This window comes from Schistocerca gregaria, chromosome 7, assembly GCF_023897955.1.
Source record: "Schistocerca gregaria isolate iqSchGreg1 chromosome 7, iqSchGreg1.2, whole genome shotgun sequence".
Lineage (NCBI taxonomy): Eukaryota > Metazoa > Arthropoda > Insecta > Orthoptera > Acrididae > Schistocerca > Schistocerca gregaria.
In genome coordinates, this window is record NC_064926.1 from 201,808,558 (window position 1) to 201,880,646 (window position 72,089).

Below are 72,089 nucleotides of genomic sequence, written 5' to 3' on the forward strand. Positions count from 1 at the left end.
CGAATTAAGTCGGGTGATGCTGAGGGAATTACGTTAGGAAATGAGACACTTAAAGTAGTAAGGATGTTTTGCTATTTGGGGAGGAAAATAACTGATGATGGTCGAAGTAGAGAGGATATAAAATGTAGACTGGCAATGGCAAGGAAAGCGTTTCTGAAGAAGAGAAATTTGTTAACATCGAGTATAGATTTAAATGTCAGGAAGTCGTTTCTGAAAGTATTCGTATTGAGTGTAACCATGTATGAAAGTGAAGCATGGACGATAAATAGTTTAGACAAAAAGAGAATAGAAGCTTTCGAAATGTGGTGCTACAGAAGAATGCTGAAGATTAGATGGGTAGATCACATAACTAATGAGGAGGTATTGAATAGAATTGGGGACAATAGAAGCTTGTGGCACAACTTGACTAGAAGAAGGGATCGGTTGGTAGGACATGTTCTGAGACATCGAGGGATCACCAATTTAGTATTGGAGAGCAGCGTGGAGGGTAAAAATCGTAGAGGGAGACCAAGAGATGAATACACTAAGCAGATTCAGAAGGATGTAGGCTGCAGTAGGTAGTGGGAGATGAAGAAGCTTGCACAGGATAGAGGAGCATGGAGAGCTGCATCAAACCAGTCTCAGGACTGAAGACCACAACAACAACAACGTAAGTACAAATGATAGCTCCGCCAATGGTCTGCCATTTTGTACGCTATACGACCGCCATCTTTATACGTGCGTATCACTACCCCATCACTTTTGTCACTCCAGTGTAGTTTGTGAATTATTTATAAGTCATGTTTCATGATGATTTAAACGTAAAACAAATAAAGGTTGATGTGTCATGTTACGTCTTACCTTCACGTAACAGCAGTGGAACGGAAAACGGTGCTTCATTCAGGATCTCTTTCTTCAATACGTCGATGCTGAGCTCCAAGTCGCCGAGGAGAGCCACAAACTGCCAGAGCCACACTACTGTGGATAAAGCATTGAACCATCCCAAAACGATTCCCGTTGCACAGAAAGACAGGCCCAACTGCCGAGATGTTTCAATCAATGCAGTAAAATTACAAAAGACCAAAGCGCCGAGCACCACACATACGAGCTCGTACTTAGTGCACCCGATTCCGAACTTGGCCCTCGGTTGTTTTCGAGTACACTTCAAAATGGAGCAGGCATCGACCAGTTTCACGTAACCTGTGAAGACTATTTTCCACAGTAGTACTATGGAAGTTAATTCGACTGCGTACATACATATGTAGAAGATAAACTTGGTATGCAGGGGAACTTCTCCGACACAGGACATATACAGAGGAGATAACAGACCCCAGCAAGTTATAAGTACCACCCAGATAAAAGCTAACAAACGATTGGTAATCGTCTGGGGGTGACGTCCTTTATACAAAGGCAGGAAACCAAAAGCCCGCGACACCCACAGTCTGGAGGGATGGTACCAGTGAACCATCCTTCGTACGTTCCCACTACCCCATGCATGCATGCCTTCCGCTAGTCGGCACGTTACCGCCTGTGTGTTGGAAAGACGCGGTACCTGCCACCAAATAATAGTGTCATCGACCTGAAAGGTTTGTCCTCATCTGTTTACTTTTTTTCACTTACGTGAATTGAGCCAATTTCAAGAAACGCTGACTCAATAAAAACACATTTTATAATAATTACATTACGCGAGTGACTCACTCTGAAGGATAGCAGCTATCATTTGTACTTGTCACTGGTGTTCTCTTATAGACATAATTCAGAGTCACTTCCGTGGATTGCAGTGAAAATGTACACCGAATGTGTAAGTACCACAACCGTTTCATGAGGAGACTCTGTATTCGATATATTGGTAATCAATTAAAAATTACATGAAGGCATTCAGGAACTAGGCAGGTAACAGATTATGAAGAGATGATAAAAACCATTAGGCTGTGGTCTGGGCTGGAGTATAAGTTCATAGCGTTTTTCCCCTAAGTAGTAGTAGTAGTAGTAGTAGTAGTAGTAGTTGTTGTTGTGGTGGTCTTCAGTCCTGGGACTGGTTTGATGCAGCTCTCCATGCTACTCTATCCTGTGCAAGCTTCTTCATCTCCCAGTACCTGCTGCAACCTACATCCTTCTGAATCTGCTTAGTGTATTCATCTCTTGGTCTCCCTCTACGATTTTTACCCTCCACGCTGCCCTCCAATGCTAAATTGGTGATCCCTTGATGCTTCAGAACATGTCCTACCAATCGATCCCTTCTTCTAGTCAAGTTGTGCCACAAACTTCTCCTCTCCCCAATCCTATTCAATACCTCCTCATTAGTTACGTGATCTACCCATCTAATCTTCAGTACTCTTCCACATTTCGAAAGCTTCTATTCTCTTCCTTTCCAAACACACAGTCATCACGAGGCAGAGAATATCCCTGACCCCGCCGGGAATCGAACCCGGGAACTCGGGCGCGGGAAGCGAGAGGCTGTCTATTTATCGTCCATGTTTCACTTCCATACATGGCTACACTCCATACTAATACTTCCAGAAATGACATGCTGACACTTAAATCTATACTCGATGTTAACTAATTTCTCTTCTTCAGAAACGCTTTCCTTGCCATTGGCTGTCTACATTTTCTATCCTCTGTACTTCGACCATCATCAGTTATTTTGCTCCCCAAATAGCAAAACTCCTTTACTACTTTAAGCGTCTCATTTCCTAATCTAATTCCCTCAGCATCACCCGACTTAATTCGACTACATTCCATTATCCTCGTTTTGCTTTTGTTGATGCTCATCTTATGTCCTCCTTTCAACACACTGTCCATTCCGTTCAACTGCTCTTCCAAGTCCTTTGTTGTCTCTGACAGAATTACAATGTCATCAGTGAACCTTAAAGTTTTTATTTCTTCTCCATGGATTTTAATACCTCCTCCGAATTTTTCTTTATTTTCCTTTACTGCTTGCTCAGTATACAGATTGAATAACATCGGGGAGAGGCTACAACCCTGTCTCACTCCCTTCCCAACCACTGCTTCCCTTTCATGTCTCTCGACTATTATAACTGCCATTTGGTTTCTGAACAAATTGTAAATGGCCTTTCGTTCCCTGTAGTAGTAGTAGTAATACTGGGAGTGTAGTAATCACTTAGTTTTGAGGCGAAGAACCCGTCGAGCCAAATCCGGAGCGCATTTTCATCAGGAAAGGAAGTCCCTTGAAGTTTGTTCGATATGGAGTGGAAAAAGTGAAAATCTGAGGGCTCCAGATCAGACGAATAAGAAGGCTGCAGGATGACTTCCGAACCGAATTCCTGTATAGTGTTTTTTGTCAGTCTAGCAGAAAGCGGGCGAGCATTACCGTAGAGTAGCATCACTTCACGCAGTCTTCCCGGTCGCTGTTGTTGGATTGAGTCTGCAAGATATCTTGTTGATAAAAAAATGTCATCGGTGATGCTTACTCCTCAGGAAAGGAATTCGAAGTATACCACACCGGCGCTGTTCCATCATATGCATAATATTAGCTTGTGTGGATGCGGGCAGGTTGCTGCTTTGTTTGGGCTCAAACATTCCTTTCTTTGCCTTGTGTTAGCATGAATACACAAATTCACATCAGCAGAAACGATAAAGGATAGGAATAGTCGATGTTGTTCACGAGCCAATTGATGATGAGCAAGCAGAGATGCCGAATGGCCAACTACTGATTGTTGCGAATTTAGTTTAGAGGATGTGATACACATAGACCCGATTTTTGAACCTTCCCCATTGCATGAAAATTTCGTGCAATGTTGGAGTAATCATACTTCATCATAAATGCCAGTTTTCATGTACAATGACGAGGAACATTGTGGATTAACGCGTTTAAATTATCTTCATCAAACCCCGGAGGTCTTCCTGAACGTGGAAAGTCACTAATGTCAAAATGATACTCCTTGAAACGAGAATACCATTTTCTTGCGGTGCTCTGCACAATCACCCTACACAAGGCGCAATTATTTCTGGCTGCCTCCGCTGTTGTCACCCTCTATTGAGCTCAAACAGAATAGGTCCGAAATGTTCCGATGTCTCCACGTGCCACTGCATTTTTTAGCTTCCACAGGTCCACTCACTATCTCCAAATGACAAAATGGTGATATGTAAACTCAGACAGCAACAGTGAATTAGAGGCCGGCCGAAGTGACCGTGCGGTTCTAGGCGCTGCAGACTGGAACCGCGAGACCGCTACGGTCGCAGGTTCGAATCATGCCTGGGGCATGGATGTGTGTGATGTCCTTAGGTTAGTTAGGTTTAACTAGTTCTAAGTTCTAGGAGGCTAACGACCTCAGAAGTTGAGTCCCATAGTGCTCATAGCCATTTGAACCAGTGAATTAGAAAAACAAAATTACAGTCGATAAATAAACTCATAGCAACACATATAACAACATGTGAAACAAAAACGCTACGAACTTACACACCAACCTACACTACAGGCCATTGAAATTGCTACACCACGAAGATGACGTGCTACAAACGCGAAATTTAAACGACAGGAAGAAGATTCTGTGATACGCAAATGATTAGCTTTTCAGAGCATTCACACAAGGTTGCCGCCGGTGGCGAACCTTCAACGTGCTGACACGAGGAAAGTTTCCAACCTATTTCTCATACACAAACAGCGGTTGAATGGCGTTGCCTGGTAAAACGTTGTTGTGATGCGTAGTGTAAGGAGGAGAAATGCGTACCATCACGTTTCCGATTTTGATAAAGATCGGATTGTAGCCTATCGCGTTTGCTGTTTATTGTATCGCGACATTGCTGCTGGCGTTGGTAGAGATCCAATGACTGTTAGCAGAATATGGAATCGGTGGGTTCAGGAGGGTAATACGGAACGCCGACCTGGATCCCATCGGCCTCGTATCACTAGCAGTCGAGATGACAGGCATCTTATCCGCTTGGCTGTAACGGATCGTGCAGCCACGTCTCGATCCCTGAGTCAACAGATGGGGACGTTTGCAAGGCAACATCTGTACGAACAGTTCGACGATGTTTGCAGCAGCATGGACTATCAGCTCGGAGACCATGGTTGCGCTTACACCTGACGCTGCATCACATAGAGGAGCGTCTGCGATGGTGTGCTCAACGACGAACCTGGGTGCACGAATGGCAAAACGTCATTTTTTCGAATGAATCCAGGTTCTGTTTACAGCATCATGATGGTCGCATCCGTGTTTGGTGACATCGCGGTGAACGCACATTGGAAGCGTGTATTCGTCATCGCCATACTGGCGTATCACCTGGCGTGTTGGTATGGGTTGCCATTGGTTACACGTCTCGATCACCTCTTGTTCGCATTGACGGCACTTTGAATAGCGGACGTTACATTTCACTGTGTTACGACACGTGGTTCTACCCTTCATTCGATCCCTGCGAAAACCTAAATTTCAGCTGGATAATACACGAACGCATGTTACAGGTCCTGTACGGGCCTTTCTGGATACAGAAAATGTTCGACTGCTGTCCTGGCCAGGACATTCTCCAGATCTCTCACCAATTGAAAACATCTGGTCAGTGGTGGCCGAGCAACTGGCTCGTCACAATACGCCAGTCACTTCTCTTGATGAACTGTGTTATTGTGTTGAAGCTGCATGGGCAGCTGTACCTGTACACGCTATTCAAGCTCCGTTCGGCTCAATGCCCATGCGTATCAAGGCCGTTATTACGGCCAGAAGTGGTTGTTTTGGGTACTGATTTCTCAGGATCTATGCACCCAAATTGCGTGAAAATGTAACCACATATCAATTGTAGTATAATATATTTGTCCAACGAATACCCGTTTATCATCTGCATTTCTTCTTAATGTAGCAATTTTAATGGCCAGTAGTGTAGTATTTTCGATACCTTCTCCATCTACATCCATACTCCGCAAGCCACATGATGGTGTGTGTCCTTCCAAATGTTGTTCTTGTTATGCTGAGACCTAAGGCTGGTTTCATGCAGCTCTTCGCTCTAGTATGTCCTGTGCAAATATCTTTGTGACTGCACAACTGTGCAGTCTACATTCATTTGAGCATGTTCACTGTAGGCAAGCTTTGGTCCCCCTCCACAAATTTACCTCCTGGCTCCTCTGCTGTTACCCAAAATTCATGCCCTACTCTCTGCTAACAAATTGGATATTTTTGCTGCCTCAGGATGTGTCCATTTCTTAGTCAAATTCCACCATAAATTTCTCTTCTCGTACTTTGTATTCTATTTGTATGTACCTCGACCGCGGTCACTTATTTTACTGCTCAATTACCAAAACTCGTCTCCCACCTTCACTTTTTCGTCTCCACATCGAATTCCTTCAGCATCGCCTAACGTAATTCGACAGCATTTCATTACCTTTGCTTTACTAATGTTGATGTTTAAATGATAACCTCTTTCCGTGCAGCAAGGTACATGGGGTATTTAAAAGCATAAACAGTATTGAAAGTAAAATGATACCTTGATATACCTTCTAAAACATTCGGCTTGTTTAACGACACGTTACTCCATGTCCGTTTCTTCACAAGATCCAGGAAATATTAGAGAACCGAGCTGATACAACACAATGTACTACTCATTAAAATTATTCAAAGCAGAATCGAAGAAGTGCAATAGCTTTCCGACAGCATCTTGAATACTGGGTGAGTCAGCTATCGCTGTCGTTTTATGCAACCCACAACGTTATCTTTGGCTGTCATAACCCATGTGTGGGATTTTTCGTATTCTCTCGCTCGCTGCATACAAACTATTAGTCCTACAGGCATAAATGAGCCAGACTTTTATTGTAGGAATTTAAGTGTAGTTAATTTTATACTGGAATATATTTTAGAGTTTAGTCTATAAAAACATACAGAAGTGAACTTCCAATGCACACCCCACACTCTTAGATTACCAGTCAGGATCTTTAGTATGTTCTTCGCGATAGTCCCTTCTACTACTGTACAAATATTTCCGTCTACACGAACCATTCCCTGTATTCGACGTTTTTGCTCTCTATTCATTGGGATATTACGCCACCAGCATAGTCGGATACTTCGTTTAAGTTATTTATTTCAACGCTCCTGTGATGGTAAAGAACGAAAAATACATTTTCCAACTTTACGTTAAAACTAATTACGTTGACAATTCAACAAAGACTTTACTCTTTCAAGATCAATACCTCCGCAGTCAGAAGTCCTGACGAATACAACGATGTAAATATTTACTTTTTGCTGTTAAAATTTTAAAAAATTGCTAAGTAAAATTTACACAAACATTTTATAATTTCTAAGTGCTCGATTAAGCAGATGGCGTAATAAGGCCGGGCAAAGAACACTAAAAAGGGTCGAATGTGGGAAATAATTTCTGCAGTCGCGAATATTTGTTCATTGGTAGGAGGGAGCGCAACGCAGAATAAAATAGAAATCCTGACCGGTGTGGGCCGAGTGTGAGAGTTTAAATGGTTCAAATGGCTCTGAGCCCTATGTGACTTAACATCTGAGGTCATCAGTCCCGTAGAACTTAGAACGACTTAGACCTAACTAACCTAAGGACATCACACATATCCACGCCCGAAGCAGGATTCGAACCTGCGACCGTAGTGGTCGCGCAGTTTCAGACTGAAGTGCCTAGAGACGCTCGTCCACATCGGACGGCAGTGTGAGGTGCGTGGGGTGCGTTTGAAGCTCACTTTTGTAAGTTTTTCTAGAATGATTCGGAAACTACCGCTCTACGAAAATATATTCCTGTAAAAAATTTAACTGTATCAAGTGTCCTACAAAAAAGGTCCCGTTCATTTTTACACATTGGACTATTCGTTTGCACTTAGCGAGCAAGGGAATACGAAAATTTTGTGCGTTGTTTGTGAATAACAGCAGTAACATTGCAGGTTGCATTAAACGACAGTGGCAGGGGCAGCCCAATCGCGTTGTATGTTTAACAGCATACAATAAGTGTACAATCACGTTGCGTAGTATAAGAGAGAACAGTGGTGTGCCTAAAATCAATATTGGGAATGACACTGTTATAAAAAAAGAGGAAAAATTCTTTTTTTTTAGAAACGAAGATTATGAAGGATATATGAAGTAATGGTGATATCTGAATCCGATCGATGCAGGCAGATAATTCTATCTCCAAAGATACAGCCCTACTTGTGTCATACTGTAGAATGAAACTGAAGATAAAGTGATGGTCGTGTATATCTGTTGTATGAAAATCAAAAGCGGACCATAGTAAATGTGGAGAAGAAAAAACTAAAACATTTTAAACGTAGTGCTAGCCAATGACTTTGGTATAAAATATTGTGCTACTGGGTGTAAATTTATTTGAAACGCATATTTGTCGATCAAATCCCATTATAATTGATCTCAAATTTAACCCGTGGAATAGTGTGAGGTAGCATTTGAACTGTTTATCGTTCCTGTAAGATGCTGAATATACGACCCCCAATGGCCTACAGAGTTGAGAAGATACTCATAAAATCATGCAAATTTAAGAGAAACGATGTCGCTCGGTGGATAACGTCTTATTAAGAGAAGGTTACTGGTAGCTGGCAAAGTTAAGCATGGAAGTATGGGTACTACATCTCACATGGACATATTAATAAAGGGAACCACCAAACTAAGAAAGGCAGTAAATTGTCACTATAACAACCCGTTTTATTCCCAAAAGGAATCAAATACATGATTTACCCACAGAATAAAAAATGTGAGTATTTAATGAGTGGAAAAGGGACTGAAAATACGAACTATAGCCTCGGTACAAGTGGATGTATACATAAAAGCACAACACGGAACTATGTAGCGGATACGGCCAGTAATGTTAAGTTCAGTGATTTAAATAAAGGTCCCGGAAAAGTAAGAACGAACACCAATACGCTCGCCTAAGCACATGATGGGTGCTAGTAGGTGTCTGAGAAAATTAAATCTGCAAAATGAAAGCCTGACGCGAATTATATGGCTTTGGAGTCGTGTCGTCTTGGTGGCTGCGATAGCGATGCATGCTTACGACTCTTAAGCTGTGCAACGGTAGAAGATGGCTGCAGTAGCGGCTAAAAATTCTAAGATCAGCCTGCTCTGAGCTGGGGACGTCTCTCTCTGCAAATATCTTCTGCGGCTGCCTAAGGGTCCGAAGAGCTATGTCGACGCCATCCTAAGGCAGTGTTTTCCTCGAATCTCCCTGAAGCAAGTGTGTGTTCGCACTTTACTCCATGAAACTTAGCTGGTTCTGCCAGCGTCAGAATCTCGCGAGCCAGTTGCAGCAGACCTCGAGAGTTGCGACCAATGATACTTTTACAAACAAGTTTAACTATTTCCTATTCCAGTAGATTTTTTAAAGATTAACCAGTAAGATGTGGCGCAGGGAAGAAGGCAGAAGACCTCTTTCACTACATGACAGAGCATAATTCATGCCCAACAGAAAGCTCTGCATCTACGCACATACAGGAAATTGCTCCTTCTCCAGAAATAGCTACTATTAGCCAACCAAATAACCACTTACTAGCATATCAGCAAAGATTGCAGCAGGTTACGCCAGGGTTTAACGGTTGCTCCCATGCTACGAAGGGTTGTGTTTTCATCTGGCGTTCATATTTCAATTTTAACTAAAAAGGATTCCATGGTTTCTTGCCAAGAGTCACTAAAATACTTGACTTAAGACACAAGTATGTGCAATATTAACATAATTTTTGTTGTCACGGAGTGCTTCACTTGTTATATTTGGATGATTCGAGAACGATTCTCATTCCCGAAACCTGTCAACAATTAAATAATAAGTGTTTAATTTCGCAACTTTTGTCTCTTTTCTACATCAAAATGATTCATGAAAAAAATTGTGCTTTTAAGGTACTATTTCTTCTGTAACTAGAAGTATGTAACTCTCATCTACATCTATGCTCCGAAAGCCACCTTGCGGTGTGTGGCGGAGGGCACGTTGTGCACCTCTGCCAGTCAGTCCTCCCCCCAAAATCCCCTTTTCCTGTTCCAGTCGCGGAAGAGTCGCAGGCAGAACGACTGCCGGTAAACTTCCGTGTAGGCTCGTATCTTCATAATAATATCTTCTCGTGAGATACAGGCAGAAATCACACCCTCATGTAGAATGCCTCTCTTGCAGAGTATCACAGTGGAGGTGGTTGATCATCTCCACGATCCTTTTTATTTACGAAATGAATAATGAAGTACCCTGCCCTTATTTGGATCTTATCTGTTTGGATCCTGTCTGGCACGCAACCGATACTGCCGAGCAATATTCAAGTATTAATAGAAAGTGTTTTTAAGCTACTTGTACTTCCTATGGTGTTATAATACACTCCTGGAAATTGAAATAAGAACACCGTGAATTTATTGTCCCAGGAAGGGGAAACTTTATTGACACATTCCTGGGGTCAGATACATCACATGATCACACTGACAGAACCACAGGCACATAGACACAGGCAACAGAGCATGCACAATGTCGGCACTAGTACAGTGTATATCCACCTTTCGCAGCAATGCAGGCTGCTATTCTCCCATGGCGACGATCATAGAGATGCTGGATGTAGTCCTGTGGAACGGCTTGCCATGCAATTTCCACCTGGCGCCTCAGTTGGACCAGCGTTCGTGCTGGACATGCAGACCGCGTAAGACGACGCTTCATCCAGTCCCAAACTTGCTCAATGGGGGACACATCCGGAGATCTTGCTGGCCAGGGTAGTTGACTTACACCTTCTAGAGCACGTTGGGTGGCACGGGATACATGCGGACGTGCATTGTCCTGTTGGAACAGCAAGTTCCCTTGCCGGTCTAGGAATGGTAGAACGATGGGTTCGATGACGGTTTGGATGTGCCGTGCACTATTCAGTGTCCCCTCGACGATCACCAGAGATGTACGGCCAGTGTAGGAGATCACTCCCCACACCATGATGCCGGGCGTTGGCCCTGTGTGCCTCGGTCGTATGCAGTCCTGATTGTGGCGCTCACCTGCACGGCGCCAAACACGCATACGACCATCATTGGCACCAAGGCAGAAGCGACTCTCATCGCTGAAGACGACACGTCTCCATTCGTCCCTCCATTCACGCCTGTCGCGACACCACTGGTGGCGGGCTGCACGATGTTGGGGCGTGAGCGGAAGACGGCCTAACGGTGTGCGGGACCGTAGCCCAGCTTCATGGAGACGGTTGAGAATGGTCCTCGCTGATACCCCAGGAGCAACAGCGTCCCTAATTTGCTGGGAAGTGGCGGTGCGGTCCCCTACGGCACTGCGTAGGATCCTACGGTCTTGGCGTGCATCCGTGCGTCGCTGCGGTCCGGTCCCAGGTCGACGGGCACGTGCACCTTCCGCCGACCACTGGCGACAACATCGATGTACTGTGGAGACCTCACGCCCCACGTGTTGAGCAATTCGGCGGTACGTCCACCCGATCTCCCGCATGCCCACTATACGCCCTCGCTCAAAGTCGTCAACTGCACATACGGTTCACGTCCACGCTGTCGCGGCATGCTACCAGTGTTAAAGACTGCGATGGAGCTCCGTATGCCACGGCAAACTGGCTGACACTGACGGCGGCGGTGCACAAATGCTGCGCAGCTAGCGCCATTCGACGGCCAACACCGCGGTTCCTGGTGTGTCCGCTGTGCCGTGTGTGTGATCATTGCTTGTACAGCCCTCTCGCAGTGTCCGGAGCAAGTATGGTGGGTCTGACACACCGGTGTTAATGTGTTCTTTTTTCCATTTCCAGGAGTGTAGATTAATGCGGGTTTGTCAGCATTAAAGAGTGTTGCTTGAGTGAGCCGCGTATCGACTCGTACTACACCTTGTATTTAGATTGCATAAAATGGACAAATTGTTATTCCTCTGACATGTTTGTTTGATATGTTGTCTGTCATTAAGTGGCTGCTTGGTTGTCTTTTCCCTCTGCTATCGATATTTGCGTTTGCTTCCGGGAAACTGCTACGGAGGAAGTGAGTTCTTGCACCGGTTGTAACTGTGTGGTGGCGCGGAAGTAGGAACGTGCGCTCAGAGAGAGTCTGGTGGACACGAGAGGGCAGTGTGGCTCGCCAGCGCGGTACAGGCGTGGTCGGCTGTACCGAGTCGCCACGTGATGTATGTCGGTTGTGTGTAACGAGCGGGTCGAGTTGACGGAAAAGCTCCCCGCGGGATGGTTGTATACAGAATCGCCCACGAGTAGTTGCTGTTCATTTCACCTTGGCGGGACGTTAAGAAGCTTCTTTAAGTCCTCTGTTCGAACACTGGAGTTTAAAAAGGAGACACCTAACATGAAGGAGCGGTCACTACCCGTCAACGTTGCAGAGAAGACGTGAACTCCAGTGACAGAGCGTGTTGTCGCGTGACCGTGGCGTGTTGGGTACACTGGCGACGCGTGCGCGGTCGGATGTGTGGATCCTTGCCATCAGAGGTCATGTACTGCCTGTTCGAGCATAATTGCAAGTTGGTCGAAGGCTTAATCATTAAGTAATAATTTTGCGTAACCAGTGTCTCTTCTGCGTTGTGGCCTCTGGCGGTCGGGTTTCCTGTCACCGGCACCGGTGTAATTGAAGACAGTGATCTTTCCTCTACCTCTCGTTACTGCCCAATGGGAGGTCTAGTTTTGGCAGTTAAATTGCTTCGCTATTCTGTCGTGCGTTATGAGTAAATTCATGCTTCTTGTTGGTTGATCATGTGGTCGCTCATTCAGGACGGTGTGGTGTAATGTTCCCTTCCACGAGGTTAGCTCTAATTCTGTCAGCAAGTTAAGCCATCTTATTACAAGTTTTTCCTGGCTAAAAGTCGGTGTAATGACCAGCCTGAGAGTGGCAATTGTGTTTACGGGCGTATTTAAATTGGTCAGTATTCTGCCTAGCCTGAGCATCCCTGAGTGGGTGATTTGTGGCCGCCTTACACGGGTCCGCCATATCTGTTATGTTATAATGATATTCCAGTACACTTTTGTTTAAAAATTCCATTCCTTTATTGCCATTAATCGTGTATTTGCTGAGATCGTGTGTTTGCTGAGACCTTTGATTTTTTAAATGGCGGTGTTGGTAGCTTAACTACCTCACCGCACTTTATTAACGAAGTTCTGTATTTACTTTAGTAGCCTGTTTGCTAATGATCTTTAAAATTTTTAAACTGTTGTATTGCTACAAATGACTTGATTGGCGTTAGCGGTGTGTTTTGAAAGGCTGTTATTGCCATACTGCTAGCTTCTGTGTGTGTTTTTTAAAGAAATTTTTAAACTGTTGCATTGCTATAAATTACTTGATTGCCGTTAGCGGCGTGTTTTGAAAGGTTGTGTATTCTACATCTACATCTACATCCATACTCCGCAAGCCACCTGACGGTGTGTGGCGGAGGGCACCCTGAGTACCTCTATCGGTTCTCCCTTCTATTCCAGTCTCGTATTGTACGTGGAAAGAAGGATTGTCGGTATGCTTCTGTGTGGGCTCTAATCTCTCTGATTAGTACTGTCACTTCTATTTCTTTTTAAAGAAATTTTTTGAAAATTGTATTGCTATACATTACTTGATTGCCGTTAGCGGCGTGTTTAAAAGGTAGTTTACTGCCGTACTACTAGTTTCTGTAAGATATGAATAAAACTTTGTGTCTGAAAATCTCAACTCGGCAGTAAACCTCTGAACATTCATGGTGGTGTCTGTTTGTTCTATATCGTGTCTCCCTACCACTTTCGCGCAACGACGCTCTGAGCGTGTTTTTTAGGGAACTAGTTTGAACCTGGGACCTGTTGCTGGTAAGGAGACGCCAGACCACACATGACATGTAGAATTCAGAAGAGTTCAGTGAGACTAGCGATGATATAACCAAATACTTAATTATTTCAGCGTCAGCTCCACTGCACTCCCTGTAAAAGAATCTTAATACTAACTAAATATAGTGGAAAGGGTTCAAGGATTTCTTATTTTTAGTTAGCTGGTAAAATAACGTCGAAAAAGCAGTTAAGTTTACCATTGGAAATTTTATTCTACTCACAAAACATCATTTATAAATTGCACTTTTGATAAAAGGAAATGTTTTAATACAGGATGGTAAAAACCAACTGCGTTCAACAAAAATGTGAACGAATATTCCCTGAATGGGTTTCCAAGTTCTACAATCGATCGAAGGATGACCTATGCCATATCACATCTATAATCTAGTTTTAATTTAAGTTTCAGAAAAGAGAAAACTATCAAAATGGTCTACAGTGACCCTCAATTATCTTTAATAACTTATCTAACTTGTCGTAAATTACATTGTCTGATGTGGCTTCTCAATAACTATATAAAAGAAAAATCATCGCGTTTCAGATCTGTTCTTCAAGTGTCAAATGTGAACACCATGAGTTTTAATTAACGATCGACATTAGTATTACGCAAAAAAGGGGTGTAACAGATGAGTCTTCTGCAGTTCTGAGTGAAGCCTTATGCGCTCAAAAATGCGGCATCGCGTGCGTTCATTACCTTGTCGGTGTTTAGGCAGCATCAGGGCGACAGCGGCCGGCGCACCAGCCATCCAGCTCGCCGTCTCGGAACTAACTCTAATAACTTCTCGTTTCTACAATTTACCGAAGTTAGTTTAAAAAAACTATCTGACTATGATTTCATTTGACCAGTCAGGGTCTCAATGTTAACCTTATGCTCCACCTACAAAAATTCTGTCTATCCAATGAAAAACGTTATACTTTTCGTGGTGGGGCAATGTTTTTTTAAAGTTTGCAACGTAACAGAGACGCTAAAAAGTATCACGTTAAAACCTGCAGCTAGTGTGGTCCTTTTAGCGTTATCGTAAGATCTATACTGTTTTTCTAGAGGGCTCTATTTTTTAACAGGGGTTGGGGGGTAGTCCTTGACGTACCTGAGACACGAAAAAGTCTCACGCTAAAACTTGCGGGTGGTAGTGGCCCTTTTTCTGTTATCGTAAGATCTATACTGTTTTTCTGTAGGGCTCTAGCTTTTAACATGGGCTGGGGGGGGGGGGGGGTGGTGGTCCTTGACGTACCTGAGACGCGAAAATGTGCGGGCTGTGTGGCCCTACTGGTTAGCTGGCGCCGTAGGTGTCCAGACCTTCCCTTATCGTAGGGCCTACTAGCTTAACACTGTTCTGCTCTCGGCTTCTGTCCTCGTTTCTCCCCTCGGAACTGCATCTGCCTCACAGTGGGAAGGTACGACATGCATTTAGGCATTCTTGTGTTAGACTGTGGTATTCCATTTGCTCACTCGTTACTCGTATTACTTTGGTTAATTTAATGTCACGATTTATTCGGAGCTATGTGACATACTACTGGATTTGCTTATCATGTCAGGGTTTTCATGGAAGGTGTTGGATTTGCCTGACTCCTTACAAACCACTAGAAATTTGGCCCCGTTTCCCACCTTGCGGTGTGGCTTGTAGTAACCGCAACCACTATGTGTGTCATTGAGTCTTTAGATAAGCCACCAAACCTATTTTCAACTAAGATCGAAAGATGTACATCACCGTATGTTCTCATCACTTGTCGCAGTATGAGGGAGCAATGGGCAGGTTTAGACGCGTACTGTCTTTAACAGGCAACGCGACACAGTGAAGTGTGAGTCCCGACACAGGAGCGCATGTCTTGTGAGCAGGTGGTGTGTGGAACTGTCTGAAGACGACATATCAATCTCTGCTATATACTGGGGGCGTGAAATGAGCTGGCTGTCATAAGGTAGGCTGAAAGGGCACTGCGAGTGGTTATCCTCGGGCGAAGCCGTTACTGGCTGGCACGTGCTTGCGAGTGCTGCTATTGCCGAAACTCGAGATATCGAAAATTACACCGCCTGGAAGGAAGGGGAGGAGGATATGAAATGGACCTTCACGGATTGAGAGGCTATGTGATGCTATTTCAGTGATTATGATGTGGAATCAGATTTACAAGGAACTTGGCAGAATGAGTCCACGTATCAGTATGACGTTGCACCGTCTCTGGTATGGATGCACCCACTGATTCAGTTGGGAAGGGCGCCATTATTTGGTAACCGTGGTAGCGTTACGGAGACGTTTAGCAAACTCAACTGGCAGACTCTGCAAGAGAGGCGCTCTACATCGGGGTGTAGCTTGCTCGCCAGGTTTCGAGAGGGTGCGTTTCTGGATGAGGTATCGAATATATTGCTTCCTCCTACTTATACCTTCCGAGGAGATCACGAATGTCAAATTAGAGAGATCGAGCTTTCAGAACAGTCGTTCTTCCCGCGAACCATACGCGACTGGAAAAGAAAAGGGAGCTAATGACAGTGGCACTTAAAGTGCCCTCCGCCACACACCATTGGGTGGCTTGCGGAGTATAAATGTAGAATGAAGATGACACTGTTGTATCCTCTCCTGTGGCAAGCTGCCCCACAATCTTTGTGACCGGTCCTTAACATCTTGAATACTGTCGATGAGTCGGAGTTCATGTTTGAGACGGTTTCTACATATATTCTATCGTGGGAGATCGTGGTACTTTTCTGACCATCGTGTGATGGTATAAGCCGTGAATAGCATTACGGGGTGTCTAGTGCCGTCAGCAAACTGTATAGGACTGGGTGGAATCTAGTGGATCGAGATTTGCTTTGCATTACTGTAGCGCAACTGTTCCCAACATTATATTTTCACCTCCATGTCCTTTCGCAAAACGGTACATTCAACACACTGCATATAACAAGCACAACACCTGCAGGGGTTACTGAAACGCGATGGTAGCCACCAGATGCAACCACGGAATAAAAAAATAAATAAAAAAAAAGAAAACTTAGCTTCCGCACCTTGCTCGTAATCCAAACAAGAATTACGAACAAGGTGCGGAAATTATGTTTTTCTGTGTATAAAAGTAGCTGCAAGCTGTCCAACGAACCCACTCCTACAGGTGCAGATGGCATTATGTATGCCGAAGAAAAACGGCAACAAAAAACACTGAAAATGTGCCGGAAACAGCGTCAATAATCGTGAAATCAAACTGACGTATAGTAAATAAAAATCAAAGAACCCACTAATGATGGCGATATTTGTCGCTGAAACTAGTTTTGGGCTAAATAAATTAATAACAAAAGTGTTTTGCATCGAGGTGGACGCACAATTCCATATTGTTGTTTTTGTTTGTAAACACAAGCTAATGGAAGGGTTTCAAGATAAAATTAGTGGTTACCACTTCGTTCCCTGCGGTCACCGCTGCCATGACTCAAGAAACATTGGATAGACTATAGTTCATCATATCAACATACTGTAGTGTTGAATTACGTGCAAATTTTCGATTGACAACTAGACGGTGATTCATATATCTATGGTGCAGAGTGCGGGGGTGGATTCCACTTCCCAGTTTCTGTTGGCACTTTCCGGCAGTTGTCGAAGTCATTTCATTGCTGCGGTAACAACCGATGTACATGCTGTTTTTTACGTACTGTTGCAACTACCTCCGACGATGCTAAATGAATAGTAGTGACCTCTTCCGAGGAGTAGAGGAGTTATGCGCAGAAATACAGCACCGTCTTGTAGTTAGCGGGAATATGTGCGATCTGGAAAGCAAAGTATAACGGGACCAGTGTGATTTCTGTGTGAATATGTGTGGATTCCTAGGGACCAAACTGCTGAGGTAATCGGTCCCTAGACTTACAGACTACTTAGACTAACTTAAACGAACTTATGCTAAGAACAACTCGCGCACCCATGCCCGAGGGAGGACTCAAACCTCCGGCGGGAGGGGCCGCGCAATCCGTGACAGAGCGCCTCAAACCGCGAGCCACTGCCGCGCGGCAGTGTGTTTTCTGACTACAATTTCTTAGTGGTGATAGAGTGTTCAACAGTGAATAATTAATTAAATTAAAATTGCCTTAAAGATAAATCCAGTACAATTCCTTACTCACAACCCTTGCTCTTAATACCATTACTTGGTATCTTTTGATTTCCAGTTACATCCCTTTTGTAACAATTAGCGTAAATATGCAAAGGAAACGGAAGATACAGTGCAGAAATTTTAAAGAGGAATTAGAACATCAGTATTTCTTGACTGAGTCAAGTTACAATTCAATGTGTATATTTTGCAGTGAAATATCATTTCTCAAAATATACAACCTAAAATGTTATGAGAATAAATATTCTCAAAGCTATTCTGTATTTACCGGAAGCAAACGGTTAGTATCATAGACGTCTTTGAAATGTCAGCAAATGTTGTTTAGGAAAGTAGATGCTGAAAAAGAAACAGCAACTCGTGCTAGTTTCCGCGTGGCTCACTCAACAGCAAACCTTCGAAAACAATATACTGGCGGGTAATAAAGGATTGCATGATTGTAGCAGTTGAAGAAATGTGGTCAGAAAAAGCTAACTTATTTAAAGACATCAGTTTGTCAATAAACACTGTTGCTCAAAGAGTAAATGATACTGCCGAGAAACTCCACTGAGAAAACTGCACACTTAGACTGATTCTTTTTGGCTCTGTGTAAATCAACAGATGCTTCAAACACAGCAGAGGTGTTACTTTTTATTCTAGGGATAAACAAAAATGATGAAGTGTTGGCTTTCACAATAAGCACGAAACAGTCACTGGAGAAGAAATTTTTGAAGGAATAGAAAATGCTGTTGAGGAAAACAATCTTCAGTGAAAAACACGAAGAATCTTCAATGGAAAAACTTTCGGTGTATCACAACTGAAGTTGGCAAAAATATGTCTGAAGAAACTAAAGGTTTCGTTGCTTTCGTATCAAAGACAGTAGAAAACAACAGTGAATCAAAACCATTCATCGTACAGCCTCAAATGAACAAAAAATATTTCACGCATTTTAATATATGCTAAATATTCAGCCAGCACTCAGAGATACCATTTGCTGTAGGTTTCGCAACTGAAACATCAATTGCTTTAAAAACAAATTTTGAGAAAAAAACGTTTAATAGCCAAGACTGCATAAATTAGTCTTTATTTTTGACAACCATTTTCGTCAGTTGTAACGGTCATTTTTTGATCTGAAATTTTTTTGTCAAGAATTGTGTTCCATTGTTAGTCAGTACCTGATGCCATGTTGCCATTATGGTGGATAAAATACAGCACATTATCCACTGATTTGTTGACAGTAAAACCATTTATAACGTATTTGCACCGTATACTTCGACTGAGGTGGTCCACGATGTATGTAACGTGTCACGCGAACATAAATATATGTACAAATATGTATTCTGCTGTCTATTGTGCATTTGAAGGATTATGATGCCCTTGTGAGTGCTATGTACAGGAACTTCTGCACAAGGTGTTTAACTGAAGGTTGTTTTATTTAGTAACAAACCTATTTAAAATATACTTTCTTTTACCGACCATAATGACAACATGTCATGAGACACTAACGCACAATGGACACGATAAAAATGTTTTTGAAGATCAGAAGAACAGTTACAAATCTATTACAATTTAACCTATTTCATAAGAAAGTTGTCTGAAGATGTTTGTTTATGCCTGTTGTAATGCACTTCTTTCTCCGGGGGAGAAATATTAATTATTATGAGTAGTAGTACATTAAGCTATAAATTATCATTTTAAACCTGTGTGGTCTCCCTGGTGTGCCTAAGCGACCACAAGTCCCCGTAACGCTGTTCACTCTAACAGCAGAGTACATACAGGGTTGAAGACATGGAGAAAGAAAGGTATCATCACAGTTTGAATTTACAGTAATACAAGTTTCTCACCTTTATTGGTTGTTGTTGCGCGCTCGTGGTCCAGTGATGAATCTCGCCATCCGCTGCTTGTTAAATCAATTTGAGGTCCATGGTGTGTATTCTGCTGCGTAAGAACTGACACATATCTAAACTTCCAACTTTTATTTTATAAATGCTGAGCGTGACGATATTCAATAATTTTCAATGTAACAGCTTTTCCAATACATCACTTCTTTCCCTCTATACTTGACCCACTCAAAGCAAGCGTATTACAAGACGTCTCAAAACCAACTGCCCATTGTCTCTACACCCGCTAACCACCGGCTCCTGTTCACAGAGCTTAAAAACTGTGCAGTACTGCCAACCTTGGTTGTATATCGATATTTTACACATATGCATACATATGTGTATACATATATGAAAAACATAGTATGAAAAATGGAAAGTGTTTATAATACAGTTCGTGAAAATATACCTCATGATTGTCCTCATATTAACAGTTTTAGTCAAAATAATAATATTTTACTTTATGTTTACTTAGTTAAAGTGCACTTGCTCCTTCAACTTGATTGACGGCACCGCACACCTCGTCAGCCGATGGTATCGGAAGTTTCAATAGTCCGTTACATTACACTGTGCTTCAAAATTTGTCGAAGAAGAGATTGTCTTTAACTTAATTCATAGCGTGCATGGGCATCTATGATGAATTCGTGTTAGTTAACGACGACAAATCAGAAGCGGAAATCATAAACAGATACTGCGAGGAAAAATATTACCATGTTTCGGATCTTGAAACATTAGATTTCACCTGTAATGACCATAGAGACCGACCCAGGCCAGTAGGTGGTTTTTGGAATGGTAATTAGAGACTGAAAAAAAGTTACACCAAACGGACTCCTTATGCGAAACACCGTTCGTGAAGCGGGTCAGTTTCTTACATTTCCTTCTACTACTCTACTTTTTAAGACCATAAGTTGACAGTTACAATTGTCGAAACTGGTTGTTAAAAATAAAGACTAATTTATGCAACACGGGCTACTGAAAGCTTTTTCTTAAATTTTATTTTTAAAGCAATCTAAGTTTCTGTTGCGAGGTTTACCGGAAATGGTGTCTCTCATTGCTGACTAAACGTTTTGCAAGTATTAAAATGCTTGAAACATTTTCTGTTCTCTTGAGACTGTTATGGGAGGTTAAGAGGTGGTAGATAAGCAAGTTTCGGCTACAATAAGAAAAATTACGGCGGGCCTGATGCCATGCATGTCTAACCCATTGCTGCGGGCCGGATTGATGATGTCTGCGAGCCAGTGTTGGAAAACTCTGATCTTGTCGAACGTACACATGGCGGATATTGTCCTGGGATACGTTATGTCACGCCCGTTCGACTTGTTCGCGAAATTCTGTAAGAAGAGTCTGCTGAAGAGTGGCATGAGTCACTTCTCATCACATCATATCCCACACATGCTCGATTGGAAATAAGACCAGAGATCGTGCTGGTCAGGGCCGTTGTTGCACGTCCTGCAGAGCAGGTTCAGTATCAAAAATGTTCAAATGTGTGTGAAATCCTATGGGACTTAACTGCTAAGGTCATCAGTCCCTAAGCTTACACACATCTTAACCTAAATTATCCTAAGAACGAACACACACACCCATGCCAGAGGGAGGACCCGAACCTCCGCCGTTCAGTATCGTGGGCAGTGCGTGTGAGAGCATTATCCTGTGGGAACCACCCATCACCTCCCTGCTTCAACAATGGAGAAAATTGGTCTAACAAGATTCTGCAAGTACCGAGTGCTGGGGAGCGTCCTCTCACAAACACCCAAGGTGAATGAGAGCTGTAGCTTATCGCACCCCACATCTCGGGGAATGCATCTCTTGTGCATGATATACAACAGGCTCTAGATACCGGCTCCCATGTTGATGCCATATTTCTCGACTATTGAAAGGCGTTCGAATCAGTTCGGCACTGTCGCTTGCTACAACAATTGAGCGCTTACGGTCTATACGATGACATATGCGGTTTGATAGAAAGTTTTCTAACAGACATGTAGCAGTATGTCGTCCTGAACGGGGTGACTTCAACAGAAACAAGCGAAACTTCAGGTGTGCCCCAGGGCAGCGTTTAGGTTTTTACGATTTACAAAAATGATCTGGTTGATGGTATTCACAGCGGCTTTAGACTGTTTGCCGATGATGCTGTAGTCTACAAGAAAGTGGTATCACACGAAAGTTGTGAATAAATCTAGAGGATTTGCAGAAAATAAAAGCGTGGTGTAATGGCTGGCAGTTATCTCTCAATATTGGTAAGTGTAACCTACTGCGTATAAAAAAGCGAAAATCCAAATTAATGTAAGAGTACAAAATAAATGCCCAGTCCTTGGAAGCGGTAACATCCGTCAAGTATCTGGGTGTCACCATTCGAAATGATTTCAAATGGAATGGTCAGATTACACAAGTAACGGGTAAGGCGAACTCTAAATTGCGGTTTATTGGTAGAATCTTGAAGCGATGTAGTCCTTCAACAAAGGAAATACCCTGCAATGCGTTACTTCTTCCAGTCTTAGGGTATTGTTCGTCTGTATGGGACCCTTGACTGGAATACTTTCTTTCAAATTCTAAAGGTGGCAGGCATAAAATACAGGGGGCGAAAGGATATTTACAATTTGTACAGAAATCAGATGGCAGTTATAAGAGTCGAGGGGCATGAAAGGAAAGTAGTGGTTGGGAAGGGAGTGAGACAGGGCTGTACCCTGTCCCAGATGTTGTTCAATCTGTATATTGATCAAGCAGTAAAGGAAACAAAAGGGAAATTCGGAGTAGGTATTAAAATCCATGGAGAAGAAATAAAAACTTTGAGGTTCGCCGATGACATTGTAATTCTGTCAGAGGACTTGAAAGAGCAGTTTATCGGAATGGACAGTGTCTTGAAAGGAGGATATAAGATGAATATCAACAAAAGCAAAATGAGGATAATGGAATGTAGTCGAATTAGGTCGGGAGATGCTGAGCGAATTAGATTAGGAACTGAGACACTTAAAGTAGTAAAGGAGTTTTGCTATTTGGGGAGCAAAATAACTGATGATGGTCGAAGTAGAGAGGATTTAAAATGTAGACTGGCAAAGGCAAGGAAAGCGTTTCTGAAGAAGAGAAATTTGATAACATCGAGTATAGATTGAAGTGTCAGGAAGTCGTTTCTCAAAGTATTTGTATGGAGTGTAGCCATGTATGGAAGTGAAACAGGGACGATAAATAGTTTGGACAAGAAGAGAATAGAAGCTTTCGAAATGTGGTGCTACAGAAGAATGCTCAAGATTATATGGATAGATCATGTAACTAATGAGGAGTATTGATTAGAATAGGGGAGAAGAGGAGTTTGTGGGACAACTTGACAAGAAGGGACCGGTTGGTAGGACATGTTCTGAGGCATGAAGAGATCACAAATTTAGCATTGGAGGGCAGCGTGTAGGGTAAAAATCGTAGAGGAAGACCAAGAGATGAATACACTAAGCAGATTCAGAAGGATGTAGGTTGCAGTAAGTACTGGGAGATGAAGCAACTTGCACAGGATAGAGTTGCATGGAGAGCTGCATCAAACCAGTCTCAGGACTGAAGAGCACAACAAAAACAACATGGGACCCTTACCAGTTGGGTCTGATTCAAGAGATTGAGAAGGTCCAAAGAAGAGCGGCAAGATTCGTGACTGGTACATTTAGCCATCGTGAGAGCGTCACAAATCTCATAGAAAGTTAAAGTGGAACACACTTGCAGATAGACGGTGAGCTAGACGGAAGGGGCTGTTCATTAAATTCCGAAATCCGATCTTCACTGAGTGTGTAGAGCAGATATTATTACCACCAACTTTCAAATCTCTCAATGATCACCAGTCAAAGGTAAGGGAAATTAGAGCTCGTACTAAGGCGTTCAGTCGTTTTTCCCTCGCGCATGTGGAACAGAGGTGGGAGGGGGGGGGGGGGGGGGGAGAGGGAAATATGACTAACGCTAATTGTGCCCTCCGCCACACACCACTTGGTGGCTAGCCGAGAATAAATGTAGATGTAGATGTAGAGGCCCGGGGTGGGCAAGTGTGCCTTGAGCGAATGCACTCTACGACACAGCCATCACCAGGTTAGGCAATGCGCGCAAACAACAATCCCTTGCGAGCAGGCAGTCTTCTTTCAGTGCTGAAGACCATGGCGCACCATTTCGTCTTCCAAGTGATGCTCTGACGTCACTAGTCGGGCCGTGCACGTCGATAGAAGACGGGCTAGAGATGTGCGTGTCTGTAGTTGCACTGCTAATAACCGGTTCGCAACACTTCGTGCTGACACGTCAGGGATCACAAGTCCTCTTATCTGCGCTGTGGTAACTGTATGTCATGCCACTGCTGCCCTTACAATACGACGACCCTGGCAATCGTCTGTGCTGCATCGATGTCCAGAATCTCATTTACAGATGTGAGAATGTTCACAGAACCACTGATTCCAGTCTTGTCACACAACTGGTGCAACACGTCCATAATGTGTAGCAGATGTCAGAATGTAAGAGGTCCATGACTAAGGAATTTATTGCTAGCGCGATGTTGCGTACATAGTTCCGCGTAGTCAGCACGTACACAACTTTCCCACTAGATCTTTGGATCTATGGTGTGACGTCATAAGCGAGTGACTGCGTGTGAGATCGCTCTCCAAGTTTTTATAGATTTTTAGGTTTCAGATACATATTTTAACGGTTTTTGTGATAATATTCACTATATAAGTGACTTATTAGTGGTTTCTTCATTCACCTCTGCCTTTCTTGTGTTGTGACCTGATATTTGTGAGTGTTTCGTATCTAGCAACGTAACCTCTTACCTGTGTTTACATTCCGCGCTGACAAGTTGTAGCTGTAGCGGCGCATCGAAAGCTAAGTACTAATTAATTGTTTCTGCATAGTGATTTATTTAGGAACTTTAGTAGTCTTCAACCGGAGTTGTTTTATGTTTTCTAGTGAAATAATTTCAGAAGAACCTCTTGGGAACTGTTTTCAGCTTCGTTACTGTGTCATTAGACGATTGACTCTCTTTCTGTATTAGTCTTTTGTTATATTCACATTTGCTATTTATTAATACTGTTAATAATAGTAGTTACTTCCCTTGTAGAGTAAGTTTGTGTTTATTGTAGTCAGGTTTTTAACATCTTATTGTAGTAGCGGAACTTAGAAAAAGTAAAATTTTACCATGAGTGAGAAGTGTAGGCTTTGCCGTAGGTTCGTGAGTAGTGGATTGCGGTGTGAGACTTGTTCGAAGTATTTTCACTAGGGGGAATGCAGTGGGGAAGCTAGTGGGCATTCTGGTGAGATCTTCTCCTGGAACTGCAGGTTATGTAGCAAGAGTAAGTAGATAGAGGAGCAGGAGCGTAAGATCTGTGCCCTTCAGGTGCAGTTGAAAAACGCACAGGAGGAGATAGATAGGATGAGGAGGGAGAAGGGTGTGTGGGAATGGGAGCTGGCTGTTGGAAAGAGATGTGCTAGGAGAAGATGATTTTCAGATAGTTTTACTATTGGTGTTTGCAATAGATATGACCAACTGTCAGAGTCTAGTGGAGAGGAATCTCTAGTAGTTGTAGACGTACGAAGTATGCAGCAGACCTCAGTAGTTACGGTGGCTAGAACAGTTGCAAAATCGAAGAGGAAGAAGGTTCTGCTGTTCGGTAGTTCTCATGGCAGAGGCGTAGGTCAGCAGTTGCAGGAAGTGTTGGGGAGTGAGTACCAGGTCACCAGCATTGTGAAGTCTAATGCAGGATTGGCTCAGGTGACTGTTAACATAAGGGGGTTATGTAGGGATTTTCCTAACGAAGATCAGGTAGTGATTGTGGGTGGGGCTGGTAATAGTATTGAAATGGATGGGGTGTATGACATAGATGGTGACCTGGAAAAGATAACCACTCAGACTGGCAACACGAATGAGCATTTCGTGGAACTGTTTCAGCGTCACGATCGGCCTCACCTTAATACAGCCGTCAGCCCTAATAACATGAGACTTCGGGGTGCGCTGATGACAGAAAGCATGGGTCACATTTTAGTGGTGTCAGTGGAGTCTATCAGCAGGACGGGTTCACACTAGACATAGGCTGCACCTCAACAGGTATGGGAAGGGGAGGTTGGCAATGCTTATAGGTGACAGCACAGGTAGGGTTGGTGGGATCACTCATGGGAAAATTCCTGCAGTAGTGGGTGTTAGAGCTGCACCTTTTTTAGATTGAAGTCAGCTGATAGAGAGACTTCCCTTAAGCAGGAATACCTAACAAAGGAACCACTTTTGACAAAGCTTCGGTATCCGAGTAATGAGGGAATTAGTATATTTCATCAAAATATACAAGGTATTAGAGATAAAGTTAATGAACTGCTTATAGATGTTGACTCTGAAATTATTGGTATATTTGAACACTTCTTAAATAAGGAGATAATTCAGAGGCTTCCTTTACCAGGATACAGGTTGGCTGGCAGCTTTTCGAGGAGCTCTTTGCGGTGCGGGGGAGTAGCCATGTATGTGAAAAACGGCATCCATTTGAGTCAATTGATGTTTCAATGTTCTGCACTGAAAAGGTGTTTGAATGCTGTGCTGGTGTGGTTAAATTTAACGGAGCTAAACTTCTAACTGTTGTTATTTATTCATCCCCAGACTCCGATTTCACAACATTTTTGTAAAGCTAGAGGACGTTCTTGGTTCACTTTATAGGAAATACAAAAAGTTAGTTATATGTGGTGACTTCAATATTAATTCTATAAGTGATTGTGCAAGGAAGAGGATGCTGGTAGACCTCCTTAATTCATATAACCTTATGGAAACCGTATTTTTCCAACGAGAGTGCAAGGGAACAGTAGAACAACCACAGACAATATTTTTGTTCATTCCTCATTAGTAGAAGGGCATTCTGTTAGCAAAAAGGTGAATGGCCTTTCAGATCATGATGCACAAATTTTAACTCTAAAAGATTTTTGTGCTGCAACGCGTGTTAAATATAGTCATCAACTGTTTAGGAAAGCTGATCCAGTTGCTGTAGAGATCTTTGTAAACTTTATCAAGGAACAAGAGTGGCAAGATGTTTATAGCTCTGATACAGTAGACGATAAATATAATGCTTTTCTCAAGACTTTCTTGTGCTCTTTGAAAGTTGCTTTCCGTCAGAACGTTCAAAACAGGGTACTAGCACAAACAGGCTGCCTGGGTGGCTGACTAGAGGGGTAAGAATATCTTGTAGAACAAAGTGGAAATTATATCAAAACGTTAGAAACAGTCAAAATCTAAATGCAGCAGCCCATTACAAACAGTATTGTAAGGTGCTTAAAAATATTATTAGGAAGGCAAAAAGTATGTGGTATGCAGATAGAATAGCTAAGTCTCAGGATAAAATTAAAACCATATGGTCAGTCGTAAAGGAAGTGGCTGGTCTGCAGAGACAGGTCGAGGATATAGAATCAGTGCGTAGTGGGAATGTCCGTGTTACTGATAAGTCGCATATATGTACAGTATTTAATAATCACTTTCTGAATATAGCAGGTGAACTAAATAGAAACCTAGTCCCAACAGGGAATCATATAGCGCTCTTAGAAAAAAGTGTTCTGAGACTGTTATCTGAAATGCTCCTCCATGATACTGACAAGAGGGAGATTGAGTTAATAATTAAATCACTAAAGACCAAGAACTCTCATGGATATGACGGGGTATCTAGCAGAATACTGAAGTATTGTTCTATGTATGTTAGCCCAGTACTTAGCCATATCTGTAACTTTTCCTTTAGGAGTGGTCGATTTCTTGACCGATTAAAGTACTCGGTAGTGAAGCCACTTTATAAAAAGGGAGACAGGGATAATGTTGACAATTATAGACCTGTTTCTATGCCATCAGTGTTTACTAAAGTTATCGAGAAGGCTGTATATACAAGGTTACTGAAGCATTTAAATTCACATAATTTGCTGTCAAATGTTCAATTTGGTTTTAGAAATGGTTTAACAACTGAAAATGCTATATCCTCTTTTCTCTGTGTGGTTTTGGATGGATTAAATAAAAGGTTGCGAACGCTAGGTGTTTTCTTTGATTTAACGAAGGCTTTTGACTGTGTTGATCACAAAATATTACTGCAGAAGTTGGACCATTATGGGGTAAGAGAGTAGCTTACAATTGGTTCGCCTCTTACTTTAAGAACAGAAAGCAGAAGGTAATTCTCCACAATATTGAGAGTGGTAGTGATGTTCAGCCCCAATGGGGCACTGTTAAGTGGGGCGTTCCCCAAAGGTCAGTGCTGGGGCCACTGTTGTTTCTTATTTATATAGATGATATGCCTTCTAGTATTACAGGTGATTCAAAAATATTTGTTTGCTGATGACACCAGCTTGATAGTGAAGGATCTTGTGTGTAATATTGAAACAGTATCAAATAATGTAGTTCATGAAATAAGTTCATGGCTTGTGGAAAATAATTTGATGTTAAATCACAGTAAGACTCAGTTTTTACAGTTTCTAACTCACCATTCAACAAGAACCGATATTTTATTCATAAAGAATGGGCACATTATAAGCAAGACGGAACAGTTAAAGTTCCTAGGAGTTCGGATAGATAGTAAGCTGTTGTGGAAAGCCCATGTCCAGGATCTTGTTCAGAAACTAAATGCTGCTTTATTTACCATTAGAACAGTATCTGAAATAAGTGACACTTCAACATGAAAAGTAGTCTACTTCGCATATTTTCATATGCTTATGTCGTATGGTATTATTTTTTGGGGTAATTCTTCTGATTGAAAAAGGGTATTTTCGGCTCAGAAACGGGTTGTTCGAGCTATATGTGGTGTAAGTTCGAAAACCTCTTGTCGACCCCTATTCAATAGTCTGGGAATTCTGACATTGCCGTCACAGTATATATTTTCTTTAATGTCGTTCGTTGTTAGCAATATCAGCCTATTCCCAAGAGTTAGCAGCTTTCACTCAGCTAATACTAGGCAGAAATCCAATCTGCATGTGGAATGCACTTCCTTGACTCTTGTGCAGAAAGAAGTGCAGTATTCTACTGCATCCATTTTCAGTAAGCTACCACAAGAACTCAAAAATCTTAGCAGTAGCCCAAACTCTTTTAAGTCTAAACTGAAGAGTTTCCTCATGGCTCACTCCTATTCTGTCGAGCAGCTCCTGGAAGAGCAAAAAAATTAAGCAAATTCCAGTGTTACATTGTTGATTTTCTTTATTTAAAATTACAACTTGTTCCCTGAATATGTTTTTTTTTTATATTTCATTTTATCTGTTTCTAATATCGTGTTATAATTTCATGTATTGACTCGTTCCATGACCAAGGAAACTTCCCCTTAATTTGGTCCCACGAAACAATAAATAAATAGAGCGCGTCCCACTAAGCACAATAGCACAGGCGCAGCACTACGAGATGGCGCTGCCATAGCGACAGACCAAATTCTGCTTCTGCTGATCTCCGTATTAATATGTAACACAGCCAATGATATTGCTACTAATGTAGAACCTTTTCTACTCGCAGATCACACTCGCGCAGTGATACACGAACAAGCGAGATATTATAATGAGTGTACAGACCTCTGATTAGTCAGTCTGCATTTGTCTGCACCAGTCTGTACCAGTCTGCATTAGTCGGTACCAGTCTGTACGAGTTCTATATTTGTCTGTAAGTCTATAGTCAAGTTTCAGTCTGTGCCTAATAAGATTACCACATTCCTGTACATAGCCATGAAGGTAAGTGTATAGACACTTTTGTCAAGTATCAGAGATATATGTGAGAATAAGATTAACGTACCAATACCAAAGGAACTTCAGATTGTCAATTTTAAATAGCATCCAGAACCAAGTTAAGTAAATTTTATACATGTTATTATTTTAATAAATGTGTGTGAAAATTAATCAATTTTGTTTAAAGTTAGTTACCGTCAATCTGCTACTCTAAGCGTGCAAGTGGCATTTCTATCGTCTGATCTAACGGCAGAAGATAAACACCCCACGATAAGACCATGAGACATATTGCTGACACTCGCCTACTTCATTAGAGCGACAAGTCAAATAATCTGATGGTGTGTGTACTGAAGGTCTTACAGTACGCACACCACACGCACTTGAGCAGATGGAATTCCGATGGATTGCTCACGCGATGCCTGCGATATGCAAGCTATAAGAGAATCTCAGACCAGAAGCAGTATTGTATGCAGTAAGAACCGTGTGGCAGCAGGAGTAAGTAGTAGCTAGCGTTCGTGTCTATGGAGTTGGCTGGGGCGGTCGTGGGGAGCGATGGTGGTGCCTGAGCGACGTGGTATAAGGTTAAAGCAGCCTCGCGCATATATACTATTGTTATATCAACTCCCCTCTAAATGTTTCTAAAAAATCTTTTAATACTAATATTTCTTATAAAAAGTAACTTTTGACAATCATTCATCTCAATTTAAAGAATTTTCTAATCTCTCCAATCCATGGTCATCTCGATCATTGTAAAGAAAAATCAGTTGTTTCCTTTTGTACATGACAAATCTATCGTCCAGCATTGCACTGCGTTGTGCCACAAAAATTTCTTATCGGAGCAGATATATACCCGTTATCCAGCGACTTAATTGAGGTAAGAATTTTCAATTTATTCAGTATGATATATAATTATTTTTTACTGTGGGGAGGTTACACGAAAGGACCATCTCGTCACTCAGATCAGCTTTCAAACTTGCTCATTTGGCAGGGGAAACACGAGTCCGTCTCTATGGCATAGTTGCCTGTTTGCTTCACACGTTTGCATCACACTGAGCTTCTGGCTGTGAGCGTTATCTATCAACGGGCGGACACAGATGACACACTAGTAGCTATGCCGCTACGCTATCTGTTGGCTATCGACGTTCACACCACTGCCAGCACATCTACTATCTCCCATGTGGAATATGCCGTCATCGGATTAAAATCAACCTCATTTTTCCTGGTTGCATTTATAAATTCAATAGCTGTCTTATATTCTTATACTTTCAACTGACTCTTCATTGCTAGTCATATATAATACGAGGGTTGTCCAGAAAGTAAATTCCGATCGGTCGCGAAGTGGAAACCAGAGTGAAAAACAGAAACGCTTTATTTGCAACAGTTAGGTACACCTTCTACCAACTTCTCTACATAGTCGCCTCTCCAGCTTCGAGTATTGTCGTAGTGTTGTATCAACTTTCCAATATCCTCGTCATAGAAAGCAGCCGCCTGTGCTTTCGGCCAGTTATCTTCACTGGTTTGCACCTCGTTGCCTGTGGGAATATTTTGTCTTCATAGCCAGCGTTTCTTGTGAGCAGAGATGAGACTCAGGGGGAGCCAATTACGAACTGTATTGTGCGTGAGCAAACACTTCTCATCGGAAACGCTACAGCAGCGTCTTGATTGCTCCTGCAGTGTGCGGCCAAGAATTGGCAGGAAGAAGGAACTGCTCGACAGTTGTGTTATGTGGGCTGCATGACACAGGCAAAATCTCTAACCAGGCCCTCATACTTGGCGGGAGACGCTATTTCCTACGCATCCTTACGTGCTCACTGTTCACTCAAGACTTAAAAGAGAGACGCGACACGATCGCCAGGCATACTACAGACACTGCCCAACACATCTGTGCAAAGCTTTACGGGTTTCCCCAGTGGTTTCCATTTCGCGTCCAGTGGGAACTTACTTTCTCGACAACCATCGTGTATATTAAAAAGTCAACTTTCCTCAAACTAGTTACATTTCCTTGTACTGGCTCACTACCAGAACGCTTGGGAGAATACGTGAGAGCTGTTAGTAGCACATTCCAACATCCAATCCCTATCTGCCCATGTAGGTGAAGAAATGAGCCCCCTTTTTTCCCAACTTAACTGCCAAAAACGTATACAAAACCACGATATCATGTGAATCTGTCTATCTCCCAGAATATACATTGTTTGTGTCGGGCAGCTCAAAGAAGCTCAGTGAGTATGTCATTGGGTGGGCGATATACGAGTTGATTCTTACTCTGAAGTCTTAAGTATGTCAGTACCCACTGAAGGAAGACAGGCTGAATTCAGGTTCATTGAAATAAGTGTACAGAGTCAGAGCTGCTTAACTAGTGTGATCTGCAAGCCACCAAATATCAGCTCAATAATTTATTTTCCGTCGGAATTGCATTTACTTCAGTGACAATACTATCACCTTAATGGGAAACAGGTACACATGCTTACTGAGAAACTCTCCCTCCACAATAAACCTAAGAAGATTGTTTGGTTGCAAAAAAATGAATCTTCTTCCATTACAACCTACATACCATATGCGCACAGTCGCGCTAGAAATAATCGCAAAGGAAATGATTGATAAAGTCTCTCAGGATATGATGAAATATTCGTGGCCCACTCTGCGCAGACCCTGAAGCTAAAATCGCTTTTCGTAACTTGTAGGAACATTAAACATATAGTTCATGACGCTCTAACAGCTTATTACTCAGAAACCCCATGGCATGAAATAGAGAGCCGACGGTCGATGGCAAACTCTACGAACTTGCCAAACAAGAAAAACAAAAAAATTACTGATCTCAGCGATAAACAAACACCTATATGCACAATCCGTGTAAGGAAACTTCCTGATCCATGGCCAATAACTTAATTACGTCAAATGATGAACACCAGCCTGTAGACTTTTACAGGCAAATCCAAAACGCTATGGTTATAAAGAATACAGAAAACTACGAAACAGGATAAAGTAATGGGTCAGCAGAGAGAAAAATCAGGCGTGCTCTTTCCCTTGTATGCAGCGATACCACAACTGAAATTCGGTGGAAGAATCTCCGTAGCTTGGGTGTCGGAAAGGCAATATCAGAAACTGCTTTTCACGTCCCCGCTGACGAACTGAACGAATTCTTTTGTTCACTCTCAACCTCGATGCGGCAAAGGACTACCGTCCAAAAGAATGCCTAAAACCACGTAACTAACCACGAGATCTAAAATCCGCAATCGTCTAGTGATTACCGACCAACCAGTATATTACTCCAAAGCCCTGAAATATATTGTTCACCTCCAAACCAATGAACACTTGTGCAAATTCAACCTATACGACAATTATCAGTCCAGTTTTCGTAAACACCGTAGTAAAAACATGACAGTAACTAAGACTGATGATATCCAATATTCCTCAACAACCGTGAGGCTACAATACTCTCACTGCTAGTTTTTAGCACAGCCTACTGGTGCTGTAAGCTTTGACATACTGCTCAGAAAAATGCGACAGCTAAATGTTTCAGATAGTGCGATTAAGTGGTTTGAAAAACAGTCAGCAATGTGATGTCTGTGGGACTGAAAAATCGTGCTGGAAACATGTTCGCTCAGGAGCGCCATAGGCTTCTGTCTTAGGCACACTTTTGATTCCAATGTATGTCAATGATATTTCGACCGTTATGTCTTTCTGTAAATATAATTTATATCCCAAACGCCCTCCAACTTTACCTAAGGTGCTGCTATGGTTCAGATGGATGATGACCTGTCTTCAGTGTTAATGTGGGCGCAAAACGTGCGGTTTAAACTAAATGCGAAAAGTCACAAGTAATCTCATTACCCCACTTGAAATTAATAAGTTCATAATTCCGCGAACAATTGCCTCCTGTACAACTCGACGGCATCCCTGTACCATATGAGAAAACAGTGAAGAACTTGAGTGTCGCTTTGGATGAGGATCTCAACTCGGTGGAGAATAATGTCGCAATGTGCCGTAAAACTTTCGGTTGCCTCTGTGCCCTGAAAAAATTTCGGAACGTGTTTCCACAGATTGTGAAACGTAAGCTCGTGGAAGCTCTCGCTCTACCCAACCTGCATTATTGTGATGTAATTCAATATGGCACTATTAGAGAAAACACAAGACAGTTAGAACTACTACAAATGCTTTTGCGTGTTACATCTGCAACACCCAACAGTTATGTCCTTCATACGCCCAGTTAGGGTTGTTCCAGCCAAATGAACTATCTGATTACCACACGGTATGTCTGCTTCATCAGCTCTTCAGTACGCAAGTACCCCCTTATCTAGCATCAAAAATTAAACACATTTCATGCCAACATAGTCTTAACACAACGTCCCACCTATCTAGTATCCTAGTTGTACCCACTCGCAAAACAAAACCATTGGAAAACTCCTTCACTGTCACTGCTGTTCGCTTTTGGAACAAGTTGCCGTGTACTCATTTTGTAAGTCATTTGCCCTGCTGCTTTTAAGAGTTGCTGAAGCGCTTTCCTTCTGTTCCCTCTCATAACTTTTTTCTCAAAAATTATGGCAGAAGGCCAATATCCCATGTGTCATACAGCAAAGCCAGCGTTCCTATCTTCTCCCAGTTATACTCTTTCCTCTCCTTCTTTCTCTATGAGTCACACCATCCTCTTTTCCGCTATATTCCTTAACTGTTTGTTATCACATTCCTCTTTCCCTCCCTCCTCGATCCCTTTCTCTCGTGCCCACTGCTGCTGGCACTCATGACTAAGAACACATCTTACCGTTATTTCTAACTATTGCTGTACTTGTCAAGTACGAGTATAAACTGTAACCGCCTGAATTTTTATCTATAGTATTGTAATTTTCCAATTTATAACTGTAATATAACGCGCGTAATGAAATATGTGCAGTGTAAAATATGTAATCCACTCAGGTTAAATAAATCAATAAATAAATGTGTTTCTGGGTACCAGACTGCACTGGAACAATCAAAACAGAGAAGCACCAGCAAAAATATGGTTTACGTGAAAGACATAGTAAATAAAGGATACATATTCTTAAAAAATACAGCAGACGATTCTCCATACCAATACTTTTTATATTTCTTAGTGCTATTGGAACTATTACATAATGGCATGTTTTCTAACTCTTTCTTAAATAAACCTAAAACTTATGTTCTATGCTTCAGCAAGCAAACCATTGGCGGTTACTTTGTGTTTATACAGCGTCATTTCCTCATATAGTGTTTTGGTATGTAATTCTCTATGGAAGTCATTCCTGCTTCTAATTTTATAATTGTCAAATTGGCTGTTTAAGAGTGAAAATTCTCTGTGTGGTTTCAGGTAACACAAGAAGAGTCAGGCAAAACGTTAGTTCTTCTCGTACATATCTCGCGCAATATCACAACGAAAAATCATAGAAGTAAGAACTTAGCTAAACTAAATCTTGCAACAAAACTCATCCACCTGTGGGCACCAGGAAGTATAGAAGCCTCGTCGGTAGCTTTTGGAAAAAGATTAATACTCTTACATACTTTAAAAACAGAGGGCCTAAAACGCCTTCTAACATAACGTCGACGAGGCATCGTGCGGCTGCTCGTGAGATTTTTTTTTAAATAACAAGAAAACTACACATTGATCTTGCCAAAAGCCGAAAAGCGATTCTTCTTGGTGTTGTAGCTCTCAGGGGCACTTTGGGATGCTCTCTGTGTGAGGTACCGCTGGGTTGAGCTCAGTATCTAGACCGGCGAAAATCAAGTTGCCGCTGTTGGCACAGTGAATGGAACAGAAAAGGAAGAAATAACGGTGTCACCTTAAGCACACTTCTCCACAAACAGTAACGTAGCTTACGGACTATAAATGTGGATGTGGATTCACATAAGTACATAATACTGTATGGGACATAATTTTACAGTATTTAAAAATATTTCTCCTTGAGTCCCCATTTATAATAAATTTCATTACCTCTATTGCATGGTTTTACGCTAAATAATTATTTTGCAAATCCTGTAGATTTTGCTGTAAACAACTGTGCAAGTTTGCAAACTAATCATATAGTAGTGTTTGACTGTTAAAACAATACCTAAGCATTATTAAGACCTAAGAAACTTTCGTTCAATGGTATGTTTCTGCCTCAGCTGAAACGTCCGTCTACCCACATTCTTAACAATATCTAAGCTTACGGTTTATCTCTTACACTAGTCACATGTAACATTGATTCTCGTATAAGGTAATACTGAACACTTCTATGAGCGCCTTTCCTTTGTTTTAATGCACGCTGAATTAATATTCTGGGTTAAACAGCTTTTAATCTTTTTGAATTACTGATAATTTTCCATTACTAAATCTTTTTAGTATGCATTAAATAAGTCGTGTGCTACCAATATGAATAAGGAAAGGATTAACATAACGTAATCAGTATTCACAATAACCTGATACATTATGTAAAATAGTCTTAAGTTTCATAGATTTTTTATTTGATTAATCGTAATGATGAGGACTTGTGATTTTACATTCATAGTGCACATTGGTATGTAAATATTGTCACACGCTGAAAGTTTAAAAGGTTTTTTTGCATTTTTAATTCAGATGACAATTAGTAATTCCTAGCCTCCACTTTCTACGTATTACACAAATAAAATCTGTGGAGTGGGACTTCTCAAGGAGACACTTCTTCAACTGGTTTTCAAATTTATGTTTACTGTTTGCGTGAAGTCGTTTACTTTGTCGTTTCTCAATGTTGCAGTACAAAGAATAATCAATTCACCCTTTTGCATGACTGGACAATAAGAAATTTTCTCAACCTGTGCTGGGTCGTAATCGGCGTCTTGCGTATTGGCAGTAGATGAATGTTCTGCCAGGGAAAAGTTAATCTCCTTCGTTTCATTGGTGACCTATGTTCTCGTTTCTTTCACGCTGTGATATAATTTTGCAGGTATGTCCAGTGAAATGCACAAAGAAATTATGCGAATTGGTCACCAACTGATATTCATAGAGTTATCGGCGGAAAATATAAACCGGCAACTTTGGCAGCCGATGGATGAATCTGTGCCGTTGCAAAGCAAGGGTAATAAACATGGGACATGTCGATACCGTAGCATAAAGTTGTAAGGGATTCACCACCGTGCTGGAGCAAATGTAATTTCGATGTATTGCTCACGCGCTGCCTGCGACAGGAAATACCTTTGCTGCAATAGTGTCGCAGGTCAGAGCAGTCTCGGCAGTTGTTGCAGTAGCTCGCTGTGTAAATTCTGAACATCCAGTGTGTGAAACTGGGCAGTGTTCTTTGTAGTGAAACGCGCCGCGTCATCAATTATTGTTACATTTACTGTGGACATAATTAAATCTGTTTGCTCACCGTTTCAATTTTAAATGTTACTGGTTGTTGACACGCACTGATTGTCTATGGTTGAAGAACTAGAACTGTGAGACTGAATATCTCTAGTATTATCAGTTAAACTACACAAATCGTCGTTTTCATTCATTGCACTTCGCGATATACTGTCTGCAGTTTTTCGCGGAATTTTCATACGTCAAAGGTGGACACAAAATCAAACAAAGACAAAGTGGACACAAAGTGGAGCAAGTACAATGTAACAAAGAGCGATAAATTGCCGATGATATGTGAAAAAATATGACAAATCAGCAAATGCGTTGCGCCAGATTCAAACTACACTTAACACTGCATAAGTAACAAAATTACGTTCCTGGCCGGATATTGCCAAGTGTAAGCTTTCCGTATAAAAATAATAATGATAATTTTTTTGTAAATATATTAACTCAGGAAACTGATAAATTTTGACGTAAGCAGCGCTACCCCATGGCCCTGTGACATCAACCTGAAAAATTCTTACCTCATAAAGGTGTCGCCGGATAACGCTGTCTATATATCTGCTCGTAAATGGCACAGCTTAGTGCAATGCTGGCCTATCTACTAATACTGGACAATCTTTGTCTGAGATCTGAATTATTAGAAAAACTGACTTTCCTTATTGACATGGCTGCACAGCTGGTCGTCTGATTACTAAAAAACACATGACTATGATCTGAGAAAATTTCTGAAATATTTAAATTTAAATAAATGACTGGATCAGGACTGGCAATGACTTAAGGCAAAATTATTCCTTCCTTTTTTTTACTGGTAAAAATTATATTGTGAACTTTTTTTTACATTACTTATAAAGATCTGCGATCCATTAAAGGAAAAATTGAATATTACAAATCTTGGTCATCTGGTGCTGACGAATCACAAAAAGATTGAAACAAATTAATATTAAAATATCGGACAAGTGGCTTAACTACGCGCATGCCGATAAAAATAAGAAAACTTACCTTACAATACATGGCTGTGAACTGCGCTGTACCAGCAATAGACTACAACTGCACTGTAAGGGCGAACGACTGCAACTACTGCCGAGACAGCTCTGACCTTCCACTCTATTGCAACAAAAGATATTTTCAGCCGCAGGCAGCGTGTGAGCAATACAGAGAAATTACATTTGCTCCAGCAGGGTGGTGAACCCCTTACAAAGTCTTCGCGAAATTCATTCCGCGTACTCAGTTGGACAGTAACTATGGCTCACAGACAGGCGCGTGAACAATTTAAGAAGACGTCAGCATTTGTCGAAGATGTATTCAGAGAAGCCGGCTGTAGTAATCGGCGAATTGCTCTTCATTTGAATAGGGGAGATTCGACGATGTCGGCAAGAATGGTTGAACCATGGGCGATCACAGTGAAACGTCCCCTTAGAACAATTATACAAGACTGTGCGTAAACTGACACACAATATTTTTAGCGCAACGCAATCTGACTTTCAGTAATCCCTACAAGAGAATGGCCCTGACTAACATTAACCTATACGTTTCACAAATCACTTACCTCACAAAAATCTTCGTTACTCAAGCTACTTCAATACAGGGAGCGCCACTACTGCCAGCTAAATAAAAGATTCAAACTACTGAAGGCACTAATATATACTCCTGGAAATTGAAATAAGAACACCGTGAATTGATTGTCCCAGGAAGGGGAAACTTTATTGACACATTCCTGGGGTCAGATACATCACATGATCACACTGACAGAACCACAGGCACATAGACACAGGCAACAGAGCATGCACAATGTCGGCACTAGTACAGTGTATATCCACCTTTCGCAACAATGCAGGCTGCTATTCTCCCATGGAGACGATCGTAGGGATGCTGGATGTAGTCCTGTGGAACGGCTTGCCATGCCATTTCCACCTGGCCCCTCAGTTGGACCAGCGTTCGTGCTGGACGTGCAGACTGCGTGAGACAACGCTTCATCCAGTCCCAAACATGCTCAATGGGGGACAGATCCGGAGATCATGCTGGCCAGGGTAGTTGACTTACACCTTCTAGAGCACGTTGGGTGGCACGGGATACATGCGGACGTGCATTGTCCTGTTGGAACAGCAAGTTCCCTTGCCGGTCTAGGAATGGTAGAACGATGGGTTCGATGACGGTTTGGATGTACCGTGCACTATTCAGTGTCCCTTCAACGATCACCAGAGGTGTACGGCCAGTGTAGGAGATCGCTCCCCACACCATGATGCCGGGTGTTGGCCCTGTGTGCCTCGGTCGTATGCAGTCCTGATTGTGGCGCTCACCTGCACGGCGCCAAACACGCATACGACCGTCATTGGCACGAAGGCAGAAGCGACTCTCATCGCTGAAGACGACACGTCTCCATTCGTCCCTCCATTCACGCCTGTCGCGACACCACTGGAGGCGGGCTGCACGATGTTGGGGCGTGAGCGGAAGACGGCCTAACGGTGTGCGGGGCCGTAGCCCAACTTCGTGGAGACGGTTGAGAATGGTCCTCGCTGATACCCCAGGGGCAACAGTGTCCCTAATTTGCTGGGAAGTGGCGGTGCGGTCCCCTACGGCACTGCGTAGGATCCTACGGTCTTGGCGTGCATCCGTGCGTCGCTGCGGTCCGGTCCCAGGTCGACGGGCACGTGCACCTTCCGCCGACCACTGGCGACAACATCGATGTACTGTGGAGACCTCACGCCCCACGTGTTGAGCAAATCGGCGGTACGTCCACCCGATCTCCCGCATGCCCACTATACGCCCTCGCTCAAAGTCCGTCAACTGCACATACGGTTCACGTACACGCTGTCGCGGCATGCTACCAGTGTTAAAGACTGCGATGGAGCTCCGTATGCCACGGCAAACTGGCTGACACTGACGGCGGCGGTGCACAAATGCTGTGCAGCTAGCGCCATTCGACGGCCAACACCGCGGTTCCTGGTGTGTCCGCTGTGCCGTGCGTGTGATCATTGCTTGTACAGCCCTCTCGCAGTGTCCGGAGCAAGTATGGTGGGTCTGACACACCGGTGTCAATGTGTTCTTTTTTCCATTTCCAGGAGTGTAATTATATCATTCACATTCAATGTAACCCTTCAACAGTTTATTATTCCGTAACCTTGCAATAATAATATGTGACTAACTCCCTAATAAAAAATGTGACTCATTTATAACCTTTCAAAAATTAACTATCTGTGAATCTAAACTGGTAAATTTGGACGTTAGCAGTGCTGCATCATGGCCCTGAAAGATCATAGCGAATAAATTGAAAATTCTTACCTCATTTAAGTCGCCCAATAACGCGTATATATCTGCTCGTATAAGAAATTTTTGTGGCACAGCCTAGTGCAATGCTGGCCGATAGATTTGTCATGTATGAAAAGAAATAACTGATTTTTCTTTACAATAATCGGGATGACCATGGACTGGAGAAATTCTGTAAATTGAGATGAACGATTGTCAAAAGTTAATTTTTATAAGAAAGATTATTATTAAGAGGTTTTTTTGTAAACATTTAAATGATACTAGGTATAACAATAGTACACATGCGCGAGGGTGCTTTTACCTTATACTACATCGCTCAGACACCGCCATCGCTCCCCACGGCTGGCCCAGCCAACAAGATACACCATACTGCTGGCTACTACTTACTCTTACTGTTACACAGTTCCTACTGCTGACAACACTGCTCTCTGGTCTGAGATTCTCTTATAGCTTACATATGGCAGGCAGCGAGTGAGCATCCATCGAAATTACATCTGCTCGAGTGCGCTGGTAATAAATTCCTTAGTCATGGGCCTCTTACAACTTTACGCTCATTTCGTGGCTAGACATATAATAAAGCTAAATACTGGTACTGTCAGAATCTGCTAACATCGAGTTCCACATTAAGTGAGAGAAAGTACGGAGGGAAAAAGAACCGTAGGTTACGAGCAATATACTTAAAATGCATTTAAATCGAATAGGTCACACTCAGATTCGTAAGCAATAACAGATACACATAAAACCACAGCATAACATGCAAAGAAAGCAGTTTCTGTTTTATGTGAAATAAAAACAAATTTGCAATCATGTAGTGCACCTAATATTACAGATGCGAGAAGAACGCAGTCAGAATATACAACGCAATTCAGAGTGCACTACACACGAAAAGTCGTAATCAGAAGCACACTGTGATGAAACTAATTCCAGTCAGCTATGAAATGAAAACAAACATGGAAGGCTAAAAGTCAGCCAATGAGAGAGAGAGATGATGGATTGGTAGACTTGCAGTGCTCCAAGTGGCGTGGCAGCGAACCACGGGCGTGTATGAGTTTCACCCCCGTGCTGCAAACTGCGAACGGCGCAACTGCTTGGGAGGAACATTAGGGAAGTAAGACAAGATGTCGAGCAGCGTTGCGAGCGCGCGCTGGTCTAATGTCTTCCACCGCGTCAGGGGACTGCAGTGTGACGCAGAGGCACGCAATGTAGTCTTCCCAGTCGTTCTCCTTGGAACCCTGCAATGTCGCTGCAAATTACATGTCATACCAACGCTCAGTTGTCAAGCACTGGGAAAATGCTACGATGTTGTTCATCAGCGTGATGGAACGACGCTGGGAATGTGTTTCGCTGTAACCGCAGCTACCTCTCATACTACTGTATATTGTCTGGCAGGTTACGTTACAGCTGAAAGCAAAGTATAAATGCAGCGATTCAGAATAGCCTCTAAGCGTTGTCATGAAAAATCTTTTCTCTGTCATAGCTTGCTCTACGAGTTAATCTTCAATATCTTAAACAGCTGTTGCAGCCGAGAATAGTGCCACAGGTGAAGACTAAAAATTGGTTGAAGTTACTCACTAACGGGGTCAAAAGCCAAGACGTCTGAGTCAACGATGAGCAGACTGCCAGCTAGGGGGTAAATATTAGTAGGCGGTGGTGAACGCGGAAGAATTTGTGACAAGCTGGACTGGCCGTGCTGCCAAGTCTGCAAACTAAGAACAATGACATCGTGTCAACAGAAATACACCGTCATCTACATCTACATGGTTACTCTGCAATTCATACCTAAGTGCTTGGCACAGGGTTTATCGAAACATTTTCATACTACTTCTCTACCATTCCACTCTTGAATGGCAGGTGGGAAACAAGAACACCTAAATCTTTACGTTCGAGCTCTTATTTCTCTTATTTTATCATGATATCATTTCTCCCTACGTAGATGGGTGTCAACAAAATATTTTCGCATTTGGAAGAGTAAGTTGGTGATTGAAATTTTGTGAGCAGATCTCACCGCAAAGAAGACCGCCTTTGTTTCAGTGACTGCCACCCCAACTCGCGTATCATATCAGTGACATTCTAACCCCTATTGCGCGATAACACGAAACGAGCTGTCCATCTTTGCACTTTTTCGATGTCCTCCGTCAATCCTACCTGGTAAGGATCCCACACCGCTCACCAATATTCCAGCAGAGGACGGACAAGTATAATGTAGGCTGTCTCTTTAGGGACTTTGTCGCATCTTCTAAGTGTTCGGCCAACAAAGCGCAGTCTTTGTTTCGCCTTCCCCACAATATTATCTATGTGGTATTTGGAATTTAAGTTGCTCGTAAGTGTAATTCCTAGGTATTTAGTCGAAATGACAGCCCTTAGACTTGTGCAATTTATCGTATAGCAAAAATTTTTTGGATTTATTTTAGTACCCATGTGGATGACCTCGCACTTTTCTTTGTTTAGTGCCAATTGCCACTTCTCGCTCCATACAGAAATGCTCTCTAGATCATTTTGTAATTGGAATTGATAGTCTAATGATTTTACTAGACGGTAAATTGCAGCGTCATCCGCAAACAATCTAACGGGGCTGCTCAGATTATCACCTAGATCATTTATGAAAATCCGGAACAGCACAGGGCCTATGATACTACCTTGCGGAACGCCTGATACCAGTTCTGTTCTACTCAATGATGTACTGTCTGTCACCACGAACTGTGACCTCTCTGCGAGGAAATCACGAATCCAGTCATGCAACTGAGACGATACTCCATATGCACGCAATTTCATTGATAGTCGCTTGTGAAGAACGGTATCAAAAGCCTTCTGGAAACATAGGAATATGGAATCGATCTGTGATCCCTTGTCGACACCACTCATTACTTCATGGGAATAAAGAGTTCGCTGCGTTGCACAAGATCGATATTTATGAATCTGTGTTGGTTATGTATCAGTAAGTCTGTAAGTAGGATGTTTAGGTTTTTTTAATTGGTAACGCTGCCGCCACGTAGCGCTCTGTATGAAAATCACTGGCTGTGCCGTGTGCAGTCTGTGGCTGGTTGGCATTGTTGTAATACTCGCCATTGTAGTGTTGGGCAGCGGCAGCTGGATGCTAACAGCGCGTAGCGTTGCGCAGTTAGAGGTGAGCCGCCAGCAGTGGTGGACGTGGGGAGAGAGATGGCGGAGTTTTGAAATTTGTAAGAATTGGTGTCATGAATGCTATATATATTATGAATAGTGATGTAAATACATTGTTTGTTCTCTATTAAAATCTTTCATTTGCTAACTATGCCTATCAGTAGTTAGTGCCTTCAGAAGTTTGAATCTTTTATTTAGCTGGCAGTAGTGGCGCTCGCTGTATTGCAGTAGCTTGAGTAACGAAGATTTTTGTGAGGTAAGTGATTTGTGAAACGTATAGGTTAATGCTAGTCAGGGCCATTCTTTCGTAGGGATTTTTGGAAGTCAGATTGCGTTGCGCTAAAAATATTGTTTGTCAGTTTAAGCACAGTCTTGTATAATTTTTCTAATGGGACGTTTCATAAAGGGGACGTTTCAAGTCATTTCCTTCAAGGTGATTCATAATGTTCGAGTACAATATATGCTCCAAAATCCTACTGCAAATTCAGGTCAGTGATATGGGTCTGCAATCGGTTGCTCCTATTTCCTTTCTTGGATATTGGTGTGACCTGTGCTACTTTCCTGCCTTTAAGAACAGACCTTTCGTCAAGTGAGCTGTTGTATATGATTGCTAAGAAAGGCGCTAATTCGTCTGCATACTCTGAAAGGAACCTGATTGGTATACTATCTGGACCGGAAGAGTTACCTTTCTAAAGTGATCTGAGTTGTTTAGCAACACCTAAGATATCAACTTTTATGCCACTCATACTAACAGGTGTACTACTTTTGAATTATGAATTATTTACTTCGTCTTATTTCGTGAAGGAATTACGGAAATTTGTATTTAGTAACTCCGCTTTAGTGGCACCATCATCTGTAACATTTCCATCGCTATCGCGCGGCGATGGCATTGACTGTTTTTTGCCGCTGATGTACTTTACATACGACCATAATCTCTTTGGGTTTTCTACCATAATTTGAGTCAATGTTTCATTGTGGTGTGACGGCAAAGGGTCACAAGAAACTTCCTAGCAGATTAAAACTGTGTGCCCGACCGAGACTCGAACTCGGGACCTTTGCCTTTCGCGGGCAAGTGCTCTAACCAACTGAGCTACCGAAGCACGACTCACGTCCGGTACTCACAGCTTTACTTCTGCCAGTATCCGTCTCCTACATTCCAAACTTTACAGTTTCATATCAGCGCACACTCCGCTGCAGAGTGAAAATCTCATTCTGGTCACAAGAAAGTTTATGTATATAGACTGGAGCGGCGAGTGAAAATGTGTACCAAGGCCGGGAATCGAAACCGGGGCTCCTGCTTACTGGGCAGGTGCGTTAGACTAAGCTACCTGGGCACAGCGGTTCACGTAACTCCATAAACTACCCTGGCACGTCTCCCTCCTCGATGCAAATTCTCACTGCCGCCTCAGTCTACTTTAAATTCTCTCCCACACACGCACATAATTGCCGAGGCACTCCATGTTCCGGAATAGCACCTCAGCATCGAACGTAAATTTGGGATCCAGCAATTGTACACATGAAATGACAAAATTTCAGAGACTTTAATGGTCTCATACAGATATGACTTTATATACAGGGTGGTCCATTGATATTGACCGGACCAAATATCTCACAAAATAAGCATCAAACGGACAAACTACAATGAACGAAACTCGTCTATCTTGAAGGGGGAAACTAGATGACGCTGCCATAGGTCAAACTGATATCAACTGCGTTCTTTAAAATAGGAACCCCCATTCTATTACATATTCGAGTAGTACTTAAAGAAATATGAATGTTTTAGTTGGACCACTTTTTTCGATTTGTGATAGATGGCGCTGTAATAGTCACAAACGTATAAGTACGTGGTATCACGTAACATTTCGCTAGTGCGGACGGTATTTGCTTCGTGATACATTACCCGTGTTAAAATGGACCGTTTAGCAATTGCGGAAAAGGTCGACATCTTGTTGATGTATGGCTATTGTGATCGAAATGCCCAACGATCGTGTGCTATGTATGCTGCTCGGTATCCTAGACGACATCATCCAAGTGTCCGGGCCGTTCTCCGGATAGTTACGTTATTTAAGGAAACAGGAAGTGTTCAGCCACATGTGAAACGTCAACCAAGACCTGTAACAAATGACGATGCCCAAGTAGGTGTTTTAGCTGTTGTCGCGGCTAATCCGCAGATCAGTAGCAGGCCAACTGCCCTAGAATCGGGAATCTCAAAAACGTCGGTGTTGAGAATGCTACATAAACGTCGATTGCACCTGTACGATATTTCTATGCACCAGGAATTGCATGGCAACGACTTTGAACGTCATGTACAGTTCTGCCACTGGGCACAAGAGAAATTATTGGCCGATGACAGATTTTTGCACGCGTTCTATTTAGCGACTAAGCGTCATTCACCAACAGCGGTAACGTAAACCGGCATAATATGCACTACTGGGTAACGGAAAATCCACGATGACTGCTACAAGTATAACATCAGCGACCTTGGCTGGTTACTGTAGGGTGCGGCATTATGGGAGGAAGGATAATTGGCCCCCATTTTATCGATGGCAATCTAAATGGCGGAATGTACGCTGATTTCCTACGTAATGTTCTACCGATGTTAGTTCAAGATGTTTCACTGCATGGCAGAATGGCGATGTACTTGCAACATGATGGATGTCCGGCACACATATCCCGCACGCGGTTGAAGCGGTATCGAATAGTATATTTCATGATAGGTGGATTGGTCGCACGTCCACCCAATCTGACGTCCCCGGATTTCTTTCTGTGGGGAAAGTTGAAGGATATTTGCTGTCGTGATCCACCGACAACGTCTGATAACATGCTTCAGCGCATTGTCAATGCATGTGCGAACATTACGGAAGGCGAACTACTCGCTGTTGAAAGGAATGTCGTTACACGTATTGCCAAATGCATTAAGGTTGACGGACATCATTTTGAGCATTTATTGCATTAATATGGTATTTACAGGTAATCACGCTGTAACAGCATACGTTCTCAGAAATGATTAGTTCACAAAGGTACATATATCACATTGGAGCAACCGGAATAAAATGTTCATACGTACGTATGTTTTGTATAGTAATTTAAAAAAGCCTACCTGTCACTAACTGTTCGTCTAAAATTGTGAGCCATATGTTTGTGACTATCACAGCGCCATCTATCACAAAGCGAGAGAAGTTGTCGAACAAAAATTTTCATATTTCTTTACGTAATACACGAATATGTAATAAAAACGGAGGTTCCTATTAAAAAAAAAGTCTTTTGATATCTGTTTGACCTATGGCAGCGCCATCTAGCGGGCCAAGTACAGCGCCATCTGGTTTCCCCCTTCAAGCTAGACATGTTTCGATCTTTGTAGTTTTTTCGTTTGACGCTTACTTCGTGAGATATTTGGCCCAGTCACGATCAATGGAACCCTGTATATATAGACTGCAGCGACGAGTGAAAATTTGTGTCAAGGCTTAAGAGACCAGTAAGAGACCTGTAAGAGACCAGTAAAGTCTCTGAAATGGTGTCACTTCACTTGTCACGAGAAAGTCCACACACAACAAGACAGTAATTATTTAGCCACTGTTGCAGCAGGAAAGATAATCTGAAAGAAGAAAACGGAAGTCTGAAGCCAGTAGGAGTGCTGATTAGACTAGAAAAAAGTACGCATAACATCACTGCTATACTCACCCCAACAGAGCCCACTGGAAGCACAGACATAAATATCATTCTTAATCAGTTATCTCAGTTGTAGCTGTCTTGTGGCTAGGGGAGGTTATGTCAGTCGACCATCTGCATGCCTGATCGTCTACGATCATTTACGGAGCCGCAAGTCTCGCTGGAGAGATTCTGCCGTTGCAAGCCGCAGCTCTACTTCCGGTTCACCGCTGATGGGGTGCAGAGACCGTCATGAACCTGCTGGTGTGCTGGAAGCTTGGCCAGCAGTTCGCCATTAGTCATCTTGACGAGGGGGCACTGTTCGTGCGCATTTTGTCCCTGCAGTCGACACTGATGGTGCCAGCCCCTGTCTCCTAAGGCAGGGCCGCGGGTCGAAGCCTGTACGGCAACGAGTACTACAAGCTGGTCTACAGGGTCTCCTGGTCGCACGTCCTCAACGAGTGCATTTCGATCAGCTCTCAGACGCTGCTGTCCACATCCGTCCACCGGTGGCTACGCTGGCTACGACCAGCACCTTCTAAAAGGAGGTCTGCGCACCTAGTGCGTGACGTCAGAACATTGCAATGTACGTAGACACGCGTACCAACTTTCGTTTATGTCACACGGCTCCTTCTTGGTTTTGCGAATTTTTCCGTCAGTGTATTAGTAGTAACAAATACTAAAAAAGAGATATAGTGCCACCATGTGAACGTAAGGAAGCTAACGCTGTGGAAGATATTTATGCATGAGATTCAATTACGATCACGATAAACTGAAGTCCTTGTCATTTAAATTAACCTCTTTTAAGAACTTTCACAAAAAAAATCAGTATTGAACTTGAATAAGAAGTAATGTTCTTCCTGTGATTTCATGATAACCATTTCTTCCTCATTGCTTCATCTACATCTACATCCATACACCGCAAGCCACCTGACGGTGTGTGGCGAAGGGTACCTTGAGCACCACTATCGGTTCTCCATTCTATTCCAGTCTCGTACTCTTTGTGGAAAGAAGGATTACTAAATGATCCTGTAACGAAGCGCGCTGCTCTCCGTTGGATCTTCTCTATCTCTTCTATCAACCCTATCTGGTGCGGATCCCACTCTGCTGAGCAGTATTCCAGCAGTGGGCGAACAAGTGTGCTGTAACCTACTTCCTTTGTTTTAGGACTGCATTTCCTTAACATTCTTCCAATGAATCTCTGTCTGGCATCTGCTTTACCGACGATTAACTTCATATGATCACTCCATTTTAAATCACTCCTGATGCGTACTCCCAGATAATTTATGGAATTAATTGGTTCCAATTGCTGACCTGCTATATTGTAGCTAAATGATAAGGGATCTTTCTTTCTATGTATTCGCAGCACATTACACTTGTCAACGTTGAGGTTCAATTGATACTCCCTGCACCATGCGTCAATTCGCTGCAGATCCTCCCGCATTTCAGTACAATTTTCCATTATTACAACCTCTCGATGTACCTCAGCATCATCCGCAAAAAGCCTCAGTAAACTTCCGATGTCATCCACAACGTCATTTATGTATATTATGAATCATCCTTCAAACAATTTAAGTACATCAATTTTTTGGTTCACTGCGTAATTTCTTCTACAAATCGGCACAGAACGAGGAAACGGCATTTTGGCCTTCAATTAAAAAGGATCATAGGTTGATCGAGAACACACAAATTATCCAATCGGAGCTTTCAAAAAGAAACGAGCCAGAGGCATAATTATAGAAACCAGTACCTTTATGTTACAAGTACTGGCCCTGGGTGTTGAGACGCTTGTCCGACTGTGACATAAGGCTGTCTCATAAAATTCCCAGGGCTGCGATGTTAACCAGTCCCGCACGTATAGCTGGAGTCCATCGTCGGAGGTGAATCGATGCCCCTCAGAGCCTCTTTAAGGGGACCAAAAAGGCGTTATCACAGGGAGAGAGATCCGGAATGTATGGAGGGTGGTCGAAAACCTCCCATTTGAATTTCTGTAGGAGTGCCGGGACTGTTGGCGCTATGAGGCTTTGTACTGTCGTGGAGCAGAATGACCCCTCGGGTGAGATTGCCTGGTCATTTTGATTTGATCGCTTGGCGAAGGGAGGTCCAGGTTTGCGAGTAACTCTGGGCAGTCACTGTTCTCCCGTGCTGCAGGAAGTGAATCAGAAGGGGAGCATCTTGGTCAAAGAAGGTCAACGTAACCCTTCCTGTACCTCGGACGACGACGTTCAGCTGTACGTGCGGAACTGGTTAACGTCGGAGCTAAAATGGCTCTGACAAGGGGACCTCCCCATCGCACCCCCCTCAGATTTAGTTATAAGTTGACACAGTGGATAGGCCTTGAAGTGGATCAATGGAGAAAACAGGAAGAAGTTGTGTGGAAGTAAGAAAAAAATAAGAAAAATATACAAACTGAGTAGTCCATGTGCAAGATATGCAACATTAAGGATAACGCGGGCACAGCAGCGCCGTGGTCCAGTGGTTAGCGTGAGCAGCTGCGGTATGAGGGGTCCTTGGTTCAAGTCTTCCCTCGCGTGAAATGTTTATTTTCTTTATTTTCGCAAAGTTATGATCTGTCCGTTCGTTCATTGACGTCTCTGTTCACTGTAATAAGTTCAGTGTCTGTGTTTTGCGACCGCACCGCAAAACAGTGCGATTAGTAGACGAAAGAACGTTCGTCTCCAATGGGAACCGAAAGCATTTGACCGCAAGATCACAGGCCAATCGATTCCTCCACAGGAAAACACGTCTGATATATTCTACATGATACTGGTGAAGGTATGTGCGTCACATGACAGGAATATATTGTCGACCCACCTAACTTGTACACTTGGCGAATGGGTAAAAAGATTCTTCTACTTTGCCCGATTTAGGTTTTCTTGTGGATGTGATAATCACTCCCAAAAAAGTGATGAAAACATAAGAGTTTGTCACATAAACTTAAAATAAAAAATTAAATTTTCACTCGATGAAAGACTTGAACCAAGGACATCTCGTTCTGCAGCTGCTCACGCTAACCACGTTCCTAAGATCAAATTATCCTTGATGTTGCCTACTTTGTGCATGGACTACTCAGTTTGTATATTTTGCGTATTTTTTTCATAGTTCCACACAACTTCTTCCTGTTTGCTCGATTGATCTGTGTTCAGTTTTACAAGACCTATCCACTGTGCCAACTTGTAACTGGGGGGGGGGGGGGGGGGGTGCGATGGGGAGGTTCTCTTGTGAGCACTATACGACTTCACTCCTGAGGTCATCAGTCCCCTAGATTTAGAACTACTTAAACCTAACTAACCGAAGAACATCACACATCCATGCCCGAGGCAGGATTCGAATCTGCGACCGAAGCGGTTGCTCGGTTCCAGACTGTAGCACCTAGAACCGCACGGCCACTCCGGCCGGCTAACGTCGCAGCCCCGGAAATTTAATGAGACAGCCATTTACCGCCTTGTGTCACAGTGGGACAAGTGTCTCAACAGTCAGGGTCAATACTTTTAACACACAGGTACTGGTTTCTGTAATTATGCCTCCAGCTCGTTTCTTTCTGAACGCTCCTTATAGTACACACAATATAAAGAAAGCCGGCCAGAGTAGCCGAGCGGTTCTAGGCGCTACAGTCTGGAACCGAGCGACCGCTACGGTCGCAGGTTCGAATCCTGCCTCGGGCATGGATGTGTGTGATGCCCTTAGGTTAGTTAGGTTTAATTAGTTCTAAGTACTAGGCGACTGATGACCTCAGAAATTAAGTCGCATTGTGCTCAGAGCCATTTGAATCATTTTGAACCACAATAAAGAAAAACAATTCACGTTCAGTCTCGTAGTAATTACAATCACGAACGAGCTCAATTAAGACAAATTACGTGCAAAACATGTTAGGGGTCAGCTAGTATGATATTTCTTCTATTTGAAAATAGTATTTAATGACTGTCCCTGCTGCATAATTGGCACCAGTAACTGTTTGTCAGTTCTGGGGGCACGTAAGCTTCATTGGCTTTCTTACTCCTGTAATAAGAATGCTGCCCAGTGGATAACTGCTTGGTTGCTGATCACCACATTCGCTGATTGGGTAGAGGTTTTTATTTATTTGTATTTGGCTCTTAAATGATACTATAATGCAAAATGTGTCGCCCTTGGTAAAAGTGCACTGCTACTGGTTTTCTAAGGTTACTTCTTAGTTGTAGTTAACTTTGCGCGAGACGTGCCACAGCATCGCCGTGGTTAGCGGAGTCACAGAGCCCATCCTGTCCGTCGGGTTATTCCGCCTCTCGCGGGGCTGCATTGATCCTGTATAACTTCTCCTGGTTCTGCAACAGGACGTGACGCACTAATTGCGTGGCTTCTGTCAATTGTTGCCGAATTTTCTGCAACCAAAAAATAGGCTCTGAGCGCTATCGGACTTAGCATGTGAGGTCATCAGTCAGTGACGCAGCATGTGAAGGTTGCTGAGTGTGGACGGGTCACTCCTGTAACCGAAATTGCAGATCTGAAGATGGTTTTAGAGGAACCGAAACCGGTCATGTGAATAATTTTTTTTTTTGCAATCAAGCCGGATTATAAATAACAGTCCCCTAAAACTTAGAACTACTTAAACCTAACTAACCTAAGGACATCACATACTTAAATGCCAGAGGCAGGATTCGAATCTGCATCCGTAGCGGTACTTAAGCCCCCTAGAACTTCTCGGCCACACCGGTCGGCTTTCTTTCAATCATTTAATATGTTTAAATTAAATGAAATGTCGTGTCGCTAGGGCCTCCCGTCGGGTAGACCAGTCACCTGGTGCAACTCTTTTTAGTTGACGCCACTTCGACTCCTTGCGTGTCGATGGGGATGAGATGATCATGATGATGATGCTGGTGACGATGATAACACAACACCCAGTCCCTGAGCGGAGAAAATCTCCGACCCAGACGGGAATCAAACCCAGGCCCCTTTGCATGGCATTCCGTCGCGGTGACCACTTTTTTTTCGTTGTATATGTTCGGGGAAGACGTCGCATGACACCCTTTCAGGTTGTTCGCTGATCCGTTCACTGAGTCTTTTTTACTACAGAGTGTAGCTAACCCTCTGACCGAAAACACTGAGCTACCGTGCCGGCAAACCACTCAGATAACGGGGCAGACGATGTTTAAATATTAGTTAAGCTTCTATTATTAAGATGCAACTTGGCTGACTTCAGATGTCTGCCGGCCGCTGTGGGCGAGCGGTTCTAGGCGCCTCAGTCTGGAACCGCGCGACCGCTACGGTGGCAGGTTCGAATCCTGCCTTGGGCATAGATGTGTGTGATGTCCTTAGGTTAGTTAGGTTCAAGTAGCTCTAAGTTCTAGGGCACTGATGACCTCAGAAGTTAAGTCCCATAGTGCTCAGAACCACTTGAACTTCAGATGTCTGTTAATGTTTGACAAACTGCTTGGTTTCTTAATTGTTTAAAAGACCTTTTGCTGACGTCAATTGGTAATCTCATTTCCTCGTTAATATTCGACAAGCTGTTTAATTTCTTACCTGTTTTCAAAAGCTGTTTTACTGACGTCACAAGATTGTTACGTTTATTTAAATAAAAATATTATGCATCTTTTCAACTGAGCACGTTGCTTCCTTGCGTTATGAACCAGACCTACCACTCAACAGCGTGTTAAGCTGCTGCAGGTTAACTATTCGAGCTAGAAGAACAGTGAAATTTTTATTGATACACCGTATTTTGATGGGTGATAACTGTGGTGTTACCGCCAGACACTACACTTGCTAGGTGGTAGCCTTTAAATCGGCCGCGGTCCAGCAGTATACGTCGGACCCGCGTGTCGCCACTATTAGTGATTGCAGACCGAGCGCCGCCACACGGCAGGTCCAGAAAGACTTCCTAGCACTCGCCCCAGTTGTACAGCCGACTTTGCTAGCGATATTTCACTGACAAATTACGCTCTCATTTGCCGAGACGATAGTTAGCATAGCCCTCAACTATGTTATTTGCTACGACCTAGCAAGGCGCCAGTATCCGTACTATTGATATTGTGAATCATGTACCACAAAGAGCGACGTTCTTCATTAATGGATTAAAGTTAAGTATTCCACCAGCTATGTCCGTTGTTTCTAAATTCTAATTTCCTTGTCCTGTTCCAGACCTCACGCCAGCCTGCGTGAGCTGAAACGCGTGCCTTTCGGCTTCCTCTAGTGACACGGTGTTGGCTCTCCTGCCAACCACAACAACAACAGTTGGTTATTGACTGAAATACTGTTAGCTTACAGACGAAAGCGAATTCCATGAAATCTATGAAGTAGGCTTATTTTAACTATCTGGCACTAACTGGCATACTCACCTTGGCTACGCGAAACATCTGAATGGAAAGACTACATCTACATCTACATCCATACTCCGCAAGCCACCTGATGGTGTGTGGCGGAGGGTACCTGGAGTACCTCTATCGGTTCTCCCTTCTATTCCAGTCTCGTATTGTTAGTGGAAAAAAGATTGTCGGTATGCCTTTGTGTGGGCTCTAATCTCTCTGATTTTATCCTCATGGTCTCTTCGCGAGATACACGTAGGAGGGAGCAATATATTGCTTGACTCCTCGGTGAAGGTATGTTCTCGAAACTTCAACAAAATCCCGTACCGAGCTACTGAGCGTCTCTCCTGCAAACTCTTCCACTGGAGTTTATCTATCATCTCCGTAACGCTTTCGCGATTACTAAATGATCCTGTAACGAAGCGCTCTGCTCTCCGTTGGATCTTCTCTATCTCTTCTATCAACCCTATCTGGTGCGGATCCCACTCTGCTGAGCAGTATTCAAGCAGTGGGCGAAGAAGCGTACTGTAACCTACTTCCTTTGTTTTCGGATTGCATTTCCTTAGGATTCTTCCAATGAATCTCAGTCTGGCATCTGCTTTACCGACGATCAACTTTATATGATCATTCCATTTTACATCACTCCTAATGCGTACTCCCAGATAATTTATGGAATTAACAGCTTCCAGTTGCTGACCTGCTATATTGTAGCTAAATTATAAGGGATCTTTCTTTCTATGTATTCGCAGCACATTACACTGTCTACATTGAGATTCAGTTGCCATTCCCTGCACCATGCGTCAATTCGCTGCAGATCCTCCTGCACTTCAGTACAATTTTCCATTGTTACAACCTCTTGATATTCCACAGCATCATCCGCAAAAAGCCTCAGTGAACTTCCGATGTCATCCACAAGGTCATTTATGTATATTGTGAATAGCAATGGTCCTACGACACTCCCCTGCGGCACATCTGAAATCACTCTTACTTCGGAAGACTTCTTTACAATGAGAATGAAATGCTGCGTTCTGTTATCTAGGAACTCCTCAATCCAATCACACAATCGGTCTGATAGTCCATATGCTCTTACTTTGTTCATTAAAAGACTGTGGGGAACTGTATCGAACGGCTTACAAAAGTCAAGAAACACGGCATCTACCTGTGAACCCGTGTCTAAGGCCCTCTGAGTCTCGTGGACGAATAGCGCGAGCTGGATTTTACACGACCGTCTTTTTCGAAACGTATGCTGATTCCTACAGAGTAGATTTCTAGTCTCCAGAAAAGTCATTATACTCGAACATAATACGTGTTCCAAAATTCTACAACTGATCGACGTTAGAGATATAGGTCTATAGTTCTGCACATCTGTTCGACGTCCCTTCTTGAAAACGGGGATGACCTGTGCCCTTTTCCAATCCTGTGGAACGCTATGCTCTTCTAGAGACCTACGGTACACCGCTGCAAGAAGGGGGGCAAGTTCCTTCACGTACTCTGTGTAGAATCGAACTGGTATCCCATCAGGTCCAGCGACCTTTCCTCTTTTGAGCGATTTTAATTGTTTCTCTATCCCTCTGTCGTCTATTTCGATATCTACCATTTTGTCATCTGTGCGACAATCTAGAGAAGGAACTACAGTGTAGTCTTCCTCTGTGAAACAGCTTTGGAAAAAGACATTTAGTATTTCGGCCTTTAGTCTGTCATCCTCTGTATCAGTACCATTTTGGTCACAGAGTGTCTGGACATTTTGTTTTGATGCACCTACCGCTTTGACATAAGACCAAAATTTCTTAGGATTTTCTGCCAAGTCAGTACATAGAACTTACTTTCGAATTCATTGAACGCCTCTCGCACAACCCTCCTCGCACTACATTTCGCTTAGCGTAATTTTTGTTTGTCTGCAAGGGTTTGGCTATGTTTATGTTTGCTGTGAAGTTCCCTTTGCTTCCGCAGCAGTTTTCTAACTCGGTTGTTGTACCACGGTGGCTCTTTTTTCATCTCTTACGATCTTGCTTGGCACATACTCATCTAACGCATATTGTACGATGGTTTTGAAATTTGTCCACTGATCCTCAACACTATCTGTACTTGAGACAAAACTTTTGTGTTGAGCCATCAGGTACTCTGAACTCTGATTTTTGTCACTTTTGCTAAACAGGAAAATCTTCCTACCTTTTATTATATTTCTATTTACGGTTGAAATCATCGATGCAGTAACCGTTTTATGATCGCTGTATGAATTATGAAAAAGAATCATTTCATTTGCCATTATTGTTTTTCCGTTTTACGCTTACTGCAGTTTAAAAGAGGTTTTTCACCAGAACCGTTTCACTTATACTTAGAAAGTATCGTCTGTGTGCATTGGCGACCCTTCCACTTGTTTACATGTTGTTACATCCATCGCTTTTTCCTGCGTGTTGGCGGAGGTCGAAGTCGAGAAAACATGGTTGCACGTTTAAGTTTCGCAGTGTCTCGGCTTTTAGAAACTCGCTATTTCTTTTGTGGCATTTTGGAATTTTTGCGCTTCACTTTTGTAAACTTCACAAAAGCTGTTTTCATAGATCTCGAACCAAAGTTTTACGTGTTCCATACTCAGCACTTGTGCTAATATGTTCTTTCTTTTCGTTTACAAGCTCCGCTAACAAAGAGGAAAAAAAAAAAAACATTGGGCCTTAAAACATGTACACGAGTGGAAGCGACACAAATGACCGCAGAAGGTAATTTATAAATAGGTGCGAAAAGCTTCTATTGAAACTGCAGCAAACGTAAGATAGGAAACAACAATAAAGGAAATTGGTAAATAAATGCAAACCTCGTCTAGTGCAAACGTTCTCTTAATTGCAGTAAGCATAAGATGGGAAAAACAATACCAGTCGATAAATAACATATTCTGCATTAGATAGCCACGCAAATAAATATACATCGTTTTGTTTCTAAACCATTTAAAAGTAATCAGCAATAAGTTACAAATATAGCACTTATGTCATTTCAAATGTTTCTGTTCCATACAGCATCAGAGAGCTCAAATCGATCTCTTCACGAATTTTCGACTTCCGGCTTCCTCTATCGAACGGACTGTGCTGGGAGCAGCTCGGACTACCCACCATGACGTCACAGACTAGCGCGCAGGCCTTCGTTTTTTATGTGGTGCCGCTACGACGCCCAGGGGCACAGACTGGCCGTGACGTCACAAGTGTCATACGAGCCGTCCTCTAGCGACGCAGTCTTACATGCAGGCCTCCCCACGAAGACGAGTAGGATATGTGACGTCATTTCCGGTAGGCCGTTTCTGGCCGAACAGAATCTGCTACTACTAGCGCTACTGGTGGCGAGAATTGGATTTAGTGGCCGTACCAGCAATGCAGCTAAGGCCACCGATTCAACGCGCTGTTCATTTTGTTTAATATATGAATCACTACAAGAAAAAGAAGCGGCGGTTACAAAGCAATATGCATTGAATACTCTGCAGTGTATAATAGTTCGGTAAACTTTTGTGGGTTTATCAGTGTAAGAAATTCGGAATAAAGTGTTTGCTGGCTAACCTACCAGGTAAACAAAACTTTAGTCATCGTTTACGTTTATTGTTAAATATACAGGGTGTTACAAAAACGTGCGGCCAAACTTTCAGGAAACATTCCTCACACACAAATAAAGAAAAGATGTTATGTGGACATGTGTCCAGAAACGCTTAATTTCCATGTTAGAGCTCATTTCAGTTTCGTCAGTATGTACTGTACTTCCTCGATTCACCGCCAGTTGGCCCAATTGAAGGAAGGTAATGTTGACTTCGGTGCTTGTGTTGACATGCGACTCATTGCTCTACAGTACTAGCATCAAGCACATCAGTACGTAGCATCAACAGGTTAGTGTTCATCACGAACGTGGTTTTGCAGTCAGTGCAATGTTTACAAATGCGGAGTTGGCAGATGCCCATTTGGTGTATGGATTAGCACGGGGCAATAGCCGTGGCGCGGTACGTTTGTATCGAGACAGATTTCCAGAAAAATGTGTCCCGACAGGAAGACGTTCGAAGCAATTGATCGGCGTCTTAGGGAGCACGGAACATTCCAGCCTATGACTCGCGACTGGGGAAGACCTAGAACGACGAGGACACCTGAAATGGACGAGGCAATTCTTCGTGCAGTTGACGATAACCCTAATGTCAGCGTCAGAGAAGTTGCTGCTGTACAAGGTAACGTTGACCACGTCACTGTATGGAGAGTGCTACGGGACAACCAGTTGTTTCCGTACCATGTACAGCGTGTGCAAGCACTATCAGCAGCTGATTGGCCTCCACGGGTACACTTCTGCGAATCGTTCATCCAACAATGTGTCAATCCTCATTTCAGTTCAAATGTTCTCTTTACGGGTGAGGCTTCATTCCAACGTGATACAACCTACTGACGAAACTAAAATGAGCTCTAACATGGAAATTAAGCGTTTCGGGACACATGTCCACATAACATCTTTTCTTTATTTGTGTGTGAGGAATGTATCCTGAAAGTTTGGCCGTTCCTTTTTGTAACACCGTGTATAGTGTTTGATCGGGAGACTTGACTTAAGGGAGAAAACGTCCCGTCCACAAGGTGATCATTACAGACGGAGCACAAGCTCGAAGCAGGAACCATCCCGACATTTACCTGAAGCGAGTTAGTAAAATCGTGGAAAATCTAAAATCTAAATCAGAAGGGCCGGACGCTGGTTTTAACCGTTGTCCTCTTGACTGCAAGTCCAGTGTGCTAACCACTGCGTCACCTAGCTCGGTCTACACAGATACATCTGTTTTCAATTCTGAAGTTTCGATGTAGTCATTCGAAAGTGTTGTGTGCCACGGTACAGAGGAGATTATGAAAATTGGCCGCGAGTAGCGTATTCATTCTTTTTTTCAAAAAATGGTTCAAATGGCTCTGAGCACTATGGGACTTAACATCTAAGGTCATCAGTTCCCTGGAACTTAGAACTACTTAAACCTAGCTAATCGAAGGACATCTCACACATCCATGCCCGAGGCAGGATTCGAACCTGCGACCGTAGCAGTCACGCGGTTCCGGACTGAGCATTCTTTTTTTTCCCCTTCCTAAAAGCACAGAACTCCAGCGGCAATGGATAGCTACAACACTCAATGAAACTTTCCAGGTTATATGTGCTAAGCGTCTCTACAATTCAGTTAGATGGTCTCAGGGGATGTGTACTTTAATATAAAGATGATGAGTAACTTATCGTATGTTGAAGTTAGCACGATGTCTAGTTGTTCAGTAAGTACGAGATTTCGGTTGACCTGATGCCTTTCTGTAGCAGAGCAACTACGCTGTATACAGTATTGAATCACTGGCAGATTGTGATTTATTTATGCAGGAATATCTTTAGCTTCATAACTTATAATACTGAGTCAGTATTAGTCGATTTTTCCTTAAAGTAACAGACACTAATTCCATATTTATGTTAGTAGTTAGTGGCATCATTTCCGTCAGGCGTTATTATTCGCAGCTAATACATATTATTCTCGTTATTTCAAGGTCTGCGAGCTCCACTTCACTGAGGAGCTCATTCTGAGACGTAGTGAATGTCTTGACAGCTCCTCAGGAAAGAAATATTCTGAGCTTTTTCCGAAACCTAGCCTTACACCAGGAGCCATACCATCGACTCTAAGTCCAGTCTGCACCTGGTGGTCGTGCGGTAGCGTTCTCGCTTCCCACGCCCGGGTTCCCGGGTTCGATTCCCGGCGGGGTCAGGGATTTTCTCTGCCTCGTGATGAGTGGATGTTGTGTGATGTCCTTAGGTTAGTTAGGTTTAAATAGTTCTAGGGGACTGATGACCATACATGTTAAGTCCCATAGTGCTCAGAGCCATTTGAACCATTTTTTGCTTAAGTCCAAAGTACCTTTCTTCAGCTTCTTGTTGAAGGGAAATTGCAGTTGAGAGACGAGAACGTCCGGAAAATAGAAACTTCGTAATAGCTATGGCAGCCATTGTAGCAACTCATACTTAGTATGAACAGGAAAGACGTTTCGTGGGCTTTAATGGCTTCCTTAAGTTCTTAGAAGGGATCAAGCTGCCCAAACATTGGCATATTGCTACACTTTTGTGCTCTGTTGTGGTGAATACTGACCGGAGTATGCACTTATATGTTGGTAAAAGTGTAATCGCAAAACTACAAGGAAGCTCTCAGAAACTGTCAACCATTTAAATGTCTTAATTGACGATATTGATAAATTGGAAAACTTCACCAGAAAGAAGAATGATAGTTCATAGTTCAGTAAGAGACCACTTGCTATTCATTACCAATTATTTGAGAAATATGGCAAATTCTTTCGATGAAACTGACAGTAACAAAACTAATTTTTTATGTAAGCAAGTGAATTTAATGGGTGTTCAAACTAACCATTACAGATACTCATCAGATTGTATTATATGTTGTTGTATTTTATTTTCAATATCACCACATTCTTGCTATCTTGTGGTACACCATACTAATACACTGCATAAGATTTGTTCATGTTTTCAAACAAACCTAGCAGCTAGGTTGCAATTTTATGTTGTATACAAAAGAGAAGTGCATTTTCTTTGTGACGCAGATCATGTTGTATCACTAATAGTTGATGAATTTCACTTGAAGCCTTGCTTGGACTTCACAAGAGGTAACATTTTGAGCGCTGCATTCAGTTCTAAAAATGTGGCAAGTAGTGCTCAGGTTATTATAATACAAAGTTTTCTTTCTTCATATCATTTCAATGTGAAACATAAATGGCAACCAACTTTTCACTCTAATTAAGAAAATAGTTTCTGGACTATATGCAATAGGTTTTAAGGTAGTCAGTGTTGTTAGTGACAACAACTCAATTAACAGATGGGCAGTATCATTCTTTGCTTCACCTCCTCAGTTTTTAATTGTTTATAAACACCCTTATGATGACAACACTTTTCATTTTAGATTCTGTTCACATATTAAAGTTTTTCAGGAACAGTTGGATCCTCATTACTCTTAAACTATTTCAGAAAGTATACAACTGCCTGTGGCCAAGTTCTCTGCAGTTAAGGATACAGGGTACCTATAAATGGTAGAAAAATCGAACTTTTTATGAATTTATTAAATTCTATAGTCTTTCCTGATTTTATATATATATATATATATATATATATATATATATATATATATATATATATTAAAGGGCTTCAAATGAAAAATGACATACATATACCAAATTTTAAAGCTACGGTCATGCTTGCCACCACGCCCCCTATATTGCTAAAACAGAAACCAGTTTTATTTCGAAAAGAACTTTGAACTTTGTTTCCAGTGATTTTATATATGTTGGTAACAGTGCAGATTCCTAGTCTCTGTAAATGATTATCTTATCTTTGCTAGTATTTACTTCTGATTCGCTGAAGCAGTTTGTTCACGTGTTACTGAATGTTTGTTATCCATGCGCTACATATATTTGTGGAAGCACATACTCTTTGGTGCGCAATAAATACAAACTATGAAACACATTAAGAAATTCAATAATAGGAAATTCCGTGGTAACCATTTCACACACAAAGCAAGCCACACTGTTGAAAGCAACGTACTCATCAGTTCTTCAGGGAAGAACTTCCCAGATGGCACGCCTCCTGGACATCGTTCCTTGAATGGTGTTGTAAGTACTACTTTGCTGGAGGACGGAAAAGTTGTTGATGTTGAGTGCTCATCTACGTACTGCCACACCTGCCATGGTAGCACTGAAGGACATATTGAACATCAGTGTTCTAGAATTATGATGGTTACTGTGGAGGTATTGAGCATGATGGATCTCTAAAACTACAGTATTTCAGAGGTCGGCGCCTTTTATAGCATTAGACATACGAAGTACCTAGGCAATGGGGACTCTAAGCTTTCAATAAAATTAATGAGTTCAATGTTTATGGTGACACCTTGGTAACAAAACTGGAGTGTTGTAGACATGTGCAAAAGAGGAAGGACGCTATATTGAGGAAGCTATGAAGAGAAATGAAAGAAAACATGCTATCTGATGGAAAATCGCGGTCTGGCCGATTCATATTGTCAAAACGAGTTATTAGGGACTCCCCATTAGACGAACTGCACCTCTGAATGATAGTACATCAGTGAGAAAAGCTATATGACCCACCTACGTTTGTAAGTTGTCCAGAGATGACCACCCTGTTCACGGATTTTGCCCTAAAGGAGCAGATTCTTGGTGTAGTTACCAAGAAGCAAAAGAAAGTGGCCAAATATACCATCATAAGCAGTCTCTTCCTGAGCCTGCTATGAATAAAATAAAACCATTTTTAGAGATCTGAATGGCCCAATTTTGCTCAGTAATTGTCCTCATGGGGGCACTCAGAATACAAATGAAAGTTTCAACCATTGAATATGCAAAAGACTTCCCAAGAATGTTTTTGTAGAACTAAATACATTAAGAGTTGGTGTACTAGATGCAGTGGTACATTTAAATGATGGACTGATAGGAAGGCTGGAATTCCTGAGAAATTTAGGCATAAAATGTGGCCGTAATGTGGAGGATCAATTGCTTGCATGTGACAGACAATGGGTGCATGAAGCTGAAAGATACGCTCTTCAAGCTACCAAAGAAGCAAGAAGTGCTAAAAGGAATGACAAGAGGAAGCTTGAAGATGAAGAAATGCTGCAGGATAAAGACTATGCTTCAGGAATGTTCTGAGGCACAGTTTAATTGGACTCATATCTTCATTTGCAATTTCCCACAAGTCGTATTCTTCAGAATTCAGGTACAAATATTTCTTAAAGTTTATAAAGCATTGCTCAATTTTTTTTCTGTAAATTGCTATACTCCATACTCATGTAAGAAGAACTAGGTTTTATTGCAGAATCAACTAAATTATAGAAAAAAATAACATTTTTATTAGGAAAAAATTATAAAATTCAAAATGTGAGATGCGATATTTTTTATCCTTGTAATATACAATAAGTGGAATCAAATAGGTCTAGTACCTCAGCCATCATGGCATGCATATCTGGTGAATATTTGGTCTCGTTCAAATGTATAACATTCGATTAAATGGTACCTCAATTTAAGGAAACATTTTGGAAAAAAATTGTATCAATTTCTTTGCAATTTTTAATAACCCTAAGCATGTTAAAAAATATTCAAAATACTTCTAATTTGTTTAGAAAGTGTGCTGCATTAACTGATATCAACAAAAAAACTGTAAAACACATACATTATAAACAGTTCCTGAAAGGATATAGATGTTGATTTTCATTGAGCCAGAAAAGCACTGCGTATCCTTAAAACGCTATGATGTAGAGTGTACACACATAATAAAATTTGCCAACAAACTTAGTCTATTCATCCAGGCAAGCTGGAGCAACAAAATGTCAATTCACTGTGATGACTGTCCAAGGTTTGTTAGTCTTTGGGAATATCATCTTATTGGGATTTCTGAGAGCACTGATAAATTCATTAACTTAATTTGTACATGATGGGACATTTTAAATGTTAGCTCACTTGGTATGGATATCCGTTTCAAAGAAACACAGCAGAAACCACTCTTCAGCACAAATGATGAAAATATCAGATATTTAGGAAGATTATCATGGTTAGATATATAGAAACATTGTCTTGACTGTACATTTGGATTATCCAGTGGCACACACTTGACCATATCACTTACCACTGATGCTCTTCCAGAAATAATCAAATATTGCACTGAGGACTTGAATTTTAAATATATTTTGGCAGGAAGGTTCAGACAGATGCTCTGGAAAATATCGAACAATGGCAGTGAGACAATATTTGGTATCTTCGAGATAGATATTTGAAATTGAAACCAAGCGAAGAATTCAGACCCTGCTATCCTTGAAAATTTCATCATTTGCTCTTGGAGAAGTTGGCATAGATTTAGGTACCTTTGAAACTGACTGTGTAGGTGACATTACCTTACCACCACCACCACCACCCCGAAACTGTGACAGTTTAATGGACTTCAGTGAGGAACAAATTCAATCTCTTCAAGAATACTTGCCTGTTTCTCTTTAGGTATACTTGCCTGTTTTCACATACTTGTCAGGATACTGCGTCAGATCTGATCTAGAAGCTCAGATGTGAGACATGTAAAACATATTTTGGGCTAGATAAAACATTATCAATAATAGAAAATTATGAAGGCTATCTATCATGATCCTTATATATAACATTTTCGTGTCACAGTGTTCGTTGCCACAATCCTCCGAAACGGCTTGATCGATTCTGCTGAAATTTTAAATGTCCATTCGATACCTCTGAGAATCGGTCGTAATCTGTTTTTCATACCCCTAATTGATAAGGGTGGTCGATCCCAAAAAAAATTTTATTTTTTGGACAGAACTTTTTTTAATGATGTGGCATTAAAAAATACACGCAACCCTAAAGTTTCACCCTTCTACCACCAACCTCTATTTTTAGTAGCGATTTTAGTTATTTAATAATTTTAAACCATAGTCGATAACCGATTATCAGTTGATCAGTTATGCCCACCAGGTGTCTACCGGTGATAGTCTTTCACTATTCTATAGATAGGTAATTGAAGAAAACGTACCAAAAGCAACGACTCGAATATCCCACTTTGAATTGACTGACTAGACCGAGAAGTTTAACTAGGTAGCACGCATCATTCGGCAAACCTAGCGCACACTCATCGATTGTTGTCGTAGAGAAATATATCATACGCTCAAATTCTTTTAGTGGAACAAAGAGGTTCATATGCTTTGTTCCTCTAAAAGAATTTAATCGTACAATATTTTTACGTACGTTAAAAATCGATGCGTGTTCGCTTGGCCTTATTCGTAATGCTGGCGAACACGTTTCGACACGAAATTGCCTCTATGTTTGTATGCTCATGGACGATCTATGTATCGGCTGCAATTGTTAAATCGGCGCTATCTACCGTAGAAACGCTAGAACTAATAGTGGCCGGCCCTCCCCCCCTGGTGCACACTGCGCAGTACGTTGACGATACAGCCTTCTACACGAGAAATGCGAACAAGGACCTGGTCATCCGTATGCTACAAAAGGTTTTAGATGACACAGATACTTGAGCCCGTCGTCAATTCTGAGAAGACACAGGCAATGCTGATTACCTGCAGGCTAGGAAGGCGCGAACCTCCTCAACGTCCCCCCCCCCCCCCCCCCACTCCATCTTCACCTAAATGGAACCCAACTCCCCTGGCGCAGAACCGCCAAGTACCTTGGCGTAACCTTGGACTCTCGTCTCACATGGAAAGCCCAGATAGACGAGGTCCACAGGAAGGTCTGCGCCAGAATGTCCATCGTATACCCTATCCTGAACTCAACGAGCTCCCTTCCATGCCCAGTAGCAGTAAACGTGTACCAGGCCCTGATCCGGCCAGTCATGGAATATGCGTGCCCTGTCTGGGGATACGCAGCAAAGCAGCACCTGGACAAACTCCAGAGGCTGCAGAACCGCGCCCTCAGGAGGGCATTGCACTTACCCCTTGGGTTCCCCATAGATGACCTGCACACCGCAGCTGATATCCCACTCTTGAGAGAGCGCTTCCAAGATCTGGCAAGGGCTTTCTATGAAGGTTCTTCCAGATCAGGAAGCGCCCTCATCCACTCCCTAGGTCGGTACAACATGTCCCGCAATAAGCATAAGCGCCCTATGACGATCTTCGACGATTAAGTCGAAGAGAAAATCCCAACACCCAATCCCTAATCCTGTTCCCTTCCATATAACACCAATCATTTCGCCTACCTCAGGCAAGTACCAGACACAGACAGAACAACTATCATAATATCACAGACACCAAAAAACTAAACATAAATCACACACACACAGTCTCAGGGGAGTAAAAGCCGAAAAGCTACAGACTCCCACCCCACACTTCCCCAAAGAGGGGAAAGTACAAGATGAGAGTAGCAGTGGCCGGCACTGCCAAACATCCCTCTAAGCCTTTTCTCGCTCCCATTATTATTGTTTGCGTCACGAACTCCCTCCAACGATGGCTATTGGATTACACGTATACATTTTGTTACACGTGTACATTATTCTTATAGACTAGAGATAATTTATGTGACAAAACAACGTTTGCTGGGTCAGTTATAACATACAAAGATTTTCAGAGGTGGAACGAAGTTCGCCAGGTATAGCTAATGAACTTATAAGAGAGGTGGTTGGAGATGGTTTGTGTTGTACTGATAATGAGGTTATTAATGCTGTTATCTTTACTTATTTGGTTGTTAAAAACTTCGTGTCTGCAGGACATGGACACAGCTTCATGTGGTGCTCATCCCAGAGAAATTCAGCTATAAGATTTGCTGTTGATCTAATTAAAACAGAAGACTTCTTCCTGAGAACTTTTTTGTAGTCATGTAGATGGCACAGACGATAGAATTCTCCAGTGTGTGGTAAAAGTAGCGCGTAATAAGTTTCTCAATAATTATATTGAAAAATTAACGATACCCATAACGGCAATAAGAGCTAAAAGAGAAAACTTTCTACTGTAAAGTAGTTCGGAATAAATTTTATAACAGATTAACAAACATTTACATTTGTCCTCATTTCTACTTTACTCTTCCCGATATGTACAACTGCATTATTAACAGCGAATGTGCATAAAACTAGACTCATATTTTATTTAAAAAGATTTCATTTCATTAACAGTAGAGTTCTGGTACATATTTGACAGTTCTGATGACACAGACAAAGGTGTCAGATTTATAAATTCTTCATTTTTGCTTTGTTGGTTAAAAACTGGTTACATGAGCGTTTATATTTAACTGTTTCAGGCGACAATGTCGATGCGAACGTCGGTGAGTCACTTATGTCCCAGTTATTTACATTTTTGTAAAAGTAGTTGAACTTACCATCACCAGAATAATTACGTCATCCTGTCTGCTACAGTTTACTGTAAGTATTTCTATCACAGTAACTCTATTAGCGTAATCTACGGTCTGTAGTGTGTGTAGGTTTCTGTAGCAAGGTTTTTCTTAACAAGTAGCAAAATTTTGCATATCATCTCAAACCCAGTAGAAGAAAATCACAATGTAGTGTAACCAGTGTAACATTCATTTTGTGCTATAGCATACAGTAACGGCACAGTTTCTTTGTAAATGATATAGGGCGGCATAGTTTCTTTGTAAACGACAAGCAGATTGATAGTGGAGAAGTGTATCGAGTGATTCTGTTATGCTTTCGCGGAAGAAGTACACACTCTTGCGCTGATGCTAGTTTGCAGAGACAGCCCAGCGCCGATTACGTCACAGTTGCGCAGTGAGGCCTGTGAATCGGAAGATGTTGCCTCTGCGCAGCAGTATTGTCGAACGGACGCGTGCCTGCTAGTGCTCACAGGGTCCACAAAACATTTTAATCTGTTGTAAATACAATAATGAACGAAACATCAATGGATACTATTGAATCTAAGAAAGAAAGTAATATACAAGCTGTTCGGAAATTCCGGTTAGAACCTTCTAGTACTTCTAGAGGTGAGTAGAGTACATAATATTTTGTGCAAGAATCCATGTCCGGAAAGTACCATTTTCATTCTACAGCAGTTGGAAAGCATGTTTGTTGAGTACGTGTGCAACAGGGTCGACATGACAGGGGTGCTTACGTCGGATCGGCGCATAGAATATCGTCGACGTACCGTTGTGCCGAAGATGACAATCAAAGAGGTCTTGCTATGAAAGAAATAACATCCCAGATTATCACTCCTGGTTGTCAGGCCATATGGAAGACTAAATTCAGCTTGGTACACTACTGGCCATTAAAATTGCTACACCAAAAAGAAATGCAGATGATAAACGGGTATTCATTGGACAAATATATTATACTAGAACTGTTATGTGTTTACATTTTCACGCAATTTGGGTGCATAGATCCTGAGAAATCAGTACCCAGAACAACCACTTCTGGCCGTAATAACGACCGTCATACGCCTGGGCATTGAGTCAAACAGAGCTTGGATGGCGTGTACAGGTACAGCTGCCCATGGAGCTTCAACATGATACCACAGTTCATCAAGAGTAGTGACTGACGTATTGTGACGAGCTAGTTGCTCGGTCACCATTGACGAGACGTTTTTAATTGGTGAGAGATCTAGAGAATGTGCTGGCCAGGGCAACAGTCGAACATTTTCTGTATCCAGAAAGACCCGTACAGGACCTGCAACATGCGGTCGTGCATTATCGTGCTGAGATGTAGGGTTTCGCAGGGATCGAATGAAGGGTAGAGCCATGGGTCGTAACACATCTGAAATGTAACGTCCACTGTTCAAAGTGCCGTCAGTGCGAATAAGAGATGACCGAGACGTGTAACCAATGGCACCCCATACCATCACGCCGAGTGATACTCCAGTATGGCGATGACGAATACACGCTTCCAATGTGCGTTCACGGCGATGTCGCCAAACACGGATGCGACCATAATGATGCTGTAAACAGAACCTGGATTCATTAAAAAAAAAAGACGTTTTGCCAATCGTGCACGCAGGTTCGTCTTGAGTACACCTTCGCAGGTCCTCCTGTCCGTGATGCTGCGTCAAGGGTAACCGCAGCCATGTTCTCCGAGCTGATAGTCCATGCTGCTGCAAACGTCGTCGAACTGTTCGTGCAGATGGTTGTTGTCTTGCAAAGGTCCCCATCTGTTGACTCGGGGATCGAGACGTGACTGTACGTTCCGTTACAGCCATGCGGATAAGATGCCTGTCATCTCAACTGCTAGTGATACGAGGCCGTTGGGATCCAGCACGGCGTTCCGTATTACCCTCCTGAACCCACCGATTCCATATTCTGCTATCAGTCATTGGATCTCGACCAACGCGAGCAGCAATGTCGCGATACGATAAACCATAATCGCGATAGGCTACAATCCGACCTTTATCAAAGTCGGAAACGTGATGGTACGCATTTCTACTCCTTACACCAGGCATCACAACAACGTTTCACCTTGCAACGCTGGTCCACTGCTGTTTGTGTTTGGGAAATCGGTTGGAAACTTTCCTCATGTCAGCACGTTGTAGGTGTTGCCACCGGCGCCAACCTTGCGTGAATGTTCTGAAAAGTTAATCATTTGCATATCACAGCATCGTCTTCATGTCTGTTAAATTTCGCGTCTGTAGCACGTCATCTTCATGGTGTAGCAGTTTTAATGGCCAGTAGTGTATTTCACTGCTCTCTGAAGTGTCTCCACAATCTTCTTGGGCTTATAATCTCACTGACTGGAGTAGAACTGTCTTCAGTGATGAGCCCCGCTTCGAACTGAGCCCCAATGGCCAGCGAAGAAGTGTCTGGAGATGCCCCAGAGAGTGATGGAATACCATACTGACTGTCCCCTGCCATACTGTCCAACCACCAGGAGTGATGGTCTGAGATGCTCTTAACAGGACCTGTTTTGATGTCATCGACGACACTCTTAGAGCACAGCGGTAACTTCACGAAATTCTTCTCGCGATTTTGTGCCCTTCATGGCAGGACATCGTGGAATTACATTTGAGGAAGATAATGTCCATCCGCATGTGGTGAGAGTTGCTATTACTTGTCTTCGTGCTAGCGAAACAATACCTTGGGCAGCAAGGTCATCGGATGTCTCCCCAGGTGAGAACGTTTGAATCATTATGGGCAAGGCCCTCCAACAAACTCGGGATTTTGACGACCTAACACGCCAGTTAGAATCTGACACAACATCCGTTAGGAGGATGCCCAACAACTCTATCAGTAAATGCGAAACCGAACAAGTGCTTACATAATGGCCAGAGGTGGACCAACTCCCTATCGATTTGCATAATTTATGAAGCTATTTCTCTTCAATAATTGGGTTTGTCAGAAATTGTAATGATTTGTTTTTCTGTAAATGTACAGCACGAGAACTTCTATATTTGTACGGTTAAATGAACCAGTAGGTAATTAATACCTGATATAATGACCATGGTAAAATGTTTTTTTCCTATCGGTATCCATGTTACAACATGTGTTATGTAATATGTTCCACAACGCAGTGCTTAGAAAGCAGATTCTTCCCGGGCTCATGCTTCGGGTTCTGTTGGCAATGGAAAGTTAGGGTTAAGAGTTTTGCAAATCCCTTGAGTTAGGGACCATTTGTACACCTAACAGAAGGACTGCCTTAGTGTCATTATCCTATAGTGCACTGTCAGAAGTATGAGTATTACACTTTTAGTCCTGCTTCGGCAAACTGAGGTAATCTGTTGTTTCTTCTTGCATTAGACGTGATCCAGGGCTGCTCATAAGGGACTTATGGAGGCATCTTCGTCGGCGGTTCTTCAGAAATCCCAAAAAAGCTACTTTTTGCATGTTTTCGTACCAAAACCGAACCGCGGATTCCAAGACGGCTGTGCACAACAAATGGCTCAAATTATTTCGATAAGTTCCTAAGATCCCGATATCGAACAACCCTGCAATTTTTCTAGCTATCTTTATCCGGTTCCGAGAAATAGAGGTTAAAAGTTACCATACTTGCACAGGTAAAATACGCACGTTAAATCCGGTGCGAGGGGAAAATATAGTTCATAAAGTGACGTAGCATGAAGAACTATGCTGTGACGTGTACCTGTTATCATCAGAACGGTTCTGGAAACCCAAAGTTGTAGTAATGAAAAACATGCAAAATATTTGTGCAATTAATATACGGTCTGAGGTATAAAATCAGTTATTTCAGTAAGGAATCTATCAAATTTTAAGTGACTCATAAATTATTTCATACAAGTGATATGCCCTACGGTGGCAGGCAAAGGAAGGAAACCAAGGGTTAAATGCTCTTGTCGGATCACAAAAAAGGCGAATACGCTTCTGTTTGGAAAAATCTGACTTAAAAATGGGGTATCAGCAGCCTTTTCTATTTTCCTCAGCGTCTTGAAAAATTTTCTCAAAAACTTTGGCATGCTTTTTTATATTGAGAGAAAAGTAGATAGTGGTAGTCGGTAAGAGGCGGAAAAATAATAAGTACTTCAAAGATAGTAGGCAGTGGTTCTGATATAGAAAGAGTGAAGGAGACAATGGCACTGTGAGAGAAAGAGAGAGAAACAGTGGCAGCGAAACAAAGTTGACAGTGACAGAACATTTCTACGAAAAGAGTGAAGGACACAGTGCTTGTGGGAGAGGAATAAAGAGAAGGATAAAGCGAAAGCGGGTGACTGCTAGTGATAATGGGAGACAGTCTGTTACAATGACAACGAGGTAGAGAGAAATAGTGACAGCGAGATGAGACAGCAGCAGAAGGAAGAACGAAAGAGACTCTGGCTATGAAACAGGAGACAGTGACAGTTAAAGAGACACAAAGAGATAATGTGCTGGGCTGAGTGAGTGGGTGAGAATGAGCAAGTGAGAGTGGATTGGAGTGAGCGATTTATAGCGATGGGCTAGAGTGTGTAAGTGAGTTACAGTTATCGGAGCTTCTGGTACTGACATGTCTTGCCCGTTAAAAAAAAAAAAAAAATAAATAAATAAAAAAATAATTTAAAAAAGGCGGTCATGTTCGAAAGCCAACATTTTTGAAATAATTTTTAAATGTTCTGAGGAAGTTGGACTGAGGCAGCAGGTATCCCACTTTTCAGTCAGAGAATTTTAAACAGAGCTTATTTGCCTTTTTGTACTCCTATAGGAGCAGTTTTCCTCTTGTACTTAACTGTTTGTTTGAATTACATGAATATGAAGACCACATTCTTCAATTGGTGTGCCTTATCAGATTCGTTTAACGTAGTCTGTATATACTGTGGCGAACTCAAAACCCTCATATTTGGCATAACATGACATGCAGGTTACTAATAGGACCGCCCCACCCTGGCAGCCAATAACTAGATAACTACTACGATCATACAGTGAAATTGAAACACCAAAAGGTTATGAGATTAAGAGGTTGATATACGAAGGGTACAGGCGAATTAGAGTACTAAAATATGAAATTCATGCTTTTATTTAAGTTCCTTTTAGACAAATAACAAATCTCAGGACCGATTTGATTGACCTTAGACACGAGTCAGGTATTAAGGAGGAGGACGTCAGAATGACTCATTTTAGCACTCTTTGTAGTCATCTGTCGTGTGGTGAGGTCGGCGGCAGACGTTGGTCGGTATGGCGCGTTGTTTAGCAGCTGTGTAGTGGCTTTGTGGCGAGGGCCCGGAACGGTCTCCACGTTTACTGGTAATCGTGGGTTGCGTAGCTGAAGCATCATTTTCAAGGTGTCGAAAGGGGGATGTTAGATAAGGAAATTTTAATGCTCAGTCGTGTGCTTAATTTCCAAGCACTGAATCATAAGGACAGGAAAAGAATAAGTCACAAAGTGATGACGAACATTCGGATGGGAGTAAGGATCAGAATCAAGTTCTGCATCTTCATCTACATTTATACTCCGCAAGCCACCCACCGGTGTGTGGCGGAGGGCACTTTACGTGGCACTGTCATTACCTCCCTTTTCTGTTCCAGTCGCGTATGGTTCGCGGGAAGAACGACTGTCTGAAAGCCTCCGTGCGCGCTCGAATCTCTCTAATTTTACATTCGTGATCTCCTCGGGAGGTATAAGTAGGAGGAAACAATATATTCAATACCTCATCCAGAAACGCACCCTCCCGAAACCTGGCCAGCAAGCTACACCGCGATGCAGAGCGCCTTTCTTGCAGAGTCTGCCACTTGAGTTTGCTAAACATCTCCGTAACGCTATCACGGTTACCAAATAACCCTGTGACGAAACGCGCCGCTCTTCTTTGGATCTTCTCTGTCTCCTCTGTCAACCCGACCTGGTACGGATCCCACAGTGATGAACAATACTCAAGTATAGGTCGAACGAGTGTTTTGTAAGCCACCTCCTTTGCTGGTGGACTACATTTTCTAAGGACTCTCCCAATGAATCTCAACCTGGTACCCGCCTTACCAACAATTAATTTTATATGATCATTCCATTCCAAATCGTTCCGCACGCATACTCCCAGATATTTTACAGAAGTAACTGCTACCAGTGTTTGTTCCGCTATCCGCTTCAGCAGACCAAGTGGGGGATGGGTGGAAGAGCCTCCATGTCTTGCTCCCCCGCTGTCTCATGGACTGATACTTCTCTTCTCATGACTGCTTAGTTCATATACTACTCGAATTTTTTTTCTGCTCTCGGTATTGGCATTGGTGGACTATATTTGCAGTGTCACCCAGTGACTGATCGCTGTTCTGTGATCACGCCTTCTATTTCGCAGAAACTGCTGTATGATTCATAAATTGACGTTTTTCTCACGTTCCCAG